Here is a 72,089-nt window from a genome sequence, read left to right as displayed (position 1 = left end):
ACAAATAATCAGGGCACTTATCATTAGTGCAGCCCCATCAGTGCAGCATCATCAGTGCAGTCTCATCAGTGCTGATCTTGAGTGCAGCCCCATCAGTGCTGATCTTGAGTGCAGCCCCATCAGTGCTGATCTTGAGTGCAGCCCCATCAGTGCTGATCTTGAGTGCAGCCCCATCAGTGCTGATCTTGAGTGCAGCCCCATCAGTGCTGATCATCAGTGCAGCCCCATTTTAGTGCTGATCATCAGAGCAGCCCCATTTTAGTGCTGATCATCAGAGCAGCCCCATCAGTGCAGCCCCATTAGTGCTGATCATCAGTGCAGCCCCATTAGTGCTGATCATCAGTGCAGCCCCATTAGTGCTGATCATCAGTGCAGCCCCATTAGTGCTGATCATCAGTGCAGCCTCATCAGTGCTGATCATCAGTGCAGCCTCATCAGCGCACATCAGTGATGGAGAAAAATTACTTATTTGCAAAATCTTTAATAACCAAAACTAAAAAAGTGTTTTTTTTTTTCTAAATTTTCAGTCTTTTTTTTGTTTGTTTAGCAAAAAATAAAAAAAACCCATTGGTGACTAAATACCACCAAAAGAAAGTGATAAAAAATTAATTTGTGTACAATGTTGCATGATCGCGCAATTGTCATTGAAAGTGTGACAGTGCTGAAAGCTGAAAACTGGCCTGCTCAGGAAGGGGATGAAAGTGCCCAACAAGCAAGTGGTAAAAAAAAAAATATATATGTAAATTATTTTTTATTAATTTTTTTTTTTTTTTTTTTTTTAAAGAGGTTGTAAACTCTCTTATAACTTGTACCTATAGGTAAGCCTTTTAATAAGGCTTACCTGTAGATACTGTAAATATCTCCTAAACATGTACTGTTTAGGATATATTTACTTTTAATGCAGCTGATGATGTCATCGGCGCATGCGCTCTGAAGGAACGGCCACCTGTGCCCTGAACAGCGGCTCCCGCGCGTGATATCATTGTGCCTCCGGCCAATCAGATGGAACCAAACCAGCAAGCAGGACGGCCAAACAAGTCGGCCGTGTCAAGGCTGAGCGGGCGGCACTGCGGGGGCTTTGTTCTGAGGTAAGTATTTCATAATGAGCTAGTATGCCATGCATACTAGCTCAATATGCCTTTGTCTTAGTGCCGGTTGACACTAGGGCGACCTGTGAGGCGACCTGGTCGCCTCACAGGTCGCCGCAGGTCGCCTCCCATAGGGAAGCTACGGACCCGTTCTAATAGGAGCGACACAAGTCGCTCCGACCTAGAAAAAGGGTCCGGAGCTTCTTTGGGGCGACCAGGAGGCGACCGCCATAGACTTCAATGTTATGAAGTCCTTGGCGGCCGCTCCGAGGTCGCGGTGCGCTGCTCGCACCGCGACCTCGGAGGTCGCCACCTAAAGTAGCGTCGCGGTAGTGTGAACCGGCGTTTACAGGGTTTGCTTTTGTTTGTTTTTTGGTTTTTTTTTGGGTTTACAACCTCTTTAAGCATTTTTTTTTTTTACATACTGCCTGTAACGGAACCGCAACCCACACTGTACTTGTGGACTTCTGTCAGTTTACAGCTTCCTCCCAGTCGTGAATACAGATATCTGATTTTCCCAGCCACCCCCATACAAAGCTAGCCGACAACTTAGCTTGTATAAATTTTGGAACCTTCCAGAAAAAAAACTGTTTATTCCAACACAGGCACAGATATAGACTGTGGGACAACCCCCCTCCCTTAGCAACCAATCCACATACACATCCCATAATACAGGGATCCTCAAATTACGGCCCTCCAGCTGTTGCAGAACTGGCGGATGACAGCTCTGTCTCCCCTCTGTGTGCAGAGACGGAGCTGTCAGATCCCCGCTGTCCTCTATGGGGAGATCGGATCAGAACGGACCGCCTGTCCATTCTCATCCGATCCTCCAGACGGATGGAAAATAGGGTTTCCATGCGTCGGGATTTCACGGACAGGATCGGATCAGACAGCAGTGGGTGTCAGCAGAGATGTCTCCGCTAACACCCGCTGTCCCATAGGGATGCATGGAGCATCCGATCAGGTCTGCCTGAAAAACTGACAGGCAGATCGGATCGGATCGGATCGCCCGTGTGAAAGAGGACTAAATGTAAAAATTCACCGGTTCTGGCTATATGTGACTTTACTAAGTGCAGAATTGTCTAAAGGCACATGTGTCAAACATAAGGCCCGGGGGCTGAATCAGGTCTGTGGCCCTCGCACTTTTCCTGCAGCTGGGGCACACCCCACATCTCCGCCCCCACCCTGTGTCAGCAGTCGGCAGCAAAAAGGACAGAACTCCTCCTACAGATCCTGTCCCTCTCTGTGCAGCCCCAGCAACCCCTCTTCTCCACTTCCCCTGATCTTAGCATTCAGAAGACTCCAGCCCTCCTCTGGCCTTCCTCCAGACCCTGCACTTTCTGCTTCCTAGCTCTGCCCCCAGCTTCTTTCCAGCAGCAGCACAGGGTAACGGGGGTGCACTGTGATGTAAGGAGGGGAGGGGGAGGGACTTGACTTCTGATGGTGGGGGGGGCTAATGTCTTCTGAAGGTGGGGGCTCTTCTGAATTCTGATGGGGGGGGGGGGGTAATGAATTTCGTTGGTTCAATGCCTACCTAGTGGGAATTGTAGTTCCTGAACAACTGGAGGGCCAAAGTTTGAAGACCTAGGTTGATCTCAAGGCAAACAGAAACAATAGAACAATGGGATACAGGTACTTACCAATAACAAACCCCACCCCACCTCACTATCTAGCAAGATCTGAGACACTCCAACAATATTCAAGCAATCTGAAAAGTCAAATGGTTTATCTTTATATATTTCTTGAGGGATATTGTCCAGAAATATTATTGTCCCAAGTGAGAGGCCCTTCATTCTTTCAACACAAACCACACATATAGAACCCAGGATAACCGGGGTAACACCAAATGCTGAGTCCGGTGTGGTTGTACAGCGAGTCTGATTGGTGCAGACCAGACTGGGGTCCTTGGTCACCCTGAGCCCCTAATAGACACATGGTGACTGGCCGGGCACAGGGGAAGCTGGACAAGGAGTCTCCCAACCTCTCTAAAGGGTTCCACGGGCCCCCCCAACCAAAGTGACTCCTGTCACACTGTCATCAGAGGCTGAAATCCAGTGGCGGCCTGTGCATAGGGGGCGCCAGGGCGCCGCCCCCCCCTAAAAAAAAGGAAAGAAAAAAAAGATGACAAAAAGAAAAATAAAGTCATGCCTATACCATCACCTGTGCCATGCCTGTACCATCACCTGTGTCATGCCTATACCATCACCTGTGTCATGCCTGTACCATCACCTGTGTCATGCCTGTACCATCACCTGTGTCATGCCTATACCATCACCTGTGTCATGCCTGTACCATCACCTGTGTCATGCCTATACCATCACCTGTGTCATGCCTATACCATCACCTGTGCCATGCCTGTACCATCACCTGTGTCATGCCTATACCATCACCTGTGTCATGCCTGTACCATCACCTGTGTCATGCCTGTACCATCACCTGTGTCATGCCTATACCATCACCTGTGTCATGCCTATACCATCACCTGTGTCACGCCTATACCATCACCTGTGCCATGCCTATACCATCACCTGTGCCATGCCTGTACCATCACCTGTGCCATGCCTATACCATGCCTGTACCATCACCTGTGCCATGCCTATACCATCACCTGTGCCATGCCTGTACCATCACCTGTGCCATGCCTATACCATCACCTGTGCCATGCCTGTACCATCACCTGTGCCATGCCTATACCATCACCTGTGCCATGCCTATACCATCACCTGTGCCATGCCTATACCATCACCTGTGCCATGCCTATACCATCACCTGTGCCATGCCTATACCATCACCTGTGCCATGCCTGTACCATCGCCTGTGCCATGCCTGTACCATCACCTGTGCCATGCCTGTACCATCACCTGTGCCATGCCTATACCTTCACCTGTGCCATGCCTATACCATCGCCTGTGCCATGCCTATACCATCACCTGTGCCATGCCTATACCATCACCTGTGCCATGCCTGTACCATCACCTGTGCCATGCCTGTACCATCACCTGTGCCATGCCTGTACCATGACCTCAAAGTCACGCAATTTTTTTACCGCGTTTTTTGCCGCGAAGCAATACCTATTACATTTTTCTTTTTGCACCCCCCCCCCCCCCCCAAAAATTTTGAGCACCAGCCGCCACTGCTGAAATCGCACCCAAGTAGTGCTGGAACCTTTTCTAAAATCAGAGCGACTTGTGTAGTATCAGTCAAGACGGCTGTCATAGGGAAACATTGAATTTGACATGTCATGTGACTTGGGGGTCTCACATGTTGGATCCCACGTTGCAGCAGTGTGAACTGAGTTCCAATGTACTGTTGGCGGGTGGCAAGGGGTTAATATAATTTGTACTCCCTTTCTGTCTCTTCTCTTATAGTGTATGCATTGTGAGCCATTGGGGTGATTTCCTCTCACTTCTTGTCCTGTAATTCAACAGGAAATGAGAGGAAATTTCTACTAAGTTAAGGGAATTACCCTCTCATTCCACATTGGAAGATTTTTTCCCTCTATTCCTGTACTGGATTTCCTGTCCCTTTCTGACCATATTCACCTAGACAAATGGAAAAGGTAAATCGGGAGAAGCCAGGACAGACAGCATTAAAAAAATGACAGGGGTTCTAACCCATCCAAAACCTAAAGGGTAACTTGTGCATCATCTTTAGAAGAGGCTTTCTTCTGGGATGACAGCCATGCAGACCAATCTGATGCAGTGTGCGGCGTATGGTCTGAGCACTGACAGGCTGACCCTCCACCCCTTCAACCTCTGCAGCAATGCTGGCAGCACTCATACATCTATTTCCCAAAGACAACCTCTGGATATGACGCTGAGCACGTGCACTCAACTTCTTTGGTCGACCATGGCGAGGCCTGTTCTGAGTGGAACCTGTCCTGTTACACCGCTGTATGGTCTTGGCCAGCGTGCTGCAGCTCAGTTTCAGGGTCTTTGTAATCTTCTTATAGCCTAGGCCAGTGATGGCGAACCTTGGCACCCCAGATTTTTTGGAACTACATTTCCCATCATGCTCAGCTGCACCACAGAGCGCATATTGTAATTGAATGTTATTAAAAATGACCTTTCCTTTTCAATCTGCAGCTGTTGTCATTTTCTGAAAATGCAATGCAATATGGCCGCCTGGAGGTGTTCTGTACACAGAATGTATACTGACCACACCCCCAGAAACATCATTTCCTGCTTGTGTGATTTGCTCACTGATTTTCCCAGAAGTCTGCACTAAGATACAAGTCAGATTTCTGGCATCCCCTGCAACACAAATGTCATCTTTGGTGAAATACTCCCAATAGGAACACGTCTAAAGGGATGCAGGGCCAGCAGATTTCCTCATTAGAGCTCTGCAGCGGCACAGCTGATTGATAATTATGAAACCACTCCCATTTGACCCACTCAGCACAGAGGAACAAACAATGATTTCTTCAGAATAACAAAAGATAGGAATCTGCAACAAAGTTTGTTATGATCCCTGCAATGTACAGAGATCACCCAGAGGGGAATGTTTTTTTTCTCAACAAAAGTGGAGTTACGCTTTAGGAAAAAAAAAAAATGGGTCTATATTGGACATAATTCTCCTTCCGCATCAAAAGCCAGAGGTGATGTTATATATACTATGGAGAATGGAGAATACACCTTTTACAGGACTAAAAGTCACACTATTATTATTATTATACATTTATATAGCTCTGACATATACTGCAGTGCAGTACAGAGAACACTGAGCCAGTACCATCAGTCTCTGCACCAAAGGAGCTTACACTTCAATTTTCCCCCTGCCCCCCTAGACGCACACTAATAATCTTCTACATTTATATAGCTCTGACATATACCGCAGTGCTGTACAGAGAACACTGAGCCAGTCACATCAGTCTCGGCAGCAGAGGAGCTTACACTCTAATGCTCCTTTAGACCAGGGGGTGTCAAACTCAATTTTTATCATGGGCCGCATCACAGGTACAGCTGACTCTTTGAGGGCAACCATACTGCTAAGACTAGATGTCCAGTGCACCCTACCCCTCCTTGCATCAGAATTCAGAAGAGCCCCCACCTTCAGAAGACATTAGTCCCCCCCACCATCAGAAGTCGAGTCCCTCCCCTCCTTACATCACAGTGCACCCCCGTTACCCTGTGCTGCTGCTGGAAAGAAACTGGGGGCAGAGCTAGGAAGCAGAAAGTGCAGGGTCTGGAGGAAGGCCAGAGGAGGGCTGGAGTCTTCTGAATGCTAAGATCAGGGGAAGTGGAGAAGAGGGGTTGCTGGGGCTGCACAGAGAGGGACAGGATCTGTAGGAGGAGTTCTGTCCTTTTTGCTGCCGACTGCTGACACAGGGTGGGGGCGGAGATGTGGGGTGTGCCCCAGCTGCAGGAAAAGTGCGAGGGCCACAGACCTGATTCAGCCCCCGGGCCTTATGTTTGACACATGTGCCTTTAGACAATTCTGCACTTAGTAAAGTCACATATAGCCAGAACCGGTGAATTTTTACATTTAGGACTTGCAGAATTAGTCCTCTTTCACACGGGCGATCCGATCCGATCTGCCTGTCAGTTTTTCAGGCAGACCTGATCGGATGCTCCATGCATCCCTATGGGACAGCGGGTGTTAGCGGAGACATCTCTGCTGACACCCACTGCTGTCTGATCCGATCCTGTCCGTGAAATCCCGACGCATGGAAACCCTATTTTCCATCCGTCTGGAGGATCGGATGAGAATGGACAGGCGGTCCGTTCTGATCCGATCTCCCCATAGAGGACAGCGGGGATCTGACAGCTCCGTCTCTGCACACAGAGGGGAGACAGAGCTGTCATCCGCCTGCTCAGCAGGGATCGGCAGGTTGATCCCCCGCTGAGCAGAACGGACTCCGTCGGGCCGTGCGCCGGGCGAAAGGGGCTTTTCTAATAAATACAATGGAGATGTCCCGTATGATCACCTGGGGCGATGGCTGTTGAGCAACCCTTGCTGGAAACCAACATTAGCAGTGCTGCCAGGATACAGGCTTCTCACGCTCTGCTCCCATTCGTCTTCTCTGCCTCTCTAATTGTACACCGGCGCTGGGAAATCACTACAATTCGATGCTATAAATCTTCAGAGCAAATTAATTCTGCTTGAAGGACACAATAGATATTCAGTGGAGGAAAAAAGAATGCAGATCAGATCTTGAAAGTTGGAAATAAATAGGCCTCATGCACATTGGACCTTAAAAAAATGCGTCTGCTAGAGGCGTTTGATGTTTTTTGTTCTGCCCCTAAATTCTCTCTATGTTAGCCTGTGTGTTCTATGTGTGCACGCATAGGCGTTTAGAGGCTAAAAAAAAAAAAAAAAACATCACTTGTGCGATCACGTAAGGAGCATTTCGCCAGAAAAAAAGCTAGACCTGCCAAAACTAGTGTAAATGCATGAACGCTAGTGTCACACTTAACCCAAGCGCAGGCGGTCAGACTCTATAGCTGGCTACTGTGTTCTTCACCTATAGCAGCCCCCTTCCCAAAAGGTAAGCAGGTTTACTGGTTCTCGGTTGCCACCAGGACTTATGCTCAATGCTATAGTGCCTGGCCACCACGCTAGGAGATGCGTGAACTGAGCAAAACTTGCGGTTGGCAGAGTGGTCCGATGACAGTCCAGGTAAAAGGCAGGCAGAGTTCAAAGAATAGTCGTTATCCGATCCAAGGTCATACACAGGAAATCCAATCTAGCAGAGGAGAGCAGACGGGGCTTGATCGGGTAATACACACATTATCACATTCTACCACAAGCATGAGACTGCAGGTTTGGCTGGCTTAAATCAAATCTGGTCTCCACCCAGAGACTGGCCACAATCAATCACCTTGCAGGTGAACAAGACAGACAAGAAGAATGCCATAACCAAAAACCAGGTTACTGGAACCAGCAGCTATAATGGAGCAGGAGCACATACACTCAAGACAGCTAGGCGCATTTAGCGCTTGAGTGTTCATTCATTCCTATGGCCAGAATAAATTAATATACTGGCCAATGGAACAAATTACCGCCTAAACACACCAAAACGCAGCTTTAGGCCTGTGTTTTATGCTGCTTTTTTCTTCCCTTGGAACAAAGGCATCCAGGAGAGGGGGAAAAAAATGTCCTGTGTGCATGGGGCCTTAAAGTTTAAGTCGGTTTTAGCAATCCTTACCGCTGGGCAATGTGTGGGGGGACCCCCAGGGCAATGCGGCAGGCTAGTGTTTAGCATCTCAGGGTGGATCCTTGACCTATTGTAGACCAGTCACCTTAGTCTTTTAAATCTATAATAATAAAATCCAAGCGTCTCTGCGTCCAGTTTCCCTGTGTCCGTGGGATTGCGCTACTGCGCATGTGCCCCACGGACAGCCGTTGGGACGCAGAGAGATTTCGGGCGGCCGGCCGGCGCTGGGTGGGTGTGTCACACAGGAGCGGATCCCCGCCCACTTCACTTCCTCCTCAGGATTGGCTGGCGTTCCGATCTGTGGAGACTGCCACCCCCGGAGTACGGAGACTGCGGTCGGCCCGCGGCCTTTAGGAGAGCCCGGGCAATCGGGCCTGCACGGGGCACCCAGGATGACAGACACCCTACGGCAGGTGAAGGTCTACACCCTGAACGAGGAACGGCAGTGGGATGCCCGGGGCACCGGACACGTCTCCTCCGGATATGTGGACCGCCTGAAGGGCATGTCTCTGCTGGTGAGGGCCGAGAGCGACGGTGAGTGACCGGAGGAGCAATACCGGCACCACACTGAGGGGGGCACTACAGGAAGACTACACCGAGGATCAGCTACAGAGAAAATGGGGATCACCCTAAGAGAGCAGAGAGGGATCACCCAGAGAGAGAGTAGGGATCATCTAAAAGAGCAGAGAGACAGAGTTAAGAGGGATCACACAGAGAGGGATCACCCAGAGAGAGAGAGAGAGAGAGAGAGAGAGAGATCGGGTGTAGTCTGCTGATAGTTTTTATTTTCGATGAGCCCGCTGTCCCTCCCCCTTCTCCCGTTACCTGCCGCCCGGTGTACTGACGAAAACTCCAACCTGCCGAAATCTCCAACCCTGTTATTTCCCGTGAGTGTACACTGGGAATAATTGGAGATTTCGAGCACTTGGTGTTTTCACACAACACCGGCAGCCTATACACCCGAGTACATGGTATAATTAGTGCAGATTCTTACTCCGCCCGGTAGTTGTCGCCGCCTTGGAGGCGGCCATGTTTTTGGTTACTAGCGGGCGGTGTAAGAATCTGCACTAATTATACTATGTACTCGGGTGCATAGGCTGCCGGTGTTGTATGAAAACACCAAGGGCTCGAAATCTCCATTTATTCCCAGTGTACACTCACCAGAAATAACGTGGTTGGAGATTTCGGCAGGTTGGAGTTTTCAGCAGGACACCGGCCTGCACACCCGACATCCGTCTACTATCTGGGGGAGGAGCCAGGCTATGTACCGCCCACTACCGGGCATGCCAGACACAGCACTTCCGGGAATATCGCCGACATATACCGCCACTCTTCCGCACCATACATGATATCACCGACATATACCATGATCCCTCCACACTATACATGATATCACTGACATATACTGCCACAATTATCATTATATTACAGACGTATATCACTTCCTCATTGTATCTCCAACATATACCATCACCCTGATAATATTATCAGTATACATCTCCACCGGGTGTGCAGATACCATATAAACATTGGGGGAGGGGAGATACCTCCACCTATAATGGCAATGACCTCCCTCCCCATAGCAGGGTATGGTGGGGGGGGGTCTGAGGTGGATGTGTGGGAATAAATATGCGCCCCATCCCCCATAGATTGAACTTGGCATGTGCAAATGTGATTTTATTGTCACCTTATCATCCTCCATCACCATCATCCTTCACCATCATCTACTATAATAAAATACAAGTGTCTCTGCGTCCAGTCCCTGTGTCCGTGGGATTGGGCTACTGCGCATGTGCCCCACTGACAGCCGTTGGGACTTGGAGCGCAGAGACTTCGGGCGGCCGGGCACTCTTCTTCAGCACAACCTCCTCCAGCAAGAAGCCGGCAGCCAACCAAAACGCGGCGTACTCCCCTCTACAAAACAATTAAAACGCCACTGACAAAACTTACGCACCAATCACGGCCCGATGCTACGGAAAGCCGCCCAATCAAAAGAGCACCTGACAAAAACATGGCCGCCTCGGCTTCAAGGCTGTGCGAGACTGGGAAAAGGGCTGGTGAGCATGGGCAGAAGTCTCAGCTTACTTCCCGGGTCGTCACTCCCCCCCAGGGGGGAGAGATATGATGGTGCCAGGAGCCTGGAGGTGTGAAAAGCGCCTGGCAGCATGGCTGTGCCCTGCCCGTTATTGTGTGTGTCTGCTCTTTGTCTCATGTCTCCGCACAGGAGCCTGCCATCACAGACAATGACATCACGTAGGGAGGGGAATTATTATCATTATCTATACATATAAAGTACAAGTGTCTCTGCGTCCAGTCCCTGTGTCCGTGGGATTGCGCTACTGCGCATGTGCCCCACGGACATCCGTTGGGACTTGGAGCGCAGAGACTTCGGGCGGCCGGGCGAAACTGTTGAAGCGGCGGGTGTGCGCGGGCACTCGCTCGCGTGGACTTACTGCTAAGCAGCAGCAGCCGTTACAAGTGGCGGCGGTTGAGCGATGTCACGCTTGGTCGGCTCTGCGCATGTCCCCAATGTTGCTAGGGCAACAGGGACGCTATGCGCAGAGCTGGCTACATCATTCGGCTCTCGCGTTGTTAGAAAAAAAGAACGAGATAAGCGAGAGCTGCTCAGTCAGCTCTGCGCACGTCCCCGACGTTGCTAGGGCAACAGGGATGCAGAGCTGACAGAGGCTCTCGCTTAACTGGAACAAGTCTGTTTTTACAAATGTCTGTCCACATATGTTCTAGCGCCCGCTAATTTAACGGGCTAAATGTCTAGTAGTTCAATAAATTCCAAGTAGTCATCTTCCTAATTTCTTAATAAATTCCAAAATAAATTTGCAGTATATCTCAGGTCTTCTAGTGGCAGTAGAACTGTTAGTGGCAATTTAAGCATAGCCTTCTAAAAGTACTCGGTCGTTGAGTAGCAAAAGTGGCAGTGACTATATGAGAGAGCGGTCACAATCTGTAGCATCCTCTTATTCGTGGTTGAGAGTGGCCACATTTATATTACAGTGACCCTATATAGGAGAGCAGACAATGTATCATTTTTTTTCCCCAAGTTACATTTTTATTACATACCTCAGCAAGACATAAAGTCTTACAAAATAGGAATAATGATACCAAACACAGAGGTGCAGCCGCTAATACCATACAGTTAGAGCTAAATGGATCACATCATGTTACAAATACAGAAACGATAAATGGAGACAAAGCTTGTCCCTGTTTTTCCTACTGACTATCGTTTATACATACGTATATCATAGACCACGCTACTTGCAGGTTGTCAGTTGCCAAATATCTTACCAGTCAATGTATTTTTAAGAGTAATGAAGTCCCTATGCAATGTCCACTAGCAGTACCTTCTTCCGAATCTGTCCAGGACACTTCAGCATAGCAGACTTCCCTGAGGATGCTCCATACAGGAAGCCATCTTCCTAATTTCTCTAGAGATGTTCCATACAGGAAGCCATCTTCCTAATTTCTCTAGAGATGTTCCATACAGGAAGCCATCTTGCTAATTTTTCTAGACATGCTCCATACAAGAAATAATTTCCCCAATTTCTCTAGAGGTGCTCCATACAGGTAGCCATCTTCCCAACATCTCTAGAGATGCTCCATACAGGTAGTCACCTTCTGGATTTCTCTAGTGATGTTCCATATAGATAGTCATCCTCCTAATTTCTCTAGAGATGCTCCATACAGGAAGCCATCTTCCTAATTTCTCTAGAGATGCTCCATACAGGAAGCCATCTTCCTAATTTCTCTAGAGATGCTCCATACAGGAAGCCATCTTCCTAATTTTTTTCTAGAAATTCTCCATACAGGAAGCCATTTCCCCAATTTCTCTAGAGATGCTCCATACAGGTAGTCACCTTCCGGATTTCTCTAGTGATGTTCCATATAGATTGTCATCTTCCTAATTTCTCTAGAAATGCTCCATACAGGAAGCCATCTTCCTAATTTCTCTAGAGATGCTCCATACAGGAAGCCATCTTCCTAATTTTTTCTAGAAACGCTCCATACAGGAAGCCTTCTTCCTAATTTCTCTAGAGATGCTCCATACAGGAAGCCATCCTCTTAATTTCTCTAGAGATGCTCCATACAGGAAGCCATCTTCCTATTTTTTTCTAGAAATGCTCCATACAGGAAGCCATCCTCCTAATTTCTCTAGAAATGCTCCATACAGGAAGCCATCTTCCTAATTTCTCTAGAGATGCTCCATACAGGAAGCCATCTTCCTAATTTCTCTAGAGATGCTCCATACAGGAAGCCATCTTCCTAATTTTTTCTAGAAATGCTCCATACAGGAAGCCATTTCCCCAATTTCTCTAGAGATGCTCCATACAGGTAGTCACCTTCCGGATTTCTCTAGTGATGTTCCATATAGATTGTCATCTTCCTAATTTCTCTAGCAATGCTCCATACAGGAAGCCATCTTCCTAATTTCTCTAGAGATGCTCCATACAGGAAGCCATCTTCCTAATTTTTTCTAGAAACGCTCCATACAGGAAGCCTTCTTCCTAATTTCTCTAGACATGCTCCATACAGGTAGCCATCTTCCTAATTTCTCTAGAGATGTTCCATACAGGAAGCCATCTTCCTAATTTCTCTAGAGATGCTCCATACAGGAAGCCATCTTCCTAATTTTTTCTAGAAATGCTCCATACAGGAAGCCATTTCCCCAATTTCTCTAGAGATGCTCCATACAGGTAGTCACCTTCCGGATTTCTCTAGTGATGTTCCATATAGATTGTCATCTTCCTAATTTCTCTAGAAATGCTCCATACAGGAAGCCATCTTCCTAATTTCTCTAGAGATGCTCCATACAGGAAGCCATCTTCCTAATTTTTTCTAGAAACGCTCCATACAGGAAGCCTTCTTCCTAATTTCTCTAGAGATGCTCCATACAGGAAGCCATCCTCTTAATTTCTCTAGAGATGCTCCATACAGGAAGCCATCTTGCTAATTTTTCTAGAAATGCTCCATACAGGAAGCCATTTCCCCAATTTCTCTAGAGATGCTCCATACAGGTAGTCACCTTCCGGATTTCTCTAGTGATGTTCCATATAGATAGTCATCTTCCTAATTTCTCTAGAAATGCTCCATACGGGAAGCCATCTTCCTAATTTCTCTAGAAATGCTCCATACAGGAAGCCATCTTCCTAATTTCTCTAGAGATGCTCCATACAGGAAGCCATCTTCCTAATTTCTCTAGAGATGCTCCATACAGGAAGCCATCTTCCTAATTTTTCTAGAGATGCTCCATACAAGAAATAATTTTCCCAATTTCTCTAGAGGTGCTCCATACAGGTAGCCATCTTCCCAACATCTCTAGAGATGCTCCATACACATAGTCACCTTCCGGATTTCTCTAGTGATGTTCCATATAGATAGTCATGTTTTTAATTTCTCTAGAGATGCTCCATACAGGAAGCCATCTTGCTAATTTTTCTAGAGATGCTCCATACAAGAAATAATTTCCCCAATTTCTCTAGAGGTGCTCCATACAGGTAGTCATCTTCCCAACATCTTTAGAGATGCTCCATACAGGTAGTCACCTTCCGGATTTCTCTAGTGATGTTCCATATAGATAATCATCTTCCTGATTTCTCAAGAGATGCTCGATACAGGTAGCCATCTTCCCAATTTCTAGAGATGCTTCATACAGGTAGCCATCTTCCCGACTTCTTTAAAGATGCTCACTACAGGTAGCCATCTTCTGAATTTCTCTAAAGATGCTCACTACAGGTAGTCATTTTCCTACATCGATCTGAGGCATTCGGAAAACACCTATAATGGAAGGATGGATTCCGATACCACTGGGAGAAAATCTTAAAATTTGTTTCCTGCATTTTCGTACAAGTTAAAGATTGTAATGTAAAGAATATTATATTGGTGCTTTGTCTTTGCGTAAAAGTTCTACCCAAATCTACCTCCCATTTCCTTAAGAAGAGTGACTGGTAAGTCTTCTGGTGGCTGAACCAACATAGAATACATCTTCGAAAGAGTGTGGGGAAGTGAACCCGACTCAGTACAGTATTTTTCCAATGGGGAAAGACTCCGGCCATAGACCTCTGGGGCAGGTAAATTATGTAAAACATGGCTTATTTGAACAGCTCGGCAGAAGTCCAAATGATATTGGCCCGTTCCAGCCATCAAAGCCTGGACCCTGATATCACAAATTGAGAAGCCTGGTAAAATCCTAAATCAAGTAATGCACCAAAGGCTCCTTTCCTCAAACCTGGCGTAAACCCCGGATTATCCAAGATGGGGAACAACAGGAATTCCACAGAAGACAGCTTACCATTGGCAAACAACCGATAACATATACGTGTTGTAGGTCCTATAAGTGGATGCGTTTCGAGGGCAGGCGGAAGTTCCCAAAAACACCATGGGGCCCTATGCAACAGCACGTGACTCTGTGCTTGTTCTAAATTCGGCCAAAGTTTTAAGTCTCCATGTCTGGACCAATCAATCAAACGGCCTAAATGGGCTGCCTGATCATATCTATATAAATCAGGCACCGTCAAACCACCCAGGTGTTTAGGGAGACTCAGCAAAGACCTCCCTACTCTTGGGTGTTTATACGCCCAATAATACGCCTAATGATAAAATAATTGCATAGGTATAACAATAGGTAGGGCTTTAAACAAGTATAAAATCTTTGGTAAGAGACTCAATTTGATGATATTACATTTCGCAAACCAGGAATGAAGCACCAAGTGTCACTTTTCCAAGAGAGGGATGTATTCCAGAGATAAGACTATAATCCTTCCACTTTATAAAACTCTGGTCCGACCACATCTGGAGTATTCTGTCCATTTCTGGTCGCCAATCCTCAGGAGGGATATGTTGGAGCTGGAGAGAGTCCAGAGAAGGGCAACTAAACTGATTAGGGGATTGGAGGACCTTAATTATGAAGAGCGTCTGCAATCGCTCGATTTATTCTCCCTGGAGAAAAGACGCCTGAGGGGGGACATGATAGCAATTTATAAATATCTCAATGGGGATCTCAGCTTAGAAAAAAAGCTGTTCAGTCGAAGGGATTGCATGAGGACTCGGGGGCATACAATGCGATTAGAGGAGAAGCGTTTTAACCTCAGGCAACGTGGGGGGTTCTTTACTGTTAGTGCTACAAGATTGTGGAATTCTCTACCACAAGAGGTGGTTTCTGCGGGAAGTATGGTGGCTTTCAAAAGACTCTTAGACTTACATCTCAAGGATCAGGACATTCAGGGCTATGTGAGATGATTACAGCCACACACACCTACACAGGTTGAACTGGATGGACTATTGTCTTTATTCAACCTCACCTACTATGTAACTATGCGTACTCTGTTTACAAGTGGCAGGAAATGTAGGTCAAATATACGTGAAAGGTCCACTGGAAAAAAGGTACTTGGATATTTCAAGGCTCGATCAGACCATTTAAATTTGAAACTAAAGCCTTGTACACACGATCAGATTATCGAACGATCTTTCGTCCAATTTTTGTTGCATGTCTCATATGGAAAGTGAAGAGGTTACTTTCATATGAAAATTCCTGTATGACAGAATTCAACTTCAGAAGTGTTGTCATGTGTTGAATTGTTTTGTACAGTGCATTGCAAAAGTATTCGACCCCCTTGAACTTTTCGACCTTTTGCCACATTTCAGGTTTCAAACATAAAGATATAAAACTGTAATTTTTTGTGAAGAATCAACAACAAGTGGGACACAATCATGAAGTGGAACAAAATTTATTGGATATTTCAAACTTTGTTAACAAATAAAAAACTGAAAAATTGGGCGTGCAAAATTATTCAGCCCCTTTACTTTCAGTGCAGCAAACTCTCTTGAGAAGTTCAGTGAGGATCTCTGAATGATCCAATGTTGACCTAAATGACTAATGATGATAAATAGAATCCACCTGTGTGTAATCAAGTCTCCGTATAAATGCACCTGCACTGTGATAGTCTCAGAGGTCCGTTTAAAGCGCAGAGAGCATCATGAAGAACAAGGAACACACCAGGCAGGTCCGAGATACTGTTGTGGAGATGTTTAAAGGCGGATTTGGATACAAAAAGATTTCCCAAGCTTTAAACATCCCAAGGAGCACTGTGCAAGCGATAATATTGACATGGAAGGAGTATCAGACCACTGCAAATCTACGAAGACCTGGCCGTCCCTCTAAACTTTCAGCTCATACAAGGAGAAGACTGATCAGAGATGCAGCCAAGAGGCCCATGATCACTCTGGATGAACTGCAGAGATCTACAGCTGAGGTGGGAGACTCTGTCCATAGGAAAACAATCAGTCGTATACTGCACAAATCTGGCCTTTATGGAAGAGTGGCAAGAAGAAAGCCATTTCTTAAAGATATCCATAAAAAGTGTCATTTAATGTTTTCCACAAGCCACCTGGGAGACACCAAACATGTGGAAGAAGGTGCTCTGGTCAGATGAAACCAAAATCAAACTTTTTGGCAACAATGCAAAACGTTATGTTTGGGGTAAAAGCAACACAGCTCATCACCCTGAACACACCATCCCCACTGTCAAACATGGTGGTGGCAGCATCATGGTTTGGGCCTGCTTTTCTTCAGCAGGGACAGGGAAGATGGTTAAAATTGATGGGAAGATGGATGGAGCCAAATACAGGACCATTCTGGAAGAAAACCTGATGGAGTCTGCAAAAGACCTGAGACTGGGACGGAGATTTGTCTTCCAACAAGACAATGATCCAAAACATAAAGCAAAATCTACAATGGAATGGTTCACAAATAAACACATCCAGGTGTTAGAATGGCCAAGTCAAAGTCCAGACCTGAATCCAATCGAGAATCTGTGGAAAGAACTGAAAACTGCTGTTCACAAACGCTCTCCATCCAACCTCACTGAGCTCGAGCTGTTTTGCAAGGAGGAATGGGCAAAAATTTCAGTCTCTCGATGTGCAAAACTGATAGAGACATACCCCAAGCGACTTACAGCTGTAATCGCAGCAAAAGGTGGCGCTACAAAGTATTAACTTAAGGGGGCTGAATAATTTTGCACGCCCAATTTTTCAGTTTTTTATTTGTTAAAAAAGTTTGAAATATTCAATAAATTTCGTTCCACTTCACGATTGTGTCCCACTTGTTGTTGATTCTTCACAAAAAATTACAGTTTTATATCTTTATGTTTTTGAAGCCTGAAATGTGGCAAAAGGTCGAAAAGTTCAAGGGGGCCGAATACTTTCGCAATGCACTGTATGTGTTTTTTCGTTCCTGAGCATGCCTAGTCTTGCTCTTAGGTTTTTTTTGGGTGAAAAAAAATCGGACGTTGTGTTGACATACGATAAAAATTTTATAGCCTGCACATCCAGTTTATGTCGTCCGAAAATTCGTAATCGGCTGTCGAAAGCACCATACTAACAATCCGAAAATCGGCAGATCGTTTGTCGGACGAAATTTTACTTCCGATTTTGGTATCGTGTGTACAGGCCTTACGTTTTAAAGTTCGTAACTGGGAGGTGGAAACCGCCACCCCCCATAGCTTCTGACTTAGTAAAATTAATCTTAAGATAAGGAACCATAGGTTTCAAATTCACTAAGTAAATTTTTGTAAAGATACTCTCGTACTAGTCAAAGAGAAGAGAATATCATCAGCATAAGCCAAGACCATATGCTGAATTCCTTCAACCAGAAATCTCTGTATATCGGGATTGGACCGGATCTTACAAAGAAAGGGCTGCAGGGACAGAGCAAAAAGAAGGGGTGACGGTGGACACCCCTGCATGGTACCATAAGTGACCGCAAAGAAAAGGGACAAGATGTCGTTCACCTTAACCGCTTGCCGACCGCCGCAAGTACATATACTGCGGCGGTCAGCCCCGGCCAGGCAAAGTGACGTATATATACGTCACTAGCCTGTCACCGGGTTGTGAGCCAATAGCGGGCGAGCACGCGCCCGCTGAGGCGCGCGCCCGCCCCGGCTCGTTCACTGAGGAGTCCGTGCGTGTGACCGGCGGACCCGATGTCCGCCGGTCACACTGCGATCGTCGGTAGAGAGGGAGAGAAAGGCAGGCGGCTAATGTAAACAAGCCGCCTGTCATTCTCCCCTGTGTAAAAATGGAGATCAGACGGTTCTACTATGTAGGACCGTTGATCTCTGTTTTTACACCAGTAGCCATGTCCCATCACAGTTAGAAGCACGCCCCTAGGACACACTTAACCCCTCCCTCTCCAATACAGTTAACCCCTTCCCTGACAGTGTCATTTTTACAGTAACAGTGCATATGTATAGCACTGATTACTGCAGTAATGTCACTGGTCCCCCCAAAAGTGTCAAAAATGTCAGTCAAGGGTCCGATCTGTCCGCCGCAATGTTGCAGTACCGCAAAAAAAATCGCAGATCGCCGCCATTACTCGTTAAAAAAAAACACCAAAAATGACAAAAATCTTTCCCTTTCTTAGTAAACGCGATAACTTTTGCGCAAACCAATCAAAATACGCTTTTTGCGATTTTATTTTACCAAACATAGGTAGCATAAAACAAATTGGCTGAAAATGTTAAAAAATTTTGATTTTTACGTTTTTTTGGGGAATTTCATATAAAAAAATGTGAAAAATATTGTTATTTCTGCAAAATTGTCGCTCTTTTTTTGTTTATAGCGCATGATCAAAAAATCGCACAGGTGATCAAATACCACCAAAAGAAAGCTCTGTTTGTGGGAATAAAAAGGACGTCAAATTCGTTTAGGTACAGCGTCGCACGACCACGCAATTGTCCGTTAAAGTCACGCAGTAAAAAATCGCAAAAAAAAAACCCTGGTCAGGAAGGGGGTAAAATCTTCCGGGGCTTAAGTGGTTAACCTGCGCCCCTGGCGAGGCATAAATGCTTGAGATCCATCGGAGCATAGTATCTCCCAGACCTACATGTCGCAAAACAGCAAACATATATTGCCAGTTGACCTGGTCAAAGGCTTTCTCTGCGTCAGTTCCCAGAAAAACACTTGGAGTTTTAGATGAGTTTGCCACATGGATCAAATTCAGGACTTTGATGGTGTTGTCCCATGCTTCCCACGTTGGAACAAACCCAATTTGGTCCAAGCAGGGCCAGTGCATGACTATTTTGCACCCTAGGAAGGCCAGCTACTTGCAGCCTCCCGAAAAAAATTAAACAAATAAAGGCTCCAAATGCAGCCTGTACAGTAGAGCTGCACGATTCTGGCCAAAATGAGAATCACAATTTTTTTGCTTGGAATAAAGATCACGATTCTCTCACGATTCTCTGTGTAACATCTTTTACATTATAAAAAAAATTGGTATAACTTTACGGTTTTGTTTTATTTTTTTATTCATTAAAGTGTATTAATTGCGTTTGAAAGACTGCTGCGCAAATACAGTGTGACATAAAAATTTACAACAATCACCATTTTATTCTGCAGGGTCTCTGCTAAAAAAAAAATATATAAATGTTTGGGGGTTCTAACTACTTTTCTAGGAAAAATAAACTGATTTAACTTGCAAGCAACAAGTGTAGGAAAAAGGTTAAGTCTTTAAGAGGTTAAACTTCCTTCCTCCGGCAGAGGGAAAGAAAAGATACAATGTAATCATTTGTGTTTACAGTTCAGTGGGAGACTAATGCTGATAGGCTTTTGCGGGAGGCTCTTTTTTTTTTTTTTTTTTTGACAGCTGCTCCCTCACAGCTATGAAAAGAATCGAGCAAGTGTCATGTTAAGATCATCAGGGGGAGTGAATCGCGATCTCGATTCTGTTATGATTAATCGTGCAGCTCTACTGTACAGGAATGCTTTCTCCCCTTCTTCCCATCGTTAGCTCCGTGTGCAAACTGACTGGGGATCTGGGAGGAAGTGATGTTGCGTGCAGCATGGCTTGTGCGGCACCTCCTTGACTGAATACCCCTTCTTCATGGATTGGCTGAAGTTTACAGGAGAAGGCTTCCCCCTGCAACCCTGAAGCGGTATGTGGAACATTGGCACAGTGTGTGGGGAACAGAGCAGCCATCAAAAATGTGGGGGTCTCTTACACAACTTTAAGCCTGGGCACCCTGGGCCTGACCCCCTTTCACGACTTACATTAAGGTCCCCAATGTGCCCCCCCCCCACTTACATCAGAGTCCCCAGAGTTCCCCCCTACAACAGAGACTCCACTTTCATTAGAATCCCACAAGTCTTCCCTTACATTAATCAGGTATGTGGAAACCCCTACGCTATCACAGCAGGAATAAGATGAAAGAACAGGGATAGCAAAAACCAAGGAAAAACTGCAGCTCCTGGTTCAGCCTTGCCAAAACACTGAATAGCTATTAAAACAGTAAGATAATTAAGCTGCTTCCCATAGGCGTGTGCAGGAAGTGTGCCAGGTGTGCCCGGGCACACCCTAATCACCCAGTGAGGCGTAGATTCTCCCTACTGTCCAGGGCCCACTGCCCTACTGTCATCGTCCATGTTTTTATAAATTATTAAATGTTTGATCACATTAATTCATAACAGTGTGTGTGTGTCGGTTTGTATATATATATATATATATATATATATAAACTGTATATACACAAACACACATATGTTTGAGCTTTGGGGTGCACGCCCTAATGCAATAGGCTACGCACACCTATGCTGCTTCCCTCACATTAGTATTTCAAAGTCCTCCCCTTACATCAGGGTTTCCAAAGCCCCCCTGGTAGTGGCTTCACCCTAGGCAGCAGTGCACCCTAGGCAGCAGTGCACCCTAGGCGGCTGCCTAGTTCGCCTAGTGGTAGCACTGGCCCTGGATGCAAGTGGATCAAAGATGGCAGATGTTGCTGCAGTCGCGCAGAAAGAATTTTAGCAAAAAGTTTCAGGTCCACATTTAATAGAGAAATTGGTATATAACTCATATTGCGTAGGATCTTTACCTTTACCTTCTTTACCTTCTTTCGGTATGACCGAGATGAGGGCTTTCAAAGTTTCCATATGAAATGGGGTCGAGTCCCCCAGGCCATTAAACATATTGACAAGATAAGGTCCCAAACTAGGCAAGAGAAGCTTATTATATTGAATCGTAAAGCCGTCTGGGCCGAGGGCTTTGCCCCTCTTAGCCGAGTTCACCGCAGCCTGTAGTTCCTCTAACCTAATTGGTGCTTCCAATTCTTCCCATACCGAAGATGCAAAAACAGGGCATCCCAGAGATTACCAAGTAATCATCTATTGTAGACTGAGCAGGGGTGGTTAAATGTAGATTATACAAAGAAGAGTAATAATAATCGCTAAACGTCTGAGCTATTTGTTTAGGTAAAGTCATTTTCTTCCCGCCAGCTCCTAAAATCAATGGAATATGAGTTGCCGTTTGTTGATCATGCAACGCACGAGCGCACTAAATTAAGTGTTAATAAAAAAAAAAGATGTTCAGTAAGGTTGAGGTCAGGTATTGATGTTGGATGAGAAGACCTGCCTCACCATTAGCATTCCAATTCATCGCAAAGGTGTTTAGTAGGGTTTAGGTCAGGTTTCTCTGCAGTACACTCGAGTTCCTCCACACCAAACTAATAACACCATGTCTTTATGGAGCTGGCTTTGTACCAGTGGCGGCTGGTGCTCAAAATTTTTGGGGGGTGCAAACAGAAAAATGTAATAGGCATTGCTTTGCGGCATAAAACGCGGCAAAAAAATTGCATGACTTTGAGGTCACAAAAGTGTGAAAGGGGCCTTCAGTAATCAAAGTATAGTGTGCCCCTTTCAATGGAGAGTGACCAGCATGCCCCCTTCAATGCAGAGTGACCACAGCGTGCCCCCATCAATGCAGAGTGACCACAGTGTGCCTCCTTCAATGCAGAGTGACCACAGCGTGCCCCCATCAATGCAGAGTGACCACAGCGTGCCCCCAACAATGCAGAGTGACCACAGCGTGCCCCCAACAATGGAGAGTGACCACAGCGTGCCCCCAACAATGCAGAGTGACCACAGCGTGCCCCCATCAATGCAGAGTGACCACAGCGTGTCCCCATCAATGCAGAGTGACCACAGCGTGCCCCCATCAATGCAAAATGACCACAGCGTGCCCCCATCAATGCAGAGTGACCACAGCGTGCCCCCATCAATGCAGAGTGACCACAGAGTGCCCCCATCAATGCAGAGTGACTAGTGCACTTACCTGATGCAGCGGCGGCTTCTCCTCAGTCCTCCGCGTCACCCTCCTCCTCCTCCTTGGCCAATAGCAAAGGTTTGCCTTTCGGCCAATCAGGAAGCGGGTCTCGGACCCGCTTCCTGATTGGCCAGGAGGAGGATCCGTGTGACAATAGCGAATATTCATTCGCTATTGTCACACAATGCGTTGGCTCAGGGCACACTGCTCTGCGCCCCGGGTCCACCCTTTTCTGAAGCCTATTAGAGCCTCTGGCTCTAATCACGTGCTTCAGGAGAAAAAAAAAACTCATTGAACTCCATGCGTCCGGTGCCCCTGCATATAGATCAGGGGGCCAGACGCATGGATAGGGGGGGGGGGGCGGCGCCCCTGCGCCCCCAACGCACCGGTTACCACAAGGTTGGAAGAAGGCAATTTTGTCTACAATGTCTTTGTGTGATGGAGATTACCAGGAACCTTCACTGGAGACACCTGACCTCCATCATTTCGAAGGGGGTTGACATACTAGGTAGGTATTTACCCAACGAAATCCATTATCCCCCATGAATCAGTGTTTTACCTTCACCTAGAATGGCTCAGTTATCTACTATCCTATAGTCATCTTGCTGAATCTCACAACTGTTGGGGGGGCAGCTGCTAGCTTTATGTTAACTACTTGCAAACCACAGGCGTACCTTCATCAAAGTACCATGGAAAATCCCTTATAAAGTACACAGGGTCCCCTCCCCCAGCTTGGTTCTATACTCGGCAGTCATTGAGGCTGGCTGTCATTTGGAGAGTCTGCTCCCTGCAGTGGGTCCTGTGTAAAAAAAAGCTTACTGCATTGATACGTACATTGTAACTATTATTGATAAAGACATGGATGAGCGAGTTTGGGGTGGAGTAGCTAGACTGGCCTGCACAGAGTCCTGACCTCAACCCGATAGAACACCTTTGGGATGAATTAAAGTGCAGACTGCGAGCCAGGCCTTCTCATCCAACATCAGTGCCTGACCTCACAAATCTGCTTCAAGGTCAAACATTCCCATAGACACACTCCTAAACCTTGTGGACAGCCTTCCCAGAAGAGCTGAAGCTGTTATAGCTGCAAAGGGTGGGCCAACTCAATATTGAACTCTACAGACTAAGACTGGGATGCCATTAAAGTTCATGGGTGTGTAAAGGCAGGCGTCACAATACTTTTGGTAATATAGTGTGTATATATATTTATATATATATACCCCTTAGTTTTATACAGAACACTATTCTCAGAAGACCCATTTGCACAAAACACTCAATCAAAGGACCCCTTTATACAGAACACCCCCTCTCCCCCTCCTAGATTAACCTTTATACAGCCTACTCCCCTTAGATAATCCTTTTTACAGAGCACCCCACTTGGAGGCCCCCTTTACACAAGACATCCCTCTTAGGAGACCCCTTTATACAGAACAACCCCCTTAAATGACCCTATAGAGGACCTTTTTGTACAGAGCACCCTCCTTAGAAGACCCCTTTCTATAGGACACCCCTTTAGAAGACCCTATTACAGCCTTTTTCAACCAGAGTGCCCTGAAGTTTCTTCAGGGGTGCCTTGGCAAAATGCCTATAAATTGTCCAGAAATTGTATACAAGGTAGCGGGTGGAAGAAGCCGGCCTTTTAGTTACAGAAAGCCACAGGTTTTCATTGTGCAGCATTACAACCTTCGAGCAGCCAACCGCCTAATGACCAATGACATCATCAGTTGATAAGGATGTCAGTTGCCTGCATATCACCCTTGTTTTACCCTCCCTTGCCTCTCTCCATCAGCTTTGGGGTCACATTAGCTGAGTGATGGAGAAAAACTGAGGGAGAAGAGAAACATTGGAATACTAGTCAGTACCAATTTGCAAAAGTTTATTTGCTTTGGAAGAATAAATCACCTCTAACGATGGGTGTCCTACGTCTATTGATTTTGCTGCAATTTTATGTAAAACTATCAGAATCGTTTAACATTTCATAATGGGGCGCCTCAAGACTGTCCATAATTTTGAAGGGTGCCTTGAGTAACACTGCCCTATTATATAGAACACCCTTCCTAAAAGAGCCTTGTAGAGAACTTTCCACCATCTCCCAGCTTTCTGTATTGCTGATCTTTTTTCAGAACAGAAGTTGATGGAAGGTGTTTCACAATGGCCTAAATTGCAAGTTGAAGGCGGAGGGCGCCATCTAATGGTTACAACATGATAGTGGCTGCTCTTTGTGTGGCACTGGAATATTATACAGCATGGATATGACTTGTAGTTCTGTCTCGCCCTCTTTAGAACATTCATAATATATATCTTTAGGAGACCTTATACAGGACACTCCCCCCACCCCCACCCCCCCCTTCCCCAGAAAACCTTTTTATAGAGAGCACCCCATAAAAGACCCCTTTATACAGAATAGCCCTGTAGAAGACCCCTGTACACTTTATACAGAACAACCCTTGTAGATAACCCCTTTATACAGAACATTCTTTTGTTAAAGACCCCTATGTACAAAATACCCCCTTAGAAGACCCCTTTATACAGAACACCTCCCTTAGAAACCTTATACAAAGCATCTCATTGGAAGACCCATTTATGTAAAATGATCTTATACAGGACACCCCCCCCCCCAGAAGACCCTTTTATAGAGAACTCTGTACCTTATGTACACAATACCCCCTTAGAATACCTCCTTATACAGAACACTTCTCTTAGAAGAGTCTTTTATGCAGGGAACCTCCTTAGGCGACCCCTTTATAAAGAATTCTAGAGAATACCTCCCCTTAGAAATCCTCGTTATACAGGCTAACCACGTTGGCAGGGCCATCTTACTGAATGGGCACGCTGGACAGTTGCCCGGGGGCCCCACTTGCCCGGGGGGCCCCACCTGCCCAGCGACCCGGCCCCAGCCAAGCATTAGTCCCAATTCCTGCCACCGAACTTAGCAGGTGGCAAGCGCCTGTTGACCCTGCGCTGCTGTCAGGCCACTTGAGCTGTGGAGGGGGAGCCCACAACTGCAGGAATGCCTGTCCGCCTCCATGGGAACAGGCGCACACAGGACAGTCGAGTCTGACTCCCGTCCGTGTGTGTGATCACCGGACCCAGCCGCCCAACTTGGAAGCTGTCATTAGCCTGGCACTGCTGTACCAATAAATATTGCCTTATCGATAATTTGCATTTTTATTCTCGTGGGTGATTGTGTAGACGGGCCTCAGTGCACTGCATTGCCCGGGGCCCTTTAATGCTCTTAAGATGGCACTGCCCATTGGAAGACCCCTTATACTGAACATTCCACTTAGAAAACCTTTACATGAAGGATGCCCCTCTTAGAACATCCCTTATACACAACACCCCCCTTGGAAGACATTTTAATACGCCCCACCTCAGAAGACTTCTCTATGTAGAACACACACCTTAGAGGGCATCCTTTTGCAAAATATCCCCCTTAGAAAATCTCTTTATACAGAATACTCCACTTACAAGACCCCTTTTTAAAGAACACCTGTTTTTTTTTTTTTTTAAACAGAAAAATCTTTTATCGAGATAACCGGTACATGAACACGGTCCTGGCAGTGTCGTCAACAGAGAAAAAAAACATAAGTACATAATGCAAACATCAAAAGTAGATATAAGATATCTAGTAAGATACAATAAGTGAAATAGATATAAGCCTTAGAACAACATAGGGATAGAAATTCTATACCTGACTGCTAAAGTCGTGCGACATACGTAAGGGGAGGAGGGGAGGGGCAGACTGGCAACTTTCGGCCCAGGGGGCAAGTATAAACAGGAGGCCCATGGTGCAGCGACTCGGCCCCCCTCCCACTCTCCTTCTTCCCGTCCTCCTCCTGACTCCCATTCCAAACTGAAGCTCTGCTCCAAATACTCTCTACTTACCAGCTGAATCCGGGTTCCCCACCTGGCCAGCAGGGGGCGCTTGGGGGGAGCTGAGAAAGCTCGGTTGGGGCTGGCCGGGGGGAGGAGAGTCTCCAGTAGGACATGGAACCGGCCTCTGCTCAGACACAGTTTACACCACCCATGCTGGGGAGGGAGGCCTGCGCTCTGTCCTTGTCTTCATCCCGCACTCATTAGAACAGTGGCAGGGACTTTTTACTTCTCTTCACCAGAAATCCTTTAGGCGTGTCTGTGGCAGAAGCAGTGCAGCCTTTTCATGGGGCATCAAAGCGGCCAAGGGGGCAATTGCCTCCCTGCCCCGTGGCCCAATCCTCCCCTGGAGGAGGGGGTGCAAGGATAAAGAAAAACAGAAGGAAGAAGAGAGAGGAAGGATAAATCCCCAAATCTAGGAGAGGGATAAAAAAGGAATAAAAAAAGGGGGAGGGATACGCAGTAAAACCAACATAGCAATCACCAAACATAGATACCCAACTGATGAGCAACAGTAAGTGCTCAACATTAGCGGCATGGATAAGTTACATTCATTTCATCAAGCTGCCCCTGAACCCCAGGAATCTATCCAGGCTGGCCAAATTTTTTCAAACTTCTTAGGCACTTCCAGTTAACCACTTAAGCCCCGGAAGATTTTACCCCCTTCCTGACCAGGGGGTTTTTTGCGATTTTTTACTGCGTGACCTTAACGGACAATTGTGCGGTTGTGCGACGCTGTACCTAAACGAATTTGACGTCCTTTTTTCCCCACAAACAGAGCTTTCTTTTGGTGGTATTTGATCACCTGTGTGATTTTTTGATCATGCGCTATAAACAAAAAAAGAGCGACAATTTTGCAAAATTACCAATATTTTTCACATTTTTTTATATGAAATTCCCCCCAAAAAAATGTAAAAATCAAAATTTTTTAACATTTTAGGCCAATTTTTTTTTTTTACCATATGTTTGGCAAAAAAAAATCACAAAAAGCGTATTTTAATTGGTTTGTGCAAAAGTTATCGCGTTTACTAACAAAGGGAAAGATTTTTGTTATTTTTTTTGTTTTTTTTTTAACGCGTAATGGCGGCGATCTGCGATTTTTTTTTGCAGGACTGCGACATTGCGGCGGACAGATCGGACCCTTGACTGACATTTTTGACACTTTTGGGGTTACCAGTGACATTACTACAGTAATCAGTGCTATAAATATGCACTGTTACTGTAAAAATGATACTGGCAGTGAAGGGGTTAACTTTTTTTTGAGAGGGAGGGGTTAAGTGTGTCCCTAGGGGCGTGTTTCTAACTGTGATTGGCTGTGGCTTGATGTGTATGAACAGTGATCAACGGTCCTACATAGTAGAACCGTATGATCACTATTCTTACACAGGGGAGAATGACAAGCGGCTTTGTTTACATTAGCCGTCTGCCTTTCTCCCGGTGTAACGGACGATCGCGAGTGCCTGGCGGACATCGGGTCCGCTGGGCACATGCGCGGGAGAGTCCGTGGAGCCTCCCTAGAGCCTCACAGGCTAGCGACATAGCCCTACGTCGCTTTGCCTGTGAGGGGCTGACCGCTGCCGTAAATAGTCGTGCGGCGGTCGGCAAGTGGTTAAGGTAGGTAAGTTTGTACAAAGATAACGCCTGATTCACAGCAGAGAGCCAGAAAGTAACTGTAGGAGGCTGAGAGGATTTCCAGTATAAGAGTTTCTCCCTGCGTGCGTAAAATGAAGTATAACAAATAAAGAGCTTAACATATCTACTCATATGAGAGTCATCAAAAATATTTAGCAATAGAACCTTGGGGTCCAATCCAAGAGTCAAATCACACACCGAGTTACCATCAGACACCACCTGGGACCAGAACATCTGTAAGGATGCACAAGACCACACCATATGGAAGAATGAGGCCTCCAAGGTCTGACATCTTGGGCAGGAAGAGGAAACAGATGGATAAATGGTTGCCAAGCGCTGGGGGGTATAATATACCCTATGGAGGAACTTGAGTTGGACAAGTCTATCCCTGACTGGGATCATAACACTAGTTTTAAAATATCCCTTTACACCTTCCCTTCTTCCTTAGAGAACCCTTCTTTAGCACCTTCCTTATGTAGCACCCTCCTAGGTAGGTGCTAGTGAGGACATGGCTCGGTTTGGCGGGGGGTGGGTGTAGCACCCTCCTAGGTAGGTGCTAGTGAGGACATGGCTCGGTTTGGCGGGGGGGGGGGTGAGTGTAGCACCCTCCTAGGTAGGTGCTAGTGAGAGAATATAGTTTTGAGCTCTGTCTGCTTACCAGAGGGGCTGCAGGTAAATCTATATTGTTCTCTGCCTACCAGAGAGCAGGATCTGTTAGTGAGGTCTGCTCATTGTGCTCATTATGCGATTCATTCAGTCTACAGAGTGTTTCACGCTGGTCCAATAGGGAGGCATGTTGGAGAGTGGGAGGAAACCTGAAGAATGGGTGCATGGTCTTTTGATACAGTCCTGATGATTGGCAGAGGGCAGGTGCATGTTGGGATACTGTATAAAAGCTAGGAGCACATGTGCTCGTGGTCTTTCATTGGGGAGTGGAGTCCCGGAGGGAGGGGGCGGCTGCCTCCTCCTCTGTAGAGGTGCCATGCGGCCTCAGGAGGTCGTTCTGAGGATCGGAGGAGTGGTCGAGAGAAGCTGAACCCAGAGGTCCAGGGAAGCTGACTGAGAGAGGAGACACTGGAGGTCCTGTTTCTGCAGTATTGTGAGTACAGGGACTCGTGTTCAGGGGAACTGACTGACTTGAGGGGGGCCACCCCTGCTCCTAGGACAGTCAGTGGACGGGTGTCAGCTGAAAGGGGATGATAGTGAGAGTGTCCTGAAGATAAGATATCAATCCCCAAGTCATTTTATCAGAGAGTGAAGAGAGCAAGAGACTTAATCCCATCTACACTTGTGGCAGTGTGGATTAACGGCCTGGCCATTCCTAAGTACTAAGGAAGTTCTGAAAGTAGAAGTCCTCATCTATGTGAATAGTTCCATTGGAGTAACCCACTATTCCCTTCTCCTATCCCAATTATCAATAAACAACAAAAAACCAACACCCCCTAGACTGTTTATTTCTGTGAAGAGCCAATAGGAGCCAGGAGGGATTCATGAACTTTATCTACTTATAACCATGTGGTGGTAACTAGGGGAGCCCGCAAAGTCAATATCCAGCAGTCCCTACAGGGGGGGGGGGGGGGCAGTGCTACACTTAGACAACCCTTTAGAAGACATTTGTATAGAGAATATCCGCTTAGAGGACCCCTGTATACAAAACACCCCCTTAGAGGACCCCTTTATACAGAATACCCCCTTAGAGGACCCCTGTATACAAAACACCCCCTTAGAGGACCCCTTTATACAGAATACCCCCTTAGAGGACCCCTGTATACAAAACACCCCCTTAGAGGACCCCTTTATACAGAATACCCCCTTAGAGGACCCCTGTATACAAAACACCCCCTTAGAGGACCCCTTTATACAGAATGCCCCCTTAGAGGACCCCTTTATACAGAATACCCCCTTAGAGGACCCCTGTATATAAAACACCCCCTTAGAGGACCCCTTTATACATAATACCCCCTTAGAGGACCCCTTTATACAGAATACCCCCTTAGAGGACCCCTTTATACAGAATACCCCCTTAGAAGAGCCCTTTATACAGAACAACGCCTTAGAGGACCCCCTTTATACAGAACACCCCCAGCTTCTTGTATTTCTGATCTCTTTCCTGTGCAGAAGTTGGTGGATTTACCTTCTCCTGAATGGCAAGGTGATGGCAGAGGGCGCCATCTACATTAGGCAGTGACTGCTCCTTTTGGGTTTTCAGAACACTTTACATCACAGATGTGAGGACAGTAATGAGAAAATGCAAAAAAATACACTGCCTGCCATGCTGGATCTTGTAGTTTCTTTTCAAGCCTGCCATCCAGACAACTTCAGAATGCAATGCAAGCTTGTTACCTTAACAACAAAGTGATCATTTTCATCAAAATTCTTACACTTTTAATTGACAGATCTTCCAGGCCTCCAGTTTATCTTCCTGCCCCAGAGCAGCATGTCCCAAAGGATTTCTAGAGTGTACAGGAGGTGAAAGGAGAAGCACCTTGGCTGGGATTTCCATGACTTTCCACTAATAGGGGAGACACTACTGAGCCGGCAGCATATGGCAGGGGTCAGAGGAAATCCTGTTAGGAGGATATGTCTAATTGATGACTAACACTGAGTAGGTCTTCCTATAGTCCTGATCCCTATAGTCAGGGGATCACTCAGGAGGTGGCAGGGAGGTTCCCTGAGCATCAGTGTGAACAAGGTGCTACAGGCAGTCATTTCCAGTTGTCACCATTTCTCCACAATTATAACAGCTGTGCTACTTCTTAGAGTTCATCACCTGCTCCCAATTATGGAAGACTGGAAATGGGCTCTTTCTCCAAATTAGTACAGCACTGTTGGGCTTTGTTGATGGACTAGAGTAGGGGTCCCCAACCCCCAGGCCGTGGACCGGTGGTGGACAGTGACCGGCTGGGAGCGGGGCTGCGCATTGGGGTTTGGCAGCAGGCAGAGCAAGCCCCACAAAAGGATGCCCGCTCTCCTCCTAGCACCGCTACTCCCTTCCCGTCAGTGCAGGATATAATAGCACTAGTGAGACACAGGCTGCACTAAAATTGTGCTAAAATAGTGGATCAGGACACAGAATGACTCTTGCAAGGACCATCAGGCAGAACAAAGGGGGAATTAGACTGTTGAAACAATGCTGTAGACTCTTTAGATAAACTCGAACAGCTTGAACAACGTCCAAAGAGTGAAGCACCTCCTCAGAATGCTTAGGATTAGGACAAAAAGATGGCAACGCAATGTCCGGATTCATGTGGAATGAAGAATGGTAAGAAAGAGGTTCAAGGCTTCAACACCATAATATTCTGGTGAAGAACCAGGAAAGGTTCCTTGCAGGTGAGCTCAGACAAAGCAATCAAAGAGACAACCCTGCGTGAACAGAGCAGTTCTAAAGGAAAAGCCTGCAAAACAGACCAGTCAAAATGAAGATCCCAAGGAGGTCACACAGACGGAACACTGCGTGTGACACCGAGCACAAAGGCTTTTACGAAGGAATGAGGCGCAACGGGCCTCTGAAACAGAATGGCCAAGGCCGAGATCTCTCCCTCAATGGTACTTAACCACTTAGCTACCACCCTATAAAAGTTTTACTGCTACAGGGCGGCAGCTGTGCATCAGATCACGTTGATCCTGCACTTTCGCTTGCAGGCCGCCGGGGGGGGGGGGGGAGACGAACAGAAGCCAATCTGCAGGTGCCAGGCCCTCAATGTTCTCCGGCAACCCCTGATCGCCGGTAAACTACACTGAATAGCCTATGTAAACAAGGCAGATCACAGTTCTGACAGGGGGGAAGGCATGGATTCTGTGATCCTGCAAAGCAGGGACTAGAATCCATGTCTTCCCCTAGTGAAAGCAGCACACATAGTAAACAAAAACACTGGCTAGGCACACATTTAACCCTTTTGATCGCCCTAGATGTTTAACCCCTTCCCAGCCAGTGTCATTAGTGACAGTGAAAGTGCATATTTTTATCACTGCTCACTGTATTAGTGTCTCTGCTTCCCGCAAAGTGTCAAAAGTGTCAGTGTTCGATTGTCCGCAACAATATCGCAGTCCCGCTATAAGTTGCTGTAGAATCACTCCTATCCCTCAGGCCTTGGGCATTAATGTCCTCATAGCCAGCAACCATAAAGCAGGACAGAAAATTAGACCTTGCGACAAATCTGATCCGAAAGAGCCCACGACTCATCTGCCAAGCAGTGTTCATTTCGTAGATGAAAACATTTGTCAAAATTTTCGTTAGCAGCATATTTCCAGTGACGAAAACTAAACAAAAATGACCCCACATTTTTGTCAATGAACGAAAACGGAATAAAAATGTGAGGGAGGGACGTTTACCCACGTGATCCTCCAGGTTCCTCGGAGCGCTGCCTGTAAAACCCATGAGTGTTTCCCCTCCCAGCAAGTAAGGTAGCGACCATAGAGTGCTTAGGTGGTGTGTTGTGCTTAGCGCTGTGCGCAGCATTACAGGCCTCCTCAGACCATCGTTCAGAGCACTGTGTGCAGCATTACAGGCCTCCTCAGACCACCATCCAGAGCGCTGTGCGCAGCATTACAGGCCTCCTCAGACCACGTCCAGAGCACTGTATGCAGCATTACAGGCCTCCTCAGACTACAGTCCAGAGCACTGTGTGCAGCATTACAGGCCCCCTCAGACCACATCCAGAGCACTGTGTGCAGCATTACAGGCCCCCTCAGACCACGTCCAGAGCACTGTGCACAGCATTACAGGCCCCCTCAGACCACGTCCAGAGCACTGTGTGCAGCATTACAGGCCTCCTTAGACCACCGTCCAGAGCAGTTTGTGCAGCATTAGAGGCCTCCTCAGACCACCGTCCTGAATACTGTGTGCAGCATTACAGGCTTCCTCAGACCACCGTCCAGAGCACTGTGTGCAGCATTACAGGTCTCCTCAGACCACTGTCCAGAGCACTGTATGCAGCATTACAGGCTTCCTCAGACCACTGTCCAGAGCACTGTGTGCAGCATTACAGGCCTCCTCAGACCACCATCCAGAGCACTGTGCGCAGCATTACAGGCCTCCTCAGACCACCGTCCAGAGAACTATGTGAAGCATTACAGCCCTCCTCAGACCACCGTCCAGAGAACTTTGTGCAGCATTACAGGCCTCCTCAGAGCACTGTGTGCAGCATTAAAGGCCTCCTCAGACCACTGTCCAGAGCACTGTGTGCATTACAGGCCACCTCAGACCACCATCCAGAGCACTGTGTGCAGAATTATAGACCTCCTAAGTACACCGTCCAGAGCACTGTGCGTAGCATTACAAGTCTCTTCAGACCACTGTGCAGCATTACAGACCTCCTCAGACCACCGTCCAGAGGAATGTTTATATTACAAGCCACCTCAGACCACTGTCCAGAGCAATGTGCGCAGCATTACAGGCCTCCTTAGACCACTGTCCAGAACACTGCGTGCAGCATTACAGGCCTCCTCAGACCACCGTCCAGAGCACTGTGTGCAGCATTACAGGCCTCCTCAGACCACCGTCCAGAGCACTGTGCATAGCATTACAGGTCCCCTCATACCACTGTGCAGCATTATAGGCCTCCTCAGTCCACCGTCCAAAACACTGTGTGTACTGTATTAAAGGCAACCTCAGACCACCGTCCAGAGCACTTTGTGCAGCATTACAGGTCTCCTCAGACCACCGTCCAGAGCACTGTGCGCAGCTTTACAGGCCTCCTCAGACTACCGTCCAGAGCATTTTGTGCAGCATTACAGGCCTCCTCAGACCACCATCCAGAGCACTGTGCGCAGTATTACAGGTCTCCTTTAGACCACTCCAAGATGTCAAAGCCATGCAACACTGTAGGAAAAAACCACACACCCATGAAAAAAATCAGGCGCCAATGTAGGGGACATATAGACCAATCGATCCTTAAAAAAAGAGTCCACAGCTGCTAGAGATTGCTTGGAGGGGGAACAGAAACAGCAGCAAAAAAAAGCTCTATGAAAGTGCGTAGGACTCTGTATGTATCAATACACTGATAATGAACTGGGCAGGAGGAGCCTTGATCGGGCTGGTGTGTCAGGTTTTTTGGATTCTTTTCCAGGACTGGGAAACGGCAGTTCTCTGGTGTGTTTGGCAGAGGACATTACTGCAGATGAGGTGGATAAGGCTATTGATAAGCTAAGCTTGCCATTAACCAGTTGCCACAGTTTTACTGCAGCAAGGTGGCTCGGCTGCGCGAACCAGCGTAACTGTACGATGGGCACGCCGGGGGTAGGGGGCGCGCATGTGTGCCCACCGTCCCTGCATTGTACTGATTCGGTTCAGAACTGATCAGTCATCAGGTCCAAGCCAAAGATTTTTGGCCTGGACCTAGTGATCGGTTCTGACCAATTACAGAATGTCCTGATGTGTAATGTAAACACAGGCACTGGAAATGATGCAATCTTCTCTCCTGGAGCCCTTTTCGGTTCCAGCGTGAGAGAAGAGAACATCAGACAGTGAGTACACAAGCACTACACTGACACCAGTACACATAGGCACATTTTCACCCCCTGATCACCTCCCCCCCCCCCAGTTAACTCTTTCACTCCCTGTCAGAGTAACACTATATACAGTATACAAATAATTTACTGATCACTGTATTAGTGTCACTTGTGACGCAAGTTAGTGTGAGAGGCAGATAGTGGTAGTTTAGCGGCAGTCCCAGATAGGTTTTGGGTACCCGCCATATATCCCCTAATAAAGATTTAACCCCCTGATCACCCTAAGTTAACCCCTTCATTGCCCTGTCACAGTGTCACTATTATAGAGTAAAATAGTGCCGCGCAACCTTTTAGCTATTGCCACTGTTATAGTGTACAGATCTTTTTCTGATCACTGCATTAGTGTCACAGGTGAAATCAGTTAGCGTTAATGTTAGTTAGCGTCAATCCAGGGCAGCGTCAGATTGCCCGCCGCATAGTTAGTAATACATTTACCTCTTTAATTGCCAGTGACACACACACACACACACTAAATACCTCCATTACTGGTATAGTGTCTGAACGGATCAATATCTTTGATCTGATCAGAACTATACTAGCGTCCCCAATAGTTTTGTATGGTGTTCCAAAAATGCAGCGTTAGCAGGATTAGCCCCCAACAACTGCCAGCACCTGCCTTTAGCCCCTCCGCGCCCCCCCCCCCCCCCAAGAAGTGCAGTATCAGCAGATTACTGTCACTTCCAATATACAGCATACTAAACTGCAGCGTTAGCAGAGTCAGGCCTGATCTCCGCTAGCACTAGCAGTTACATTTTTTGGTAGCGGTTCAAACAGTCCTTGACAACCAGGTGCTTTTTTACCTGTGAGTCACACTAGGTACCTATAATTTTTTGTCCAAACAGAGGTACACTAGTGAAGAGGCCTACAGGATACTGACCATGACAGATGAGCGATGGGGAAGCCTCGCTGTCAGAATCAGGCTCAGTATTCGAACCTGTAGAGAGCAGCGGCACCCTGACAGATAACTCTGATGATGGAGTAGTGGTCCCTGCTAAGATCAGGTGTACCCGACCCTGTTCTTCTGTTGCTGAGGTGCAGCAATCGGTACTAGTGCCGCTCAACCTTCTGGTGAACTGGCAAGCACCAGCGGCCTAGTACATCCTGGTCATAGTCAAACTAGCACTGCAGTAACACTTGGTGACGTGGCGAGTCCCATAAGTGCAGTTCAAGCTGGTGCGGTGGCTGGCACAAGTAGTGTCCCTCAGCCACCAAGAATTTGAAGACAGTGTTCTTTCTAATGTGCTTGCAAATCCTGATTGGGAGCCCACCACTTCTGCAGCGCCCATACTTCCCCCATTCACTGGCCAACCCGGAAATTCAGGTGGAAACAGCCAATTTTACTTCCCTTGATATTCAAAAGCTGTTTTTCATGGAAGAGCTGTTCAGATCTATTGTGGACCAAAGCAATTTATATGCCAATCAATTTATCAGCACAAATCCAAATTTGACCTTTGCCAGAGAATTTGCATGAAAACGTATAACTGTTTCCTGAATTAAAAACCTTTCTGGGCCTTTCCCTCATCATGGGCATTACTAAAAACAGCGAGTTGCGGTCATATTGGTCCACTGGCCCAATTCATTATATGCCCATGTTCTCTGCTGCTATGGCCAGGGCTTGATACAAGCAAATATTTTGGTTCATGCATGGTTCATCAATGACAATGAACACTGTCGTCCTTGGGGTGACCCTGGATATGATCGGCTACACAAATTTTAGCCCCTCGCAAATCACTTCAGCCAGAAGTTTGCAGGCTTGAATACGCCGCAACAAGCTGTCTGCGTTGATGAGTCCCTGATTACATTTTCTGGCAGCCTTGTTTTCAAAAGGTTTCTCCCCAGCAAGCGTGCCAGATATGGGGTCAAGATGTAAAGTATCTCACAAAAGTGAGCACACCCATCACATTTTTGTAAATATTTTATTAAAACTTTTCATGTAACAACACTGAAGAAATGACACTTTGCTACAATGTAAAGTAGTGAGTGTACAGCTTGTATAACAGTGTAAATTTGCTGTCCCCTCAAAATAACTCAACACACAGCCATTAATGTCTAAACCGCTGGCAACAAAAGTGAGTACACCCCTAAGTGAAAATGTCCAAATTGGGGCCAATTAGCCATTTTCCCTCCCCAGTGTCATGTGACTCGTTAGTGTTACAAAGTCTCAGGTGTGAATGGGGAGCAGGTGTGTTAAATTTGGTGTTATCGCTCTCACTCTCTCATACTGGTCACTGGAAGTTCAACATGGCACCTCATGGCAAAGAACTCTCTGAGGATCTGAAAAAAAAGAATTGTTGATCTACATAAAGATGGCCTAGGCTATAAGAAGATTGCCAAGACCATGAAACTGAGCTGCAGCACAGTGGCCAAGACCATATAGCGGTTTAACAGGAGACGTTCCACTCAGAACAGGCCTCGCCATGGTCAACCAAAGAAGTTGAGTTACATAGTTACATAGTTGGTGAGGTTGAAAAAAAGACATCAGTCCATCCAGTTCAACCGAAGATGTGTGTGTGTGTGCGTTTACTGTTAACCGTACATTGTATACCCCTGTATGTTGTGGTCTTTAAGGTGCCCATCTAATAGTTTTTTAAAACTGTCGATGCTCCCTGCTGATACGACTTCTTGTGGAAGAGAATTCCACATCCTTACCGCTCTTACAGTAAAGAACCCCTTACGTAGTTTAAGGTTAAACCACTTTTGTTCTAGTTTTAGTGAGTGGCCACGTGTCTTATTGAATTCCCTTCCTCTGAATAGTTTGTTCCTTATGCTAGGGTCACCGGTATTTGTACATTGATATCATATCCCCCCTCAATCGTCTCTTCTCCAGAGAGAATAGGTTCAATGCTTGTAGTCTTTCCTCATTGTTAATGTCTTCCATTCCCCTAATTATTTTTGTTGCCCTTCTCTGGTCTCCAGTTCCAGCACATCCTTTCTAAGGATCGGTGCCCAGAATTGGACGGCATTTTCAAGATGTGGCCGTACCAGAGTCTTGTAAAGTGGGAGAATAATCTCTTTATTTCTGGAGTAAAACCTCCTTTTTTTTTTTTATACATGCCAGTATTCTGTTGGCTTTGCTTGCAGAGGCTTGGCATTGCATGCCACTGCCAAGCCTGTTGTCCACTAGGACCCCCAGGTCCTTTTCCATCTTAGATTCACCCAGAGGTTCCCCCCCTAGCGAGTAACTTTCTGACACCCAAGTGCATTACCTTTTTCAACATTAAACCTCATCTACCATGTAGTTGCCCACCCCATTATTTTGTTCAGGTCTGCTTGTAAGGTTTCCACATCCTGTATAGGTGATATTGGCCTCCTTAGCTTAGTATCGTCTTTAAATACCAAGATTGTGCTGGATAACCCATCCTCTAGGTCGTTTATGAATAAATGAAACAGTATTGGTCCCAGGACAGATCCTTGGGGGACCCCACTTTCCACACCCGCCCAATCCGAGTTTTCCCTTTTATCACCACCCTCTGTACTCTCCCCTGGAGCCAGTTCTCAATCCAGGTACCCACCCTATGGTTCATACCCACATACCTTAGTTTGTACAGTAAGCGTTTGTGGGGAAATGTGTCAAATGCCTTTGCAAAGTCCAGATACACCACATCCACAGGCTTACCTTTATCTAGGTGGCAGCTCACTTCTTCATAGGAGGTTAATAGATTGGTCTGGCAAGTACGATTTTTCATGAATCCATTCTGATTACTACTAATATTACCGTTTTCATTACTAAAGTCTTGTATATAGTCCCTTAGCATCGCCTCCAAAATTTTGCAGACTACTGATGTTAGGCTAACTTGCCTATAGCTCCCTGGGATATATTTTGGCCCTTTTTTAAACATTGGTACCATGTTGGCTTTTTTTCAATCAGCTGGCACCATACCCGTCTGTAGACTATCCCTAGAGATCAAGAACAATGATCTGGCTATCTCCTGGCTGAGTTCTTTAAGAACCCTCGGGTGCAAGCCATCCGGTCCCAGGGATTTATTTGTTAAGTTTTTCAAGTTTAGTTCTAAGTCTCACATTCACGTGCTCACAATCATATCCAGAGGTTGTCTTTGGGAAATAGACGTATGAGTGCTGCCAAGGATGAAGGGGTGGGGGGGGGTCAGCTTGTCAGTGCTCAGACCATACGCCACACACTGCATCAAATTGGTCTGCATGGCTGTCGTCCCAGAAGGAAGCCTCTTCTAAAGATGATGCACAAGAAAGCCTGCAACAGTTTGCTGAAGACAAGCAGACTAAGGACATGGATATCTGGAACCATGTCATGTGGTCCGATGAGACCAAGATCAGCTTATTTGGTTCAGATGGTGTCAAGCGTGTGTGGCGGCAACCAGTTGAGTACAAAGACAAGTGTGTCTTGCCTACAGTCAAGCATGGTGGTGGGAGTGTCATGGTCTGGGGCTGCATTAGTGCTGCCGCCACTGGGGAGCTACTGTTCATTGAGGGAACCATGAATGCCAACATGTACTGTGACATACTGAAGCAGAGCATAATCTCCTACTTTTGGAGACTGGGCCGCAGGGCAGTATTCCAACATGATAACGACCCCAAACACACCTCCAAGACGACCACTGCCTTGCTAAAAAAAAAGCTGAGGGTACAGGTAATGGGCTGGCCAAGCATGTCTCCAGACCTAAACCCTACTGAGCATCTGTGGGGCATCCCCAAACAGAAGGTGGAGGAGCACAAGGTCTCTAACATCCAACAGCTCTGTGATGTCATCATGGAGGAGTGGAAGAGGACTCCAGTGGCAACCTGTGAAGCTCTGGTGAACTTCATGGCCAAGAGGGTAAGACAGTGCTGGAAAATAATGGTATTTACAGTTATACAAGCTGTACACTCATTTCTTTACATTGTAGCAAGGTGTAATTTCTTCAGTGTTGTCACATGAATATATATATATATATATATATATATAAAATAAAATGTGAGGCGTGCACTCACTTTTGTGAGATACTGTATAAGCTCTGATATAAAATGGGTGATTTCTTTTCTTGGTACATTTGTCAGTCTCTTTTCCCTCACTATTCGGTTTGTTTCACATTTGGGTCACTCAGCCCCTCACATTCAAACTCTATTACACCATTCTTCTTTGGTTTTAACCCCCCCCCCCCCCACTGCAGTACCTACCTCTATTCTATATATCCATACCTACTAAGCAGCATTACAATATAACATACTCCTTACTCTATACAATTTTATATTGTATGATATATATTTATATTGTTATATTACTCATGGATATTTCCTTTTGCTGCTTACATGGAACATTTTTACTCCATCCATTCTGGTAATACTCTTCACTGTTTACAAGCTTACTTCTTTTCATATATTTTCACATCACAAACAACCGGGTGATTTCTTTTCTTCTTGGCACTTTTGTCTGAAGATCGCACCATGTCACGCTCCCGTCCGGTTACTCTCAGGATTGGGGTCTTTACTCCTCACTATTTGGCTTCTTTCACACTTGGGCCATTCAGCCCCTCACATTCAAAATTCGATCACACTATTCTCCTTTGGATCTAACCCCCCCCCCCCGCCCCTACTGCATTACTTACCTCTATTTCATACATCTATACCTAGTAAGCAGCATTACAATATAATACACTCCTTACTCATACAATTTTATATTGTTATATTACTCATGGATATTGCCTTTTGCTGCTTACACGGAACATTTCTACTTCATTCATTTCAGCCCACACTCTCCGGTGCGAGGCACCCTCATCCCCTGAGCGATACCTGGTGCCATGTCTCACCCCTTATGTCAGCACCCACTCAATTTGTAACATAAGTTTTGTTCTAAGGGGGGTCTCCTTTCTCTCTTGTCCAGTTTTCATTCAATACCATTGTTGCCATTCCTTTACATGCAGATATATTTTTTGTAGATATGAACTAGACATCTACTCCTGATGAAGTGGCATAAGTCCACAAAACGCGTCAAGTCAATTGATGTCATGATCTTGTTACACCATTCTACCATTTTAGTTTACCATTGCTATGTTTTTATCCAATCAATTGTAATATCCTTGCCCAATGTCTATTGATTTAATAAATATTGGATTTGAGGACCATTGTACTCAAGTTTGTTATACCTTGAAGATATTTTGCTGTATCCAACTATGTACTTTTATGACAATGCCTATCATCTGCTGTCTTTAATAAATGTATAATTTTGATCCTGATAGCCTGGTCATGTCTTTCATCTAAAGTCCCGACCCTTCTCTTATATTCGATTGAATAGGGATGGAGACCCTCGGCATATCCTACCACGGGTCTCACTCAAAGTCCCAAACTTCCCCCCTCTTCGGTAACTGTATAAGCTCTGCGACAGGGCAACAGGCTATACATGTAGTTTCTGGATTTACAAGGGAAAGATACCACTGTGGAGCCCCCCAACTGCCCAGACTACATAGGGAGCAGCAGCAAGATTGTTTGAGACTTGGTGTCAAACCTTATTCGGAAAGGGAGTACCATTTATACGTGGACAATTACTACACAAGTGTACCACTTTAGTCACCTTTTTGATTCTGGAATTGGCACCGTGCAACCTAACCGCCGGGACTTCCCCCAACAGCTTGTAGATGCCCAATGTAGACAGGGAGAGAGAGCCTGCTTAAGTGTAATAAATTGCTTGCAGTGAAGTGGAGGGACACAGGTTTTAGTTCTGTTCTCCATTCACGCAGATACAACTGTCCAAACTGCAACAGTGGCTGGTGTTAAGCCCCTCTCTGTCCACAAATACCTTAACATGGGAGAGGTGGACTTCAACGACCAGATGGGGGCCATACTTCGTTGCCCGTAATGCCAGACTCTGGTACAAAAAAAAAAAAAAGTCTGTATATTTATTCAGATTGGCTCTGGTGAACGCTTGTGCACTATACAAAGTGTCAGGAAGAAGTGGATCCTTCCTAAAATTCCAGGAAGAGATCACAGCTCTTCTGTATCAAGGTGCTGTGGCCCAAATTCACAACCCAGATGCAGTGAGGGCTGCTTGAGAGGCATTTTCCAGATGTCCTCCTAGTACCCCTACCCAAAGAGCACCCCCCAAAGAGCACCATAAAGATGTTGTGTCTGTAGATTACATGGATATAAGTGTGACACCTGCTATTTTTGTCCCTTCTGTCCTGGACAACCAGGTGTCTGCACCAGGGACTGTTACCATCCCAACCACACACTAGTAGAGTATTAGTATAGGGTACAGCACAGTCTAGGGCACTTACACACAGGGTCTCAAAAGATTGTTAGATGGCTTTTGCATTTTGAGAAACCCTAGAACATTTAAAAGTTTTTTTACAGTTACAAAAGTATAAGAAACCCCCCAAAATATAAGCCCAAATAGGTTTAGGGTCTCAATAAAACAACTACCTGGGACTCCCTCTAGCTACTACTGTCTCACACCAACTTGCGTCACAAGTGACACCAATACAGTGATAGGTAAATTATCTGCATATGGTAAATTATCTGCATATAGTGACACTAACAGGGAGTGAAAGGGTTAAATGTGTGCCTGTGTACTCACTGTAGATGCTCTCTTCACACTGGAACCAAAAAGGGCTCCAGGAGAGAAGATTGCATCATTTCCTGTGTTTACATTACACAGGCCGTTCTGCAATTGGTCGGAACTGATCACCAGGTCCAAAAAAACATTAGTCTGGACCTGATGAGTGATCTGGTCTGAATATTGCAGGGACAGCAAGCGCACCCCCCCCCAACCAACGTAGTTACATTGGTTCGTGCAGCCGAGTCACCTTGCTGCAGTGAATCTGCAGTGGGCAGCAACAGTTTTGGGGGGGGGGGGGGATTCCAGCTGTAAACAGTTACAGCAATGGCTCCAGGCATCAGAAATCTGAAGAAATGCTGTGCCAGTTTGGATCTGGTCCAGATTTGCAATCTTATGCTGGGGCAAAGGCATCTGAAAGGACACTGGGTGCCAAGCTTCAACTGGAAGGTGTTGCAGGATGTAGGGCAGGGCAACACAAATTCCATTTCTAGAAATGCTTAAGGCCTGGTTCACACCTTGTGTAGTGCTTTTCCAGAAACACTACAGTCTATTTAACATGGTTTCCTACGGAGCATTTTTAACCGTTGCATTTTTTAACCGTTGCATTTTTTAACCGTTGCATTTTTTAACCGTTGCATTTTTTAACCGTTGCATTTTTAACCGTTGCATTTTTAACCGTTGCATTTTTAACCGTTGCATTTTTAACCGTTGCATTTTTAACCGTTGCATTTTTAACCGTTGCATTTTTAACCGTTGCATTTTTAACCGTTGCATTTTTAACCGTTGCATTTTTAACCGTTGCATTTTTAACCGTTGCATTTTTAACCGTTGCATTTTTAACCGTTGCATTTTTAACCGTTGCATTTTTAACCGTTGCATTTTTAACCGTTGCATTTTTAACCGTTGCATTTTTAACCGTTGCATTTTTAACCGTTGCATTTTTAACCGTTGCATTTTTAACCGTTGCATTTTTAACCGTTGCATTTTTAACCGTTGCATTTTTAACCGTTGCATTTTTAACCGTTGCATTTTTAACCGTTGCATTTTTAACCGTTGCATTTTTAACCGTTGCATTTTTAACCGTTGCATTTTTAACCGTTGCATTTTTAACCGTTGCATTTTTAACCGTTGCATTTTTAACCGTTGCATTTTTAACCGTTGCATTTTTAACCGTTGCATTTTTAACCGTTGCATTTTTAACCGTTGCATTTTTAACCGTTGCATTTTTAACCGTTGCATTTTTAACCGTTGCATTTTTAACCGTTGCATTTTTAACCGTTGCATTTTTAACCGTTGCATTTTCTGCAAAGGTCATAGATTTTTTTTAAACGCAAAACAGTGCATTTGGTTCAATATAGATCGAACAAGAAGCTGCAGAAAAGCATGTAATTTTGTCACAATTTGCATTTATCTGCCCAACAAAAATTGGGCAAAAGGAAAAAAAAAAAAGCACTGCAGAAAATAATCAAAAGCTAACTGCATAAGTGTGAACTGATCCTTAAGCCGGATAACTTTGACACCCCACGGATTGCACGAGAAGAAAAAAGTCCGCTCCGGTCAGAGCTGCTGTACTAACCCATGTGAAGTTTAGCGATCTCCCCTGCTGAGCTGTTGTGCTCTGACAGGGGGATACCCCCCCAGAACACTTCGATCAGCGTGTTCCGTCACTGCCTGGACGTCATGATCGGGAGTCCAATGCTGGTTTTCCAGTATGCACGTCTGACAGAAGCTGACCGAACAGACCAGAGTGCCACACAGGCTGAACATTGGCCACTTTGTTACCACCTGTTGTCTCCCAACATTCGGCTCATGTGTACGAGGCTTTAGAAGGGTAAGCCAGAGGCAGTTTGTTTGGCTCATTCTAAAGCCCCATACACTGAGCCAAATGTCAGGAGACAACAGGCAGTACCAAAAAAAGTCTGGCCAGCTTCCGTCAGACATGCATGCTGGAAAACCAGCATTCCACTCCCAATCATGACGCTCAGCCAATGACAGAGCACGCTGATTGAAACCTAATCTAGTTCTATCTGAAAATTCCCACTTCCACCAGGCAGGCAATGTAGGGTCCCTTGATGTTGAAGGGTAGAAAAACCGCTTCAAAACACCATTGGTGGCAGAACAGCATTTGTTTTAATACTGAATCATCAATTTTATGACCTGGGCACACTACCCCTGCAGACTCCTCCCATCTCCCCACCCAAAGAGGCAGACTTACCCCAGACCCCCATATACCCCCCCCATGCCAACAACTGCAAAGTTATATACAAAGCAGAGGACACTGTAAAAAGGACTTTATTTTGCATAACGTATTTTATGTTTACGAACAAATTAACACAAAATAAAGTTTGGTGAACACAATCTGAAGTGACTGCAAAAAAAACATGAGCATTCTGGGACTTCCTGAGGGCACTGTGGGGGCAGCGAAGGACCAGGCACCAGCAATGGAGGTGGAAAGCACTACAAATATACACAATGGACAGTCCTTACTTCAGGACATCACATACTGGCCGGGGGAAGAACATTCCAGCAGCTTATGAATCCAGTCATGTGGGAATGCACGCCGTGCCAGGCAGACAGGGGCCGCATATCCGGCAACAATCTAGGGTTTACAGAGGGGAGCACAGGGATTAAATTACAGCCCCCACAACCCACAGGGGGCATACTGCAGTGCAAATTGACCAGGGGGCAGAGAAGGTTTAGCAGCCACTGTCCCTTTACACCCCCAGAAATGGGTATCATTTTTAGTCCAGAGTCCGAGTAGCAAGCTCCCTGGAAACATACAGATAAGGGGGCTGGGGGGAGGGTAAAGAGGGGCCGAATGTATTAATCCACTTCCTCCATGCGTGATGCATCTTCCTCGCCCTCCAGAGGGGGGATATCATCTGGTACAGCTGCAGTAGTTTCCTCAATTGCGGGTTCATCTTCATCAATACCTGTAAGGAATACAGCAGTGATTATGCAGAGTCAGACTTTGAAGTCTATTACCCACCATCCGGCTACACAAGTTCTGGCAAACCCCCCCCCCCCCCCCACAAAACTTTACTGGAAAATTGAGGTCTAATCACATCAAAAAGACCCAAATTCTAATACCTTTTTTAATAAATCTTACATAGCCAGAGGCAATTGGTACCAAGGCCAAAATGAGGCCCCTTCATAATGCTGCAATTGTCTGACAATACCAAGTAGAAGAAAACTCCCTCTTTAACTTGAACCTACAGACAAGACTAATAAAAGCTTAGCTGTAAGTACAGTGAATATCTCCTAAACTTGGTTTAGGATTTGCAGGATGCAGCTGGTGACGTCACTGGCACATAACCTCTAAAGCAGGGGTCTTCAAACAATGCCCCTCCAGTTCAGGAACTACAATTCCCATCATGCCTAGTCATATCTGTGAACAGCTTTAAAATGCCTCATGGGGTGTGTAGTTCTGCAACAGCTGGAGGGCCGTAGTTTGAGGATCCCTGCTCTAAAGGGACAGCATACCTGTGCCATAAGAGCTGTCAGGCTCCCGTGTGGGAGACATCGCAGCCCCGGCCATTTATACCAACCCGGAAGACAGACCAGGCGTAAATGGAAGCACTGGCGAGCCTTGACAGTGCTACACTGGAGGGCTCCGTGTATAGGCAAGTCTGTCAGTGTGCTAGTATGTGGCGCATATTCATACATTAGGATTTAAACCCGCACTGGGACTTTTTTCCCCACATTTTGCAGCGAATAACTACCACTTTAGACGTTTGCTTTCATTTACAGCAGCCTCTGCAAACTGAAACCAATTTCTCCAAATCCTTCAGCTTGCATGTGTTCACTTGGTCTGGGCTGATCACATGGTCAGCAGCCACTGATTGAACCGCTCCTGTCCACACTAATCAGGAACCAAAGAGAAGTCAGATTTGACAGGCAGCATCCTCAATGTTGTCAGGCGATTGCCACAGAGAACAGATTAAAGGACATTTTTTTTATGGTAAGTGTTTTTTCCATGCAAATGCATTATTTTTGTCTTTTGGAAGATGTAAAGCATTGCCCCTGCAATTAGCAAATCGCTGGTACCATGCAGGTCTCCTTCAGATGTGTCAGTATCTGTACATCCTATACAGGCAGGTACACTGGGGAGAAGAAATCAATAAACTACTACAGTGCTCCAGTGCTATGGTAGTTTGAGAACTACAAGCTGACAATCACAAAGGATGTTGGGCCTTGTAGTCCATTCACACAGCTGTGAATTAATGATGCGGCCGTGTGGGCAGGGCCAGTGATTTTAAAGAGTGACAACTAGTATGGGAAACTTCCTGTACTGCTGCCAAAGTGGGGGGATTTGGGGTAGCAGGCAGCCACTGCCGCATGGGAAAATATTACGTGTCCCAAGCAAAAAATGGGGGGCACATGTAACCAGTTCCCATAGGTGAACTTCTATAATGCCGTACTTGGCATTGCATAGTGGAACATGTACAGATTTGCAGGAAGGTTGATTGGCAGGGCAAAGCTGCACTGTGTCCATGGTACCAATCTAATGGGAAGGCAGGATTTGCAATAGACGTGTCCTATTCTGTTGCACATTTGCTTAAAAAAGTCCCTCATGTCAAATACAGGACCGTTTACTTACCCAGGCCTAGTTTGATCATTCTGTAGATTCTGTTGGAATGTGTCTGGGGGTCGTCCAGGGAGAAGCCGGATGAGAGAAGTGCAGTCTCAAAAAGCAGCACCACCAGATCCTTCACAGCCTTGTCATTTTTGTCAGCCTCGGCTTTCTGTCTCAGGGTCTCCACAATGGGGTGCTCAGGATTGATCTCCAGGTGTTTCTTGGCCATCATGTAGCCCATGGTGGAGTTATCCCGAAGAGCCTGGGCCTTCATGATACGCTCCATGTTAGCTGTCCAGCCATATGTGCTGGTGACAATGCAGCAAGGAGAGGACACAAGGCGGTTTGAAACGGTTACCTTGAGGAGAAAAGATTAAATTGGTGTTAATTGGGAAAGTAAGAAAGCAGCAGAACACTACAAGCTGTACCATCTAAAACTCACTCAGACAGTTGAAGTTCCCCTTAAGAGGTAAATTCTTCAGCTCACCTTTTCTACTTTTTTGTCCAAGATCTCTTTCATCAGTTTGCACAGACCCTCAAACTTGGTCTTGTTCTCCTCCATCTTTTTCTTCTCCTCGTCATCTTCAGGAAGCTCCAGACCCTCCTTGGTTACAGAGACCAGGGTCTTTCCATCAAACTCCTTTAGCTGCTGCACACAGTACTCATCGATTGGTTCTGTCATGTACACCACCTCAAAGCCGCGTTTCCTCACCCGCTCTACGAAGGCGGAGTTGGCCACTTGTTCCTTGCTCTCCCCTGCAGGACCCGGATGCACAAGTCAGTTTTCATACGCCCCCATCTTATTATCCCATCCTTCCCTCTCATCACCCCCAAGCCATCTTCCCACTACAGTAGGGTCATATCTCAATCTTACCACCCCCTATCCTCACATATCCCCCAATCCATCTTACCACCCCCTGGGTAATTTCTCCTTGCCCTCTTACCACCCTCATCTGCTCCCCCCTCAATCCTTTCATCTCGTCCCCCCAGTCAATCCTTGCTCATATCCCCCAATCCCCATCACCTCTTAGCCATCATCCCATCCAGTAGAAGTCTCACCAGTAATGTAGTAGATGCTCTTCTGAGTCTCCTTCATACGAGAGACATATTCTGAAAGGGAGGCCATCTCGTCTCCGGTCTGAGAGGTATGATACCTCAGGAGTTCAGACAGCTTCTTCCTGTTTGTAGAGTCTTCATGGATTCCCAGCTAGAGAGAAATATTTGTCAGACTAACCTGAACACACCCTGCCCTCCCCAGAGACAAATAAATGGCCTATTAGATAAACCTACAAGACATGCAACCATCGGGTCAGTGTACAGATTTACAGCCCATTCAGACTAGCGCATCATGCAAGTCACCTCCAGGTCGCCCCAAAGTAGTACAGGACCCTTTTTCCAAGTTGGGGCGACTTGTGTCACTCCTATTAGAACGGGTCCTGTACTAAATGGTGAGTGACCAACTGCGACTTGTCAGGCGACCAAGTTACGCTAGTCTAAATGGACTCTTAGTCTAAGGTTTTACACCCAAGCTCAAAAAAGTTTTGGCATTAACCACATGCCACCCAAGCAATTCTGGCATTTTGCCTCCTACACGTAAAAAAATTGCCAGATATTACTCAGAACCCCTACATTTTTTTTTTTTTAAAAAAGACCATAGGGAATAAAATGGCGGTCATTTGATATCCCCCCACATGGGTTTTAGGAAAACAAACATTTGCCCCAATTTAGTATGCGAAAGGTCATGCTGAGTAAATAGATACCCAACATGTCATGTTTTAAAATTGCGCCGAACTTCGGTACTTAAAATTTACAGGTTACCTGTTTTAGTGTTATTAGAGGAGCTCTAATGCTCGCAGGCTCAGGGCTGGAAAATGCCAGCGTCTCTCCCCAGGAAATGAGGTAGGCTCTACTTACTGCAGCTTCTAATGCATATTGGGGTTTATTTACTAAAACTGGTGCAGCTGTGCATAGTAATCAGCTTCTAACTTCAGCTTGCTCAATAAAACCTGGAAGCCGATTGGTTTCTACGCAGAGCTGGACCAGATTTTGCACTCTCCAGTTTTACTCAATCACCCCCATTGTGCGATGAAATCAGAGTAAGCAGTTTCAGTACAGGAGATGAGCCTGTACAACAAAAGCCACCATTTTCTGATGAGCAATAGTTTCCATTTATAAAGTAGAGATAAAGCATGTGCCTAGTAAGCACACTGGGGGGTCATAGCAGTCCATTTATGCCGCTGGGGTCATAGCAATCTATTTATGCCTCTAAACCACAAACACCCTTGTGCTCACCTTCAGGTTCTTGGAGAAAGCCTCGTAGAACTTCTTGTAGTTCTCCTTGTCCTCTGCCAGCTCAGAGAAGAGCTCCAGACATTTCTTAACAATGTTCTTACGAATGACCTTCAGGATTTTACTCTGTTGCAGCATCTCTCGGGAGATGTTCAGAGGGAGGTCCTCGGAGTCCACCACACCACGGATGAAGTCTGACCAAAAAAAAAAAAAAAAAAGGGTTAGTTAGGGTGTCATCTCCAGGATAAAAAAATTGAAGCATCCTCAGGAGGAACACTACATAACAGGCTTCAGAGTGTTAATCATGTGAAAATAGGGGGCAAGTCCAACTCTAACATTTAAACACAAATCTACTTAATCACCTCCCTTCCCAAGCCTATCCTGACACTTCACTCCTACATGTAAAATCTACATTGCTAGAAAATTACTTCGAACCAAACATTTTATTTTAGTAGAGACCCTATAGAATAAAATGTGTTGCAATTTTGAATGTCACATGGCATTTGCACAGCGTTTTGTCAAACGCAATAAAAAAACCATGAAAAGTAAATGTAGCCCATTTTTTTGTATGTGTGAATGATGTTACATTGAGTAAATAGATACCCAACATGTCACGCTTTAAAGTTGCATCTGCCCATGGAATGGCAGCAAACTACGGTGCTTACAGTCCTCCATAGGCAATGTTTAATCGCCTTTACAGGTTACCAGTTGAGTTGCACAGGAGGTCTGGTGCTAGAATGGTCATAAACGTCAGAGCAAGAGCAATACCTCACCATGTGTGGTGTGATCACTGTTTACAATGCATTTGTGCGCAAGCATGGTGGCACAATAATTTTTAAATTTTTGTACAAACTTTATCACAAGGGATGAACAAAATCACTTGTGATAGTTGGGGCACGACATGTCCTCTTTATGGAAAGATTTTGGGGGGGGGGTCTAGTCAACTTCAAATCTCAACTCTGGTCCCCCATGCAGCCGATTGGACCAAGATCAGTTAAACTGGCTGCTGCACTGGCAGCCAGGTAAACAAAGGGGCGGAACCGGAAGTGACGAATACGCAAGCTAAAGAGGTTTCCTATTGCAGTGGTGGAGTGGCTAGCACTTTCACCTAGCAGCAAGAGTGTCGCTGGTTTGAATCCCAACCACGACACTAACCTTCCTTCTGCAGCCCTTTTGCGTGCATTAGATTTGAATGGACCCACACCAAAAGCACAAGCTTTCAATTTGATTTTTTTTTGCCAATAGGAAAGCATGACAGTTCCATTCATGTAGTGAGACTTTACACTTGGCACACTCAAGTAGCATTCAATCGCATCAAAGTAGTGCAAGAACCTCTGTCCAAAGTTGTGGGTTAGAGCACCAACACTAACCAACATTTAACCCCACCATGTGACTTTGGACACAGGATCCTGCACTAGGATGTGATTTTGATGCTACATGTGTGCCAGAGCATGTAGAGTATGACTACATGATCAGAACTGTCAAACTTTCCCATTAGCAGGAAAAAAAAAAAAAAAGTAAATATTCATCAACTACCATCTGCAGAGAAGTGAACCTAGCCTTAGATTACCAAGTTATTTTGTTTAGGGACAAGTTTCCAGGAACTGAGCATTATCTGTTCTAATCTAAGGACCTGCTATGGCAAGACATTGCAATGATTGGACACTTACTCAGGTACTCTGGGATCAGCTCGTCACAGCTGTCCATGATGAACACTCTTCGCACATAGAGCTTGATGTTGTTCTTTTTCTTCTTGTTCTCAAACAGGTCAAAAGGAGCGCGGCGAGGGATGAAAAGAAGAGCGCGGAATTCCAACTGACCCTCCACAGAGAAGTGCTGAAAGAATTTAAGTGCAGGATGATTAGGGTGGCACACTTTGGGGCATGGATTTGTGCGGTACCCATGCTTCAATCAACCCTCCACATAGATGTACACAGCAAAACCAAACACTCACCTTGACAGCCAGATGGTCCTCCCAGTCGTTTGTCAGACTCTTGTAGAATTCTCCATACTCTTCCTGGCTGATGTCATCTGGATTGCGAGTCCAGATTGGTTTGGTCTTGTTCAATTCCTCCTGGTCAATGTATTTCTCCTTGATCTTCTTGGTCTTTTTCTTTTTGTCCTTTGCCTCCTCTTCCTCATCAGAGCCCACATCCTCTATCTTGGGTTTGTCTTCACCGGCTTCCTCATCTTTTTTCTCCTCTTCCTTCTCCTCCTCAGCCTCATCGTCACTTATTTCCTTGTCCCTTTCCTTCTCCAGCTGCCAGGAAGAAGAGAAGCCATCAGTATAGAGATACAGAGTCTAAGAACGCCTTCATTGGAGCAGAAAAATATACACACAAGCCAAACACCATTCAGATGTTTGCAGAAAAAGGATAATTCTCCGACAGGCAACACTGCACTACTTACTCCAGGGGTCTCCAAACCCCAAAGGCCACAGACCCATGGCAGTCTGTAGATGACCAGGCCGCATGGCAGGAGGTGAGTGGAGACCACGGTCCTGACTGGACTATCACACCATGGTGGCCACTCACCTCATGCTGTGTCACTTACCTGTGTCCTCTCCTGCCAGACCACCGATGTTATAACAGAGCAGGGGGGTCTTTTCATATAAACAAGCTAGTAATCACCCGCTTGTTACATTTTAAAGCGGAAGTAAACCCATTGAAAACAAACCAAACGAATCCCTTCCATTCCCAGCATGTGCCAGGAATGTAGATGTCACATTGGTTGTGCTCTCAACCAAACTGTCAAACCATCCAATGGCTGGTGTCATAGCTGATCATATGTGCAGCATCATGGCAGTTGAAGATTAAACAGAGGCCAAGATGGCAGCTTCCTTGGCTGAAAATAGGAGGGTTTACTTCCACTTTAAGTTTGGCATCTACCCCCTGCCCTGATGATAGGACGACATCGGTTGGGCAGGAGATGACAGACTGATGACATTGGTTGGGCAGGAGAGGAGACAGACTGATAACTGCCTCTGCCCTGCGAAAGGTAGGACTGCAGGGGACACAGATTTACAGGGGTCATTGTGAGGGTTAGACAGGAAAAGGGGGGCCATGACAGCAAGGGGCACTGATTGGGGGCTGTGATTGCCAGGGTGCTGTAATGTAAAGAGGCACTTACCTAAAGGTCACTGCACTGTAATCATTACAGTGCAGTCCCAGTTACATTAATTTAAAGGGACTCCACTGTAAAGGGGTGCTGACTATCACCCCCCCGGTCCCTGCAAAAGTTGGCTGCCACTAAACTGGTCCCAAAAAGGTTGGGAACTGCCGACTTACTGAACATGGCATACTCCCATTCCTAAAAGGATCGCACAAGTTTCAGATAGAGTGACGAATTGGAACAAGTTAAATAGTCACTGCTACTTAACAGAGGTTCCTTCATGCTAGTTAATACTGAGGCTCATCTATCCAGATGTACACTTTACTACAAGCCCCTCAAATCCTGCACACCCCATCTGATGGGTATCCAGTCATCTTCCTGGTTTTATGCTGCTAGCCCCCTGATGCTATGCCAGACAGCTGAAGTGATGTTTTTCACTTTATATATACTGTCAGTGTTGGTTGATCCTGCAAGAGTTCAGAAGCTATGACACTGAAACCTACTAAAAGTTTTTTTTTTTAATTTAGTGAAAAATCTGCTTCAACGCCATTGGGCAGATACCCAATCACTTCCTGTATGATCTATAGCCCTGGTCCTCAGGGCCCACTAACAGGCCAGGTTTGCAAGATAACTGAAATACATCCCAAGTGATATAATTTGCTGCTCAGTGATTGCAGTATTCTAGTCTGCATCGCCCCAAGGTAATACCTAAAATCTGGCCTGTTAGTGGGCCCTGAGGACCAGGGTTGAGGACCACTGATCTATAGGACAGAAAGATGGCCAATGTTCCAATTTAGACTGTGGAAGAACTGCACCTCTTTAGCAAGAGCTACTTGGCATCATAGGCCTTTCATTGAGCAACATACAACTCGTACGAGGGCAAACAGCAGTGTCCTATGCCAAGCTTACACCATATAAACCTTCCTACACAGACGCAAGCGCCTGCTGAAATCACCGCCAACTACTGACATAAACCCCCTCCACCCACCTTTGCTTCTGCCAATGTACACTGCCATAACATGTAGTGCCGACAGTTCTGAGGATTGTTGTAAAGTAGCAGAGAACATTTGGAGAGCCCAAAAGAAACCCTAGGGGACAACATGGGCAAGGGAGAGTGAGCGCCTACATCTACAAATTTGTCTGCAGGTTACTTTAAGGGGCTAAAAGGTATTTGCACCTTCTATAAGAGCCTCAACCAGGGTTCTGTTGGAACATTAGGGTTCCTTCAGTCAGGATGCTAGAGTTTTAGTAATTTCTGCCTTGCTGATTACAAAAGCTACTACAACGATCATTTATGGGGTTGATTTGCTAAAGGAATATGTACTGTGCACTCTGCAAGTAAAGTTATTCCAGAGCTTAGGAAATGAGGTGAAAAGCTTTTGTATTTTTTCCTTGCATGCGATTGGGTATTTGCATTTTTCCATGCATGTGATGGAAGTCAGCAGAGCTTCCCCTCATTTACTAAGCTCTGGAGCAATGGCACTTACATAAAGCACAGCCCATTTGCCTTTAGTATATCAACCTCTGTGTTGTGAGCTCTAGAATAGTTAGCAGGTGTTCAGAAACTGAACAGTCATTTCAAGGGTTCCTCCAAGTGAAGATGTGGAAAGACTGTTCTATACTAGGAATGTGGCCCATTTCAATTTTTGTAAAAAAACATTTTCCAGGAAAACTGCTTGTATGCAACCCTATACTAGCCGAGTGGAAGTGGAATCCTAATTGAGAAGGGAACACTTACATAGAGTGTGATGGGATATCCAATGAACTGAGAGTGTTTCTTCACCACCTCCTTCACTCTCTTCTCCTCCAGGTACTCAGTTTGGTCCTCTTTCAGGTGCAGGATGACTCTGGTGCCACGGCCAATGGGTTCAGCTGGGACAGGAAAGAGGCAGGTTGTTGACAAGCCATTTTTCAACAGGGCAAGGTAAAGAGAACGAGCATGTGGTGGTGTGATGCCAAGGCTAACATGCAGTTGCAATACTAGTTATGGGTTCCCCAATACACAAGTTGAGCATCCAACACCCCGCCACTATCCTGCAAACAGTCTGGACCAGAGACACTGTCCCATTGTGCATTCAGGGCAGACTGACTATTGGATAATACCTCACACCCCTACCCCCAATTCTCACTACCTTCTCCCTGTTAGGAGTCCCATCTTGGGTAAGCTCTAGTGTTAGATTTTGTTAAGGCCTACATAGGTGACCACCCCCATCATCCCCCCCATCATGTCCACTACAGCTACATTTAAAATTAGTACGAGTTTTATTTTTTAGCGTTATCCTATTCCGTGAGCTGCCAATATACAAAAATCTTTCCAGCTCCCGAGAAGTGCACCCTGTTCAGTCAAGGTAAATCTACTCTGGATTCTCATGCTGACAATCTTGTTGGGATCCACCTTTCCTGCTCTTCTGTTTGATGTCGGGTCTCTGGGCTGTCTGCTCGCCCCCTCCCACACAGCTGCCTGCTATACTGAAGTTCTAACCTGTAAAGTCCCAGATAAAAATGGCTGTGCAGCATAGCAGTGTGCAGATAGAGGCTCTGCAAGTCCGGCCATACATGGGTTTGAATTTCAGCTGGTTCTCCATGGTTTGAATCTTAGCCAGTCCAGAAAGAACTGGCCAATCTTAATGGACCGGCTGAATGTACCAAGCGAAGCAATCAACTTGGGTACAACCAGCCTGCCGGATTCACTAGCAATCATCGATCGCAGCTGCTAGCAATTTTCAGTCTTATCCCGGAGGGAACAGCTTCCCGCACCCACCTCTACCAAGAGCAGGCAGACAATTGCTTGGCAGGAGGGGTTCCCCCATCAGCACTATAGGTGTTGATTGGGAAATCACGCAAATTTCTTTCCTGCAACAGCCCTCCTAGATCCAACCATGTCTACACCACTTCTGTATTTTCCATTATGCATAGGAATGGCAGTGCCCATTCAGTAGGCACAGCATGGTGATGGATTGCTGAAGTTGAAACCACCCCCTAAAAAAAAAAAAAAAAAAAAAAAAAAAAAAAAAAAAAAAAGCAGGATCATGGTAATTTAGCCTATCCCATACTTTAACCTTGGACTCTAAAGGCCATAAAAGTCATGTTTTGAGTTCCTCAGGGAATAAAGGTCCATTCACACTAGCGCAACTTGTCAGACGACTTGGTGGCCTGACAAGTCGCGGTCGATCGCTCGCCATAGAGTAGTACAGGACCCGTTCTAATAGGAGCGACACAAGTCGCTCCGACTTAGAAAAAGGGTCCTGTACTACTTTGGGGCGACCTGGAGGCGACTTGCATTGACTTCAATTATATGAAGTCCGTGCAAGTTGCGGTGCACACAGGTCGCCCCAGCAAGTCGTGTCGCCCCCGTCTGAATGGGCTCTAAAAGTCTTGTTTTGAGTTCCTTATTCCGAGCAATAAGAGGAGCAACAGTTCCACTAAAAAGTGACTCCCTACAGGTTTTAAAAAATTCACCCAAATACTTTGACAGAACCAATGGCAAAGCTACTTACTGTGGTCAACCTTAACAGTGAAGGATCCACCGGCAGAGGATTCCCAGGCGTACTGCTCATCGTCATTGTGTTTAGTGATCACCACAACCTTTTCTGCCACCAGGTATGCAGAGTAGAAACCAACACCGAACTGGCCAATCATGGAGATGTCTGCTCCAGCCTACAGGAAGGATAAAGATGTGGTTTGTATAGAGATCACACTCAGGGATAATCATGATAAGTCAACCAAAGTTATTCCCATTACCTGCAGGGCCTCCATAAAGGCCTTGGTGCCAGACTTGGCGATGGTTCCCAGGTTGTTAATGAGGTCAGCCTTTGTCATTCCAATGCCTGTATCCACCAAGGTCAGGGTACGCTCATGACGGTTGGGGATAACGTCGATTTTAAGCTCCTTTCCGCTGTCCAGCTTGGAGGGGTCTGTAAGGCTCTCATAGCGAATCTTGTCCAGAGCCTGAAACAAAGCAATGGTCATTAATGACATGGCCACTCAACACACTGAAGTGGTAGATCCCCCCCCCCCCCACACAATGAGAGGCAGACTTACATCAGAGGCATTGGAGATCAGCTCTCGCAGGAAGATTTCTTTGTTGGAGTAGAAGGTGTTTATGATTAAGGACATAAGCTGAGCAATCTCAGCCTGGAATGCAAAGGTCTCCACATCCTCCTCGCCATGATGGACCTCTTCTGGCATCTGTGGAAAAAGATACAGGATTCTATTATCACACTGGAAACGAGTCACCAACTCCCGGATACAACTGATAAAGTGCAACCCAGACCAAGCCGACTATTTTTAGTACAAGAAAGCAACAGTCGGAACAGAAACATTCTACACATTCCACCAACAGCCAATCTGATCTTGTACTAGAATCTGGAGTCACATTCCTACCAACTGTCATTTCACCAACAGCTCCATGGCCATCTCCAGTTAATCTTCTATATCAGTTGATGGGCCAGTAAAAGCTTATGGGAAGAGACTGAGCTGGTGGCAATAAGGTTTTGGGCAGGGAGGGAGACTACTACAAAAAGCCATGGGAGTGAGATGGACATGTATCTGGGATGGAAGCCTAGGGATGACCAAGTCCATGGTGGTGGCATCCGTTTTGGATCTGTGGTCAGCATCCGTCCATCCCTACCAAGAGGGCCGGTCCAGAGAAAACGGGTACTGGTACCTTACATCATTAAACTGACTTCACAATATAAAGGACTTCTGACTTCCCAATTAAATCCAGTGCATGAGCACAGAAGCCAGGCAGCTGGAATTTTCAATGGACGGTCAGCCACAACATCCAAATTACTTTGCTGAGTCACTGAGGAACAACATGGCTGCCCCAAAACCCGCATCTTCAAGATGAAGTCATCAAGTCACTCCTCCTGTTTCCATGCCGACAAGTCCGCTTTCAGTGAAGGGTTTGTACAGGTCTCGCTGCAGGAGACAGGTGTAAGCCGTGTCTGGATAATCATTGTTCTCCGATCCAGGCCATCTGCTCTGCACAGCTGCCATTGTTTGGAGATCTGTGAGGAAAGCTGCAGGGGGGCTCAGTGACAAGAGGATGCGACTGCAATGATGGACGGGAGTCCGAGATGAAGGGTGCAGCATCATAAGAGGATGGGGGCAGGGCGGGATACAATGAAGGTGTAGAGGATGACGCAGGGGGAGGCGAGATTGCTGGGTACTTCGCACATCGCATGACATCCGTATAGGTCTCTGCGGCAGGACATCTGCATGCATATCTGCTCCCCTGCATCTTCTCACCCATGGCACATCGCTGTTCCCTGCATCACCCATGGGCGCCCCAACCCACTGTGTCCCTCTGTGCGTCATCAACACCTCTCATCCACTGCATCCCTCTGCTCACCCCAACCTGAGCTTCTTTCCACAGCATCCCTCTGCTCACCCCAACCTGAGCTTCTTTCCACAGCATCCCTCTGCTCACCCCAACCTGAGCTTCTTTCCACAGCATCCCTCTGCTCACCCCAACCTGAGCTTCTTTCCACTGCATCCCTCTGCTCACCCCAACCTGAGCTTCTTTCCACTGCATCCCTCTGCTCACCCCAACCTGAGCTTCTTTCCACAGCATCCCTCTGCTCACCCCAACCTGAGCTTCTTTCCACAGCCGCCCTCTGCTCACCCCAACCTGAGCTTCTTTCCACTGCATCCCTCTGCTCACCCCAACCTGAGCTTCTTTCCACTGCATCCCTCTGCTCACCCCTGACCGGCACCATCTTCCCCACAGCACCATTCTGCTTCTTAGTCACCAATTGCTGCCCCCAACCCACTGTGTCCCTCTGCTCACCCCAACCTGCACATCTTTCCCACAGCTTCCCTCTGCTCACCCACAGCACCATTCTGATCCTCACGTCACCAATTGCTGCCCAAACCCACTGCCTGCACATCTTGCCCACAGCTTCCCTCTGCTTGCCACTGACCCACACATCTCACCCAGAGCCATTCTGCTCCTATCACCAATCGCGGCCCCCAACCCAGTTTCCCTTTGTCCTATGTCACTACGGCCGCCCAAACCCAACGGTTTTGCCCACAGCATCCCTCTACTCCTTATGTCACTCAAAGCCACCCAATGTGTCCCTCAGATCACCCCAACCCACATATTCCCTCTGCTCCCTACGTCACAACTGGCAACCCAATGGTTTTACCCACAGAGCCCACCCCCTTTTACTTATGTCACCCAAGGCCACCCCAAACCACATATTCCCTCTGCTCCGTACATCACAACAGGCAACCCAATGGTTTTGCCCACAGAGCCCCTCTGCTCCTTTTATGTCACCCAAGGCCACCCCAACCCACATATCCCCTCTGCTCCCTACGTCATGCCGGCCAACCTAACCCGCAGGTCATGCCTACAACATCCCTCTGCTCCTTACATCACCCATGGCCACCCCTATCAATGGCATCCTTCTGTTCACTCCAACCTGCAGGTCGGAGGTGTTCATAGCATCCTGCCTACATCACAGTCAACCCACACCTTCCCTCTGCTCCCTATATCACTATGGCAACCCCCAACCCAAGGTGTCCCACTCACCCCTAAACCCCAGCATCCCTCTGCTCCCTATATCACTATGGCCACCACCAACCCAAGGTGTCCCACTCACCCCTAACCCACAGCATCCCTCTGCTCCCTATATCACTATGGCAACCCAAGGTGTCCCACTCACCCCTAACCCCCAGCATCCCTCTGCTCCCTATATCACTATGGCCACCCCAAGGTGTCCCACTTGCCCCTCACCCCCAGCGTCCCTCTGCTCCCTATATCACTATGGCCACCCCCAACCCAAGGTGTCCCACTCACCCCCAGCATCCCTCTGCTCCCTATATCACTATGGCAACCCCAGCCCAAGGTGTCCCACTCACCTTCAACCCCCAGCATCCCTCTGCCTGCCCCACACATCTCTGGTTCCTCCATCACCAGTGGTCTGTCCCACAAAGTCCCTTGGCCACCAGAAGCCTCAAACATAGCATAGCATGGTACCACCCCCAACCTCATCACTGACCCCATACCTCACCCTCAGCACCAACTCAAATGTTTGGCTTCCCCTTTAAATATTCTCAGTCACCAAATTCATAGTTTGTCTAAAACCAGAACCCAACCAACCACCACCGCAGAGCGAACCACCTACAAATAAGACGGGTGGAAATATCAATGCCGACTTCCATCATCGACCACCACCTGAGAATTTCTATAACTGATCAGTAACCAGCCAATCAGAGGGGACATACTAAAAGGAATGACAGAAAGGAATGCCCATAGACTTTAACATGAAGATGGAATGCCCATAGAGAATGGAACAAAATGGAATGCCCATAGACAATGGTAAAAAAATTTTCAATTAGCAACAGAACCTTGAAATTTTTTTACCATTATCGTCTATGGGCATTCCATTTTGTTCCATTATTGTCTATGGGCATTCCATCTTCATGTTAAAGTCTATGGGCATTCTTTTTAGTATGTCCCAATCAGAGGCTTGGTAACAGTGGAGGGCCAGTGGCCTCCATAAGTACTGAACCCCACCCACTCCCCCAGGCTTTGCCCCTTATTGGCCCCCTTTCCCCTGAGGGAGGGTCACTCATCGGTTACCCCTAGAAACCAGAAGGATGCTGCTGACTGGTTGCTAGGGGTAACCGCCAATCCCCCCACAGAGAGCTGAGTCACACGGAATGACGTCACTGCACAACATGGCGGCCGCCCAGCACGTGCCCCCCCTCCTCCGCCGCTTCCAGAACCTTCCATCACCCCCAAGCATTCTCTACACCTCTCTCCCCCCTCAGAGGAGCCCCCCTCCTCCTTCCACAGGCCGGTCTCGTATGGTAGTTTGGCCGCTGAGGGCGCCGTACCTTGTTAGCTGGAAACTGCGAGTCACTGACGGACAGACCGACTGAATGAATGAAGAGGCCGCAGTACGGAGCCGGCGCCTTATATATCCCGGGCGGAGCACTTCGCGGCGTATCCCTCCGCCTTCCCTCACACGCATTACACAGGGGGAAAGGGGCGGGGACTAGATCAACAGTCGGCTCTACATCACTCCGCCCCCTCACAGGCACTACAATGCAGGGAAAGGGGATCGGCGCTTCTTAAGAGCCCGCCCCCAACTGGTCGTCATACACAGGGGCGGAGCTCAGTGGTGAGAGTTTCCCGCCCTTTACTTCCTGTATAGAGCGGGAATAATAACCGCGTCGGTCATACACAGGGGCGGAGCGCAGTGGGAATACTCCGCCCCCATACGCCCAATTGGTGCTTCTCCGCCCCTTACAAGCTGGCCAGTGTCAAAGAAGACCCCGCCCCATAGCCATTACAATAACGAATAAAGGGCGGAGTTTGCCGTTCTGACGTTTTAGAGAGAGGCGGAGCTCTCTCCGGTGACCCCCCCCCCCAGTCATAGTCTCTGGTGACCCCCGTCATGGTCTCTCTGGTGACCCCCCCAGTCATAGTTTCCGGTGACCCCCCCAGTCATAGTCTCCGGTGACCCCCCCAGTCATAGTTTCCGGTGACCCCCCCCCCAGTCATAGTCTCCGATGACCCCCCCAGTCATAGTCTCCGGTGACCCCCCCCCCCAGTCATAGTCTCCGGTGACCCCCCAGTCATAGTCTCCGGTGACCCCCCCCAGTCATAGTCTCCGGTGACCCCCCCCCAGTCATAGTCTCCGGTGACCCCCCAGTCATAGTCTCCGGTGACCCCCCCAGTCATAGTCTCCGATGACCCCCCCAGTCATAGTCTCCGATGACCCCCCAGTCATAGTCTCCGATGACCCCCCCAGTCATAGTCTCCGGTGACCCCCCAGTCATAGTCTCCGGTGACCCCCCCCAGTCATAGTCTCCGGTGACCCCCCAGTCATAGTCTCCGATGACCCCCCCAGTCATAGTCTCCTGTGACCCCCCCAGTCATAGTTTCCGGTGACCCCCCAGTCATAGTCTTTGGTGACCCCCCCCAGTCATAGTCTCCGATGACCCCCCCAGTCATAGTTTCCGGTGACCCCCCCAGTCATAGTCTCCGGTGACCCCCCCAGTCATAGTCTCCGGTGACCCCCCAGTCATAGTCTCCGATGACCCCCCCAGTCATAGTTTCCGGTGACCCCCCCAGTCATAGTCTCCGGTGACCCCCCCCCAGTCATAGTCTCCGGTGACCCCCCCCAGTCATAGTCTCCGGTGACCCCCCAGTCATAGTCTCCGGTGACCCCCCCCCAGTCATAGTCTCCGGTGACCCCCCCCAGTCATAGTCTCTGGTGACCCCCATCATGGTCTCTCTGGTGACCCCCCCAGTCATAGTCTCCGGTGACCCCCCCCAGTCATAGTTTCCGGTGACCCCCCAGTCATAGTCTCCGGTGACCCCCCAGTCATAGTCTCCGATGACCCCCCCAGTCATAGTCTCCGGTGACCCCCCCAGTCATAGTTTCCGGTGACCCCTCCAGTCATAGTCTCCGGTGACCCCCCCCAGTCATAGTCTCCGGTGACCCCCCCAGTCATAGTCTCCAGTGACCCCCCCCAGTCATAGTCTCCGGTGACCCCCCCCCAGTCATAGTCTCCGGTGACCCCCCAGTCATAGTCTCCGGTGACCCCCCCAGTCATAGTCTCCGGTGACCCCCCCCAGTCATAGTCTCCGATGACCCCCCCAGTCATAGTCTCCGGTGACCCCCCAGTCATAGTCTCCGGTGACCCCCCCAGTCATAGTCTCCGGTGACCCCCCCCAGTCATAGTCTCCGATGACCCCCCCAGTCATAGTCTCCGGTGACCCCCCAGTCATAGTCTCCGGTGACCCCCCCCAGTCATAGTCTCCGGTGACCCCCCAGTCATAGTCTCCGATGACCCCCCCAGTCATAGTCTCCGGTGACCCCCCCCAGTCATAGTCTCCTGTGACCCCCCCAGTCATAGTTTCCGGTGACCCCCCAGTCATAGTCTTTGGTGACCCCCCCAGTCATAGTCTCCGATGACCCCCCCAGTCATAGTTTCCGGTGACCCCCCCAGTCATAGTCTCCGGTGACCCCCCCCCAGTCATAGTCTCCGGTGACCCCCCCCAGTCATAGTCTCCGGTGACCCCCCAGTCATAGTCTCCGGTGACCCCCCCCCAGTCATAGTCTCCGGTGACCCCCCCCAGTCATAGTCTCTGGTGACCCCCATCATGGTCTCTCTGGTGACCCCCCCAGTCATAGTCTCCGGTGACCCCCCCCAGTCATAGTTTCCGGTGACCCCCCAGTCATAGTCTCCGGTGACCCCCCAGTCATAGTCTCCGATGACCCCCCCAGTCATAGTCTCCGGTGACCCCCCCAGTCATAGTTTCCGGTGACCCCTCCAGTCATAGTCTCCGGTGACCCCCCCCAGTCATAGTCTCCGGTGACCCCCCCAGTCATAGTCTCCAGTGACCCCCCCCAGTCATAGTCTCCGGTGACCCCCCCCCAGTCATAGTCTCCGGTGACCCCCCAGTCATAGTCTCCGGTGACCCCCCCAGTCATAGTCTCCGGTGACCCCCCCCAGTCATAGTCTCCGATGACCCCCCCAGTCATAGTCTCCGGTGACCCCCCAGTCATAGTCTCCGGTGACCCCCCCAGTCATAGTCTCCGGTGACCCCCCCCAGTCATAGTCTCCGATGACCCCCCCAGTCATAGTCTCCGGTGACCCCCCAGTCATAGTCTCCGGTGACCCCCCCCAGTCATAGTCTCCGGTGACCCCCCAGTCATAGTCTCCGATGACCCCCCCAGTCATAGTCTCCGGTGACCCCCCCCAGTCATAGTCTCCTGTGACCCCCCCAGTCATAGTTTCCGGTGACCCCCCAGTCATAGTCTTTGGTGACCCCCCCCAGTCATAGTCTCCGATGACCCCCCCAGTCATAGTTTCCGGTGACCCCCCCAGTCATAGTCTCCGGTGACCCCCCCAGTCATAGTCTCCGGTGACCCCCCAGTCATAGTCTCCGATGACCCCCCCAGTCATAGTTTCCGGTGACCCCCCCAGTCATAGTCTCCGGTGACCCCCCCCCAGTCATAGTCTCCGGTGACCCCCCCCAGTCATAGTCTCCGGTGACCCCCCAGTCATAGTCTCCGGTGACCCCCCCCCAGTCATAGTCTCCGGTGACCCCCCCCAGTCATAGTCTCTGGTGACCCCCATCATGGTCTCTCTGGTGACCCCCCCAGTCATAGTCTCCGGTGACCCCCCCCAGTCATAGTTTCCGGTGACCCCCCAGTCATAGTCTCCGGTGACCCCCCAGTCATAGTCTCCGATGACCCCCCCAGTCATAGTCTCCGGTGACCCCCCCAGTCATAGTTTCCGGTGACCCCTCCAGTCATAGTCTCCGGTGACCCCCCCCAGTCATAGTCTCCGGTGACCCCCCCAGTCATAGTCTCCAGTGACCCCCCCCAGTCATAGTCTCCGGTGACCCCCCCAGTCATAGTCTCCGGTGACCCCCCCCCCAGTCATAGTCTCCGGTGACCCCCCCAGTCATAGTCTCCGGTGACCCCCCCAGTCATAGTCTCCGGTGACTCCCCCAGTCATAGTCTCCGGTGACCCCCCCCCAGTCATAGTCTCGGGTGACCCCCCAGTCATAGTCTCCGGTGACCCCCCCAGTCATAGTCTCGGGTGACCCCCCAGTCATAGTCTCCGGTGACCCCCCCAGTCATAGTCTCGGGTGACCCCCCAGTCATAGTCTCCGGTGACCCCCCAGTCATAGTCTCCGGTGACCCCCCAGTCATAGTCTCTGGTGACCCCCGTCATGGTCTCTCTGGTGACCCCCCCAGTCATAGTCTCCGGTGACCCCCCCCAGTCATAGTTTCCGGTGACCCCCCAGTCATAGTCTCCGGTGACCCCCCCCCAGTCATTGTCTCCGATGACCCCCCCAGTCATAGTCTCCGGTGACCCCCCCAGTCATAGTCTCCGATGACCCCCCCAGTCATAGTTTCCGGTGACCCCCCCAGTCATAGTCTCCGGTGACCCCCCAGTCATAGTCTCCGGTGACCCCCCCCAGTCATAGTCTCCGATGACCCCCCCAGTCATAGTCTCCGGTGACCCCCCCAGTCATAGTTTCCGGTGACCCCCCAGTCATAGTCTCTGGTGACCCCCCCCAGTCATAGTCTTTGGTGACCCCCCCAGTCATAGTCTCCGGTGACCCCCCAGTCATAGTCTCCGATGACCCCCCCCCAGTCATAGTCTCCGGTGACCCCCCAGTCATATCCTCCAGTGACCCCCCCAGTCATAGTCTCCGATGACCCCCCCAGTCATAGTCTCCGGTGACCCCCCCCAGTCATAGACTCCGGTGACCCCCCCCAGTCATAGTCTCCGGTGACCCCCCAGTCATAGTCTCCGGTGACCCCCCCCCCCAGTCATAGTCTCCGGTGACCCCCCCCAGTCATAGTCTCCGGTGACCCCCCCCAGTCATAGTCTCCGGTGACCCCCCCCCAGTTATAGTCTCCGGTGACCCCACAGTCATAGTCTCCGGTGACCCCCCCCCCCAGTCATAGTCTCCGGTGACCCCCCCCCAGTCATAGTCTCTGGTGACCCCCGTCATGGTCTCTCTGGTGACTCCCCCAGTCATAGTCTCCGGTGACCCCCCCCAGTCATAGTTTCCGGTGACCCCCCAGTCATAGTCTCCGGTGACCCCCCCCAGTCATAGTCTCCGATGACCCCCCAGTCATAGTCTCCGGTGACCCCCCCAGTCATAGTTTCCGGTGACCCCCCAGTCATAGTCTCCGGTGACCCCCCCCAGTCATAGTCTCCGGTGACCCCCCCAGTCATAGTCTCCGGTGACCCCCCCCCAGTCATAGTCTCTGGTGACCCCCCCCAGTCATAGTCTCCGGTGACCCCCCCCAGTCATAGTCTCCGGTGACCCCCCCCAGTCATAGTCTCCGGTGACCCCCCCAGTCATAGTCTCCGGTGACTCCCCCAGTCATAGTCTCCGGTGACCCCCCCAGTCATAGTCTCGGGTGACCCCCCAGTCATAGTCTCCGGTGACCCCCCAGTCATAGTCTCGGGTGACCCCCCAGTCATAGTCTCCGGTGACCCCCCCAGTCATAGTCTCGGGTGACCCCCCAGTCATAGTCTCCGGTGACCCCCCAGTCATGGTCTCCGGTGACCCCCCCTGTCATAGTCTCTGGTGAGTCCCCCCCAGCCATAGTCTCCGCCGGTGACCCCCCCAGTCATAGTCCCTGACGGCCCCCCCCCCAGTCATAGTATCTGGTGACCCCCCCCCCAGTCATAGTCTCCGGTGACCCCCCCCCAGTCATAGTCTCCGGTGACCCCCCCCAGTCATAGTTTCTGGTGACCCCCCCAGTCAAAGTGTCTCAGGTGACCCCCCCTGTCATAGTCTCTGGTGAGCCCCCCCCAGCCATAGTCTCCGGTGACCCCCCCAGTCATAGTCCCTGGCGACTCCCCCCAGTCATAGTCTCCGGGGACCCCCCCAGTCATATTCTCCGGTGACCCCCCCAGTCATAGTCTCCGGTGACCCCCCCCAGTCATAGTCCCTGGCGACCCCCCCAGTCATAGTCTCCGGTAACCCCCCCAGTCATAGTCCCTGGCGACCCCCCCCAGTCATAGTCCCTGGCGACCCCCCCAGTCATAGTCTTTGGTGACCCCCCCCCAGTCATAGTCTTTGGTGACCCCCCCTGGAAAAATCACAACCACCCTCCACCCAAAAGTCATATCTCTGTAATGGGTGGGGCCGCTTTCTCCATTTAAAAAAGTCCAGAATCCGTCGGATGACCACCAGGCAGTTGGCATTTTCAGAAGGATGGCTCACTGGTTATCATTCTTCATAAATCCGCACCTTTCATATAAATGATCCCGCCATGGAGGACCTGGTTCAGGCACTTCCTGTTATCAGGTGACAACGCCCTATCCCCGTCTCCAAACTCTCCTCCTGTGTTGTCACCCCATCACATGGGCTTCCGATGGTGACTACAAGTGGCCGTTTCATCCCACATGGTCCCCCATTGTCACCATCAAGAGACTCGCCCTGAGAAATGCCATGCGAAGATGAGAAGTGGCTGCAAAGAGGCTGCCGGAGATCCACGGCACCGACATTCAGCAAAGGAGGAAGAGAAGTGAAAATTTTATTTAAAAAAAAAATGGCAATCGTTCCCCTCCAGCTCACCACACATTACAATCTGATTGTTCAAACCTTTCCACCCCCTTCCCACCCAGTCCTGGCGTCCCTTTAACATTATGCATGGCTGCCATAGTGGTCACATGATCAGGAGCCGCTCCCACCCATCATTGCTGCAGACCAGGACCTGGCAGGTTGGGGGCAAGAGTGTAAGCTCGCCATACACTATGCAATCTGATTGTACAACCTCCTCGCCAACTGTCCGTCATCTGCAGGGGTGAAATCTGATTGGAGGGTCGGTGTCAGTGGTCAGTGTCGAGGTGGAATCTGATTGGAGGGTCGGTCAGAGGTGATCAGTGTCGGGGGGTGGATTGTGATTGGGGGGGCGGTCAGAGGTGATCAGTGTCGGGGTGGAATCTGATTGGAGAGTCGATAAGAGGGGGTCAGTGTCGGGGTGGAATCTGATTGGAGAGTCGATCAGAGGGGGTCAGTGTCGGGGTGGAATCTGATTGGAGAGTCGATCAGAGGGGGTCAGTGTCGGGGTGGAATCTGATTGGAGAGTCGATCAGAGGTGGTAAGTTTAGGGGTGGAATCTGATTGGAGAGTCGATCAGAGGTGGTAAGTTTAGGGGTGGAATCTGATTGGAGAGTCGATCAGAGGTGGTAAGTTTAGGGGTGGAATCTAAATGGAGAATAAAAAGAATAGGTTGGGACTTTAAATGAAAGACATGACCAGGCTGACAGGGAACAATACATTACATTTATTGCAATGACAAAAAAACAGATTGGACATAGCAAAATACAGAGTAAAAAACAGACTAGTATGCTTGATGGAGGTCCCCAAGTCCGGTATACATAAAGACCAATATGACAGTTTGACATGAGTAAATCATTTTATAATCTTTATTTACTCATGTCAAACTGTCATATTGGTCTTTATGTATACCGGACTTGGGGACCTCCATCAAGCATACTAGTCTGTTTTTTACTCTGTATTTTGCTATGTCCAATCTGTTTTTTTGTCATTGCAATAAATGTAATGTATTGTTCCCTGTCAGCCTGGTCATGTCTTTCATTTAAAGTCCCAACCTATTCTTTTTATTCAATATAATAGGGATGGAGACGCACAGCAAATCCCAACGTGCGCCTCATCTAAAGTCCCAAACTTCTCCCCCCTCTTTTCCGAATCTAAATGGAGGGTTGATCAAAAGGTGGTCAGTGTCAGGGGGTGGGATCTGAATGGAGGGTCGTCAGAGGTGATCAGTGTTGGGGTGGAATCTGATTGGAGGGTCGGTCAGAGGGGGTCAGTGTCAGGGGGTGGATTCTGATTGGAGGGTTGGTCAGAGGTGGTTAGTGTCAGGGGGTAGAATCTGAATGGAGGGTTGATCAGAGGTGATCAGTGTTGGAGTGGGATCTGATTGGAGGGTTGGTCAGAGGTGATCAGTGTCGGGGTGGGATCTGATTGGAGGGTTGATCAGAGGTGATCAGTGTTCGGGTGCAATCTGATTGGAGAGGGGGTCAGTGTCAGTGGGTGGATCCTGAATAAAGGGTTGATCAGAGGGGGTCAGTGTCAGGGGGTGGAATCTGATTGGAGGGTCAGTCAGAGGTGGTCAGTGTCGAGGTGGGATCTGATTGGAGAGTTGATCAGAGGTCACCAGTGTTGGGGTGGAATCTGATTGGAATCTGATTGGAGAGTCGGTAAGAGGGGGTCAGTGTCAGGGTGGATTCTGATTAGAGGGTCGGTCAGAGTGCCCCATCATTGGTGTCAGTGGGAGGAATAGTGCCCCATCATTGGTATCAGTGGGAGGAAAAGTGCCCCATCATTGGTATCAGTGGGAAGAATAGTGCCCCATCATTGGTATCAGTGGGAAGAATAGTGCCCCATCATTGGTGTCAGTGGGAGGAATAGTGCCCCATCATTGGTGTCAGTGGGAGGAATAGTGCCCCATCATTGGTGTCAGTGGGAGGAATAGTGCCCATCATTGGTGTCAGTGGGAGGAATAGTGTCCCATCATTGGCGTCAGTGGGAGGAATAGTGCCCCATCATTGGTGTCAGTGGGAGGAATAGTGCCCCATCATTGGTGTCAGTGGGAGGAATAGTGCCCCATCATTGGTGTCAGTGGGAGGAATAGTGCCCCATCATTGGTGTCAGTGGGAGGAATAGTGCCCATCATTGGTGTCAGTGGGAGGAATAGTGTCCCATCATTGGCGTCAGTGGGAGGAATAGTGCCCCATCATTGGTATCAGTGGGAGGAATAGTGCCCCGTCATTGGTGTCAGTGGGAGGAGAATAGTGCCCCATCATTGGTGTCAGTGGGAGGAGAATAGTGCCCCATCATTGGTGTCAGTGGGAGGAAAAGTGCCCATCATTGGCGTCAGTGGGAGGAATAGTGCCCCATCATTGGTATCAGTGGGAAGAATAGTGCCCCATCATTGGTATCAGTGGGAAGAATAGTGCCCCATCATTGGTGTCAGTGGGAGGAATAGTGCCCCATCATTGGTGTCAGTTGGAGGAATAGTGCCCCATCATTGGTGTCAGTGGGAGGAATAGTGCCCCATCATTGGTGTCAGTGGGAGGAATAGTGCCCCATCATTGGTGTCAGTGGGAGGAATAGTGCCCCCTCATTGGTGTCAGTGGGAGGAATAGTGCCCCATCATTGGTGTCAGTGGGAGGAATAGTGCCCCATCATTGGTGACAGTGGGAGGAATAGTGCCCCATCATTGGTGTCAGTGGGAGGAATAGTGCCCCATCATTGGTGTCAGTGGGAGGAATAGTGGCCCATCATTGGTGTCAGTGGGAGGAATAGTGGCCCATCATTGGTGTCAGTGGGAGGAATAGTGGCCCATGTTCCAGATAAAGGCAAGCAAAGGCCCACATCTGGCTCCAGAGTCGCAGTTTGGAGACTGCTGCCCGATACAATCTGATTGTACAATCTCCTTTAAATTTACCAAAACCAAACCTTAACAATCCATACACTTTGTATCCAATGGGGAACAGCCATGGGTGACGGGAGATCTAAAGGAAATTGTGTGCGGCCAAGCTGAAGGAAATTATACAATCGAATTCTAACATATATTGTGACTCTAAGGGGATCCAGCTGACTTGCCCGGGTCCGTGTCATGCTGAACAATCGTTTTCCAGTGACCGATCCTTTGAAAACAGTCAGATCTGTGAACAATCATGTATTGCAGAGCTCACTATACATGTTACAATCTGATTGTACACTCTCTCTTAGATCTTCCTTCACCTCTGTTGTCTGAGGTCCTCCCAAAGTCATCCAATCGCTTTGTATCCAATCAGGCAGACCAGAGTGCTACATTGTAAGCAGATTTCACAATCAGATTGTAGTGTGTATGACTAGCTCTTCCGTGTCTTCTCCAGTGCTGTATTTTGGCCTAGGCCGACAAGGCCTAGGCCTAGGACGGCACTTTGCAGGGGGGCAGCAAGATAGCCACCTCCGCCTCCATCTGAGACTCTATTAGCCACTGGTTGCTAGAGCTGCCTGGCATCTAGCAACTAGTGATGTCACACCTCCTCCCACCCCCTCTTCCTCTCTCTCCCTTCCCCCTCTCTCTCTCTCCCACCACCCCCCCTCTCTCTCCCACCCCCCTCTCCCTCTCTCTCACCCTCCTCTCTCTCCCCCCTCTCTCCCCCCTCTCTCCCACCCCCTCTCTCTCTCTCCCCCTCTCTGTCTCATCCCCCTCTCTCTCCCACCCCCCCTCTCTCTCTCCCCCTCTCCCTCTCTTTCTCTCACTTCTCGCACTCTCTCTTCCTGTATTCCCCCCTCTCTCTCTCACCCCTCTCCCTCTCTCTCCTTTCTCTCTCTCTCATCCCCCTCCTCTCTCTCTCCTCTCTCTCTCATCCCCCCCTCTCTCTCTCTCTCTCTCCCCCCTCTCTGTCTCATCCCCCTCTCTCTCCCACCCCCTCTCTCTCCCCCCTCTCTGTCTCATCCCCCTCTCTCTCCCCCCTCTCTGTCTCATCCCCCCTCTCTCCCACCCCCCCTCTCTCTCTCTCCCTTCTCACACTCTCCCTCTCTCTGACCCCCTCTCCCTCCCTCTCTCTCATCCCCCTCCTCTCTCTCTCCCCCTCTCTGTCTCATCCCCCCCTCTCTCTCTCTCCTCCTCTGTCTCTCTTTCTCTCACTTCTCAAACTCTCTCTCTCACCCACTCTCCCTCCCTCTCTCTCAACCCCCCTCTCTCTCCCCTCTCTCTCTGTCTCATCCCCCTCTCTCTCCCCCCCTCTGTCTCATCCCCCCTCTCTCTCCCCCTCTTTCTCTCACTTCTCGCACTCTCTCTCTCTATTCCCCCTCCTCTCTCTCTCTCCCCCCCTCTCTCTCTCTCCCCCCTCTCTGTCTCATCCCCCCTCTCTCCCACCCCCCTTTCTATCTCCCCCATTCCCTTCTTGCACCCTCCTTTCTCTCTCTCTCATCCCCCTCCTCTCTCTCTCTCGCCCCTCTCTGTCTCATCCCCCTCTCCCTCCACCCCCCTCTCTCTCTCTCATCCCCCTCCTCTCTCTCTCTCGCCCCTCTCTGTCTCATCCCCCTCTCCCTCCACCCCCCTCTCTCTCTCTCTTTTCCCCCTCTCTCTCTCTCTTCCCCCTCTCTGTCTCATCCCCCTCTCCCTCCACCCCCCTCTCTCTCTTCCCCCTCTCTGTCTCATCCCCCTCTCTCTCCCACCCCACCTCTCTCTCTCCTCCTCTGTCTCTCTTTCTCTCACTTCTTGCACTCTCTCTCTCACCCCCTCTCCCTCCCTCTCTCTCAACCTCCTTTCTCTCTCATCCCCCTCCTCTCTCTCTCCCCCCTCTGTCTCATCCCCCGTCTCTTTCTCTCTCTCAACACCCTCTCTCTCATCCTCCCTTACCCACCACCCCCCTCTCTCTCTCTTACCCCCCCCCCCCCCCCGTGAGATCTTAGGGGTTCTTGCTGGGACTTGTAGTCCTTCAATTTTGAAGGGAGTCACATTAGTTAAACAGGAAGGGGTGCTGCAAATTTACATAGGAGGGGGAGGGGGGCGCCCAATTTTAGTCTTGCCTAGGGTAGCTCAAAACCAAAATACACCCCTGGTCTTCTCCATGCCAAAGTCACTTTCATTCGGATTCTGGTTCTGTCTTTATTGATACAATCGCCATCTCATCGTTACAATAAATTGTTTCTTTTTTTTTTTAACAATGAGATACAAAGAAACCTCCTCCTCGCTCACAGTGTATGCGCAGGTTAAAAACGATTGAATGAGCACTACATAGCTGTATAGAGCTAAAAGAGATTGTACAATCAGATTGCACAGTGTATGGGCAGCTTAAGAAAATGTAACAATTTTAGAATTCTGTTTTCAGACCCGGAAAACGATCGCATGACAGGTCAGGGGGCAGGGAAAGGGTTACATGTGTGTGTGTGGGCGGGGACTGGGGGCGTGGCTTCTGGAAACGTATCGATAATGACGGGTATTGCCAGGAATGATCTATCCTCCATTTTCGTTTCTTTGGAGGGGAGCGCTCTTCGCAACGCCGACATCCCCCCAAACCGACGCGGCCGAGGTCGGTATAGAATATTCCGGAGTCTGATACTTGTACCGTTTTACCAATTACAGTAACGGATTGGAAGGTTCCAATCATGGATCGGTACAATGTCACCATACACGGTCACATCAGGATTGGACAGATCCTGGGGAACTACAAGTCCCATCATTCCATCCCCACCATCTATGACATCATAGGTCTGTGTGTGCCGATGGAGGGATGGGGGGGGGAGATGCTGAGACTGCAGACAGTCTGGGGCAGTGCAGTGGTCCTTAACTCCGGTCTTCAGGACCCACTAACAGGCCAGATTTTAAGTATCACCTCCTTGGGGAGACGCAGACTAGAATACTGCAATCACTGAGCAGCAAATGATATTTCCTGGGATGTATTTCAGTTTTCTTGCAAACCTGGCCTGTTAGTGTGCCCTGAGGACCGGAGCTGAGAAACACTGACATAATAACAGACTGCGGCCTCCGCACACACAGGGTTAATGGAGACAAAAGATCAGAGGGGGAGGGGAGCAGGGACTATTTGTTTGGTGGAAGCACATGGGAGTGCTGGGGCTATCCTTCTAGTGCCTTCCATCCTAACCCCTCCCCATCCCCGCCCCTTCCCTCCTCCAATCCCACCCCCTGGAACTCTGTCCTCCTCTACCTCCACCTCCTGTGCTTTCATCCCTGCTTCCTTATTGGTCCATGTGCCTC

The 72,089-nt window shown here is 48.2% G+C and overlaps 1 protein-coding gene across 1 annotated transcript; it reads right to left on the bottom strand.

The window, feature by feature from the left end:
• Positions 1 to 44,143: 44,143 nt before the first annotated feature.
• Positions 44,144 to 59,804, bottom strand: HSP90AB1 (heat shock protein 90 alpha family class B member 1). The gene is made up of 12 exons (XM_082249150.1): positions 59,689 to 59,804; positions 55,885 to 56,031; positions 55,585 to 55,791; positions 55,341 to 55,500; positions 53,582 to 53,715; positions 50,687 to 50,992; positions 50,403 to 50,568; positions 48,736 to 48,926; positions 47,503 to 47,650; positions 46,931 to 47,199; positions 46,468 to 46,801; positions 44,144 to 44,800 (listed from the first exon to the last, which is right to left on the bottom strand). The coding sequence occupies exons 2-12, from the start codon at positions 56,029 to 56,031 to the stop codon at positions 44,691 to 44,693; spliced, it is 2,172 nt and encodes a 723-aa protein (XP_082105276.1). The 5' UTR covers positions 59,689 to 59,804; the 3' UTR covers positions 44,144 to 44,690.
• Between the last annotated feature and the right edge of the window lie 12,285 nt (positions 59,805 to 72,089).

The sequence above is a fragment of the Pelophylax lessonae genome (genome assembly GCF_965119305.1).
Source record: "Pelophylax lessonae genome assembly, chromosome: 3".
NCBI classification, from domain to species: Eukaryota; Metazoa; Chordata; class Amphibia; order Anura; family Ranidae; genus Pelophylax; species Pelophylax lessonae.
The sequence above is the reverse complement of the archived record's forward strand: the minus strand, read 5'-3'. Positions and strand labels throughout refer to the sequence as shown.

Coding starts and splice junctions, on each gene's coding strand:
- HSP90AB1 (XM_082249150.1), bottom strand. CDS start 56,031: ATGCCAGAAGAGGTCCATCATGGCGAGGAGGATGTGGAGACCTTTGCA. Junction 50,569..50,686: donor AGGACCATCTGGCTGTCAAG/GTGAGTGTTTGG, acceptor AAATTCTTTCAG/CACTTCTCTGTGGAGGGTCA. Junction 44,801..46,467: donor AATGATCAAACTAGGCCTGG/GTAAGTAAACGG, acceptor TATTCCTTACAG/GTATTGATGAAGATGAACCC.